Here is a 72089-nt window from a genome sequence, read left to right on the forward strand (position 1 = left end):
GTGTGTGTGTGTGTGTGTGTGTGTGTGTGTGTGTGTGTGTGTGTGTGTGTGTGGAGAAGAAAAAGAGAGAGAGAGAGAGAGAGAGAGGGAGAGCGTTACCTGCTCCTTGCTTGAGGGCGCCGAAAAACTCAGATCTGAGATCTGAGTTTTTGGGCGCGCTCTGTTATTTTTTTAGCCCGGTCGGCATCGCTATGAGCGTCGCTATGAGCGTCGCAAATTTACAAAGAAATTTGCGACGCTCATAGCAACGCCGGGAATTTTTTTTTCAGCGTCGCTGTGTGAACGTCGCTAATATGAATAGCCTCTTGTAGTGTTGGAGCCTAGTTCCCCAGCTAGGAAAAGACTGTTTCGGGCTTTTCTGGAGCAAAATAGAACCAAACGGTGGGCTGTAAAGCACAGTGCATCGCTCCTAGCGATACGCTCATTTCGAGCTATCACACGGCCCATTCCACGACACGCTCTAAAAAATCTAGCAAAAAAACAAACAAAAAACATGCAAAAAACTAGTCACAAGGCCTCCTAGAGCAGCTTTTTGACACCTTAGGGTATCAAAAGCACATGCACTTACGCTCTGGGCGGGTGCTAGAACACGAGCATATTGAGGGTGCCTCTATTCATACGGACACCCATTACCCATCCACGATAGGCTCTAGACCCTCAGCGGGGACACAAGGTAGCACCACCCAAGACCCTAAAATAGCCGCTAGTGATTCCTCTTCCGACTCAGAAATCATGGAAGCATACCCTACCCAAAACATTGAGAGAGAAGGCCATGCACCTCCCGAAGCTCCACAGCCTAGTACTAGTATGTTTAGCCGTTTCATGGAAACATTAGGTAGAGCTACTCGCTCGGAACCTGATGCAAATGAAGCACACGAAGGGGGTGGGGAAGTGGACTCTCCTTTCACATCGCACGTGGACCCCACACCCCCAAAGAGTGTCCATGTGGATATCCTGCCAACTTCTTACCAAGAAGGCCCTGTTGAGCTACCTCCTTCAGAAGTTCCCTCTAGAGTACCGTTGCTGACAAGTAAAACCACGGGGAGCAACATTGCTTCTACCTCACAAGAAACCGTTAACATGTCGACTCTAGAAGGATTGTTCATTAACGATCATTGGACATACGACCTCCACACTGAGGTGTTGACGGATCTACACTCTGGCCACGCCTACCATGTAGGATGGATAGAGATTGTACGATCCACCTCTAGTGCCACGAGCCTCGAAGATCAACAGAAAATGATATGTAATGTTATCCATGGCATTATTCAATCAGAAAGGCAAAACCGAGGGGTAAATATACTCTCAACTGGCCCCATGAGATTTCTGGATACGAGAAAGGCTCAACAGCCTACTCTATCACAAATGGAGACTCCTCTAATGAGTCCCATGGACCCATCTTACGTCATTTCACCTGGGGTCTCTATGCAATCTGAGCCTCCGAGCGACAACTTTAGCTTCCCTAACTTGGCTCAACCCTCTATTAAGGAAAACACAGTGCTCACTCCAGGGATAAGCCTGACAGAGAATGTACCGATGACAGCTACGGTTAGCGCAGTGCCACTACCTAGTGTCGTAGTACCTAATATGGGGCCTCGACCATATGTGCCTCTAGCCCCTTATGCACACATGGCCCCCACACCTCCAATTGTACCACTTGTTTATGCTCCTCGAGTGCCGCTCCCTAGCCCTTATCCGAGTGGACCTATGCCCGGTTATGTTCCATATCCTGCATCATCCACACATATGCCAAGACCGGTACACGTCCCTCTCCCACATATGATTCCAAGAGTACCTCCACCGGCCCTGCCTCCTCACATAGGTGACTTGGCAGCGTTTGCTCAAACCATAGGTCGATCTATCGCGGAAAATATGCGTCATGCATCTGATAGAGAGCCTAGAAGTAAGGCAGTACAAATTGCCAAACTCACGCAAAAATTCAATGGGGACGAAGATGCTAGAAAACACATTGAAGTGTTTGAACAAGTATGTGATTCCTTAGGGGAACGCAACGAACTACATAAGTGCAATGCCTTAAGCTTGACATTAAGTGGGAAGGCTGGAGATTGGTATAGAACCCTAAGGGTGGATGAGAAAACAATCTACCCTACCCTTCGAAGGTTGTTTCTAAAGGAGTACATATGAGAAGGTGTGCTTTGGGGTGTAGCATCTCAGCTACAGAAGGCCGAACATAAGGAAGGAGAGTCAGTAAGGGACTTCATTAGTCGTCTAAAGCACTTAAACTCTCGCTGCCCTATAAATGAGCGCTTCAATAATAACCAACTGCTTGATCGATTCATCCGAGGGTTGAGGAATGAAGGAATCTATAATGGACTAGTGATTAGAGGTATCACAACCTGGGAAGATGTTACTGCCAATGCAATCCAATTAGAGGACAACTTGATGATAGCAAGCATGAGGGTGTCTACTGACACGAGATCCACTAGCTCACAAGCCATTGAGTATGAACCCATGACTGCAAAGCCCATTGCCAATGAGCCAAAGGTATTTGAGACATTCTTGACAGACCTCACCAAGGCAATCCAAGAGTCTTTTAAGGATAATCGACCCCCTCAAAATAGTCACATGTATCCAAGAAGGGAGCAACAATGGTGTTCCATTTGCTTAGGTCCACATAGCACTAGTGAGTGCCCTACGTTTAGAGTAAAATTTAATGGAACTTGCAACGCATGTGGTAGGTATGGTCACCAAGCTAAGGATTGTTTAATGATCAAATGTATGATGGCAAATAGACCACCTGTAGCCTGGATGGATGCGCCTCGAGCTCCTGTATTGATGCCTGCTCCACCTGTTGAGCAACTACCGCAACACATGGTCCCTAGATCTCAAAATGTTGTACAAGCTACACCGCTACCACCTCATGTGCTAGGACCGCAGCCCCCGCATCCAAGAGTCGTCCCTATGAACCAAGTGGGTTGCGAGCCATCAAATGCTTATGCAGATGGCTGTGATGAGGAATTAGACACTAGTATTGCCTACGGACTTGATACATTGGAAGAGTGTCCTATATACTACATGGAAGATTGTTGGGGGCAAGTCAAGCCGGTTTATCAAGCTGCTGCTCTCGCATCCAGAGGTCAAAATATCAACACCCAGGCTAGGAGGCCACCTCTTCAATGCTACAAGTGTGGTGGACCACATCGGGCAGCGGAGTGCCCTATTAGGCTGCAAAAGAATGCTGCACAGATGCAAATGAATCAAGGGAGCACGTCTGCAATGCCAATACTCACATGTAATCGTTGTGGCATAGATCACTTGATTGCCCAATGCCCCTATAACCCAAATGCGCCTAAAATCACACCCCTAAATTTGGTAGAAATTGCTAGTGTGACATTGCCAATACCACCCGTCACACCCGCTTATGCGATTACATGGTCCATGCTTCAAGGGCCAGGCCATATCCCTGAAGAGAGAGATACCGCGTCAGTTATCCAAGCAAAGAAAAAGAAGACACGAAAGAAGAGGTCGCAGAATATGGGAAATTCAAAGCCAAGTTCCAAAACAAACATAGGAACAGGAGATGACCCCGTGTATATGAATGACCTCGAGGATGATTCAAATTCAATCGAGACAATGGAGACTAGAACCAATACCACAAACGGAAAGACCGACAAAGAAAACCGTAACATGGAACCAAATGAAAACCGAATAAGAGAAAACCATAAAGAGCCTCTGAAAACACCACAAGTGTTTCCAAATCCAATCCAAGACCCCCAAGATAAACCGCAGGGGCAAAAAGGGAAGAATCGTAACAAGAAGATTGGGACGTACCCAAACCTAGTAGACGAGATTGAGCAGGTGAAACATCTAAGAGGTTTAGTGGAGGAGACTCAAGGGAAACTAGAACCAGAACCCATGCATGTCAAAATTCATGACACAGTGTTCCCCACGCAAGTTCATCCACCCCACATGAACCATAGACCGTTAGCCATATCTAGTATCATCCAAGAAGGGAGTGAGGACGGGACATCAGAAAGTGAGCATACACCCTTCTTGTTGGAAAGGATGTTTAACGAAGGAATACCTGATCCCATTGAGGAATATGAGATTCCATCCTCACCAGTTCCTAGTCAAGGACCTACACCTTGCAAAATGCCAATGAATGTTGCCAAACTAGTGGACTTCATGTCTTCTGAGGTCCGAACCACGATCATAGCAAACCTGTATGGAGATCCTGAGTTATTCCTTGTACTTCGAGCATTCCTTAACGGAGAGCTATGAACGGGATTACCGTAGTTTGCGCAACCATATAGGCCTGACTCGATTATGATTGATGAGGAAAATCATGTGCAATCACTTGACTTAGATGGACACGAGTCTGTGATCGAGGTACCCATTAACGAATTAGGGCAGTATTTTGAAGGCGACGAGTCTAATGCGACCCTACCCATCACCCATGGGAAAACCCTGCCTCAGTGTTACTAACATTGTGGTAAAGATGGCAAATGGTACCATAGCCAAACCTATGGGGATGCTCAAGGATCTTAAGATCAAAGTTCTAGGACACAAGGTACGACATACGTTCATTGTAATGGATTTCTCTAAACACCTTATGTCATATGAAATGATTTTAGGACGACCATTCATGAGGGAAGCACAAATGGTTCATGATTGGTCTAAAAATCATGTCTATTTGCAATTCCAAGAATCTGTCCTTAGAGTGGATTTGGTGACTGGTAAGGTACACCCCTTAGGGAGTAAAACCATTATTGATCATCACTCTGACACCACAGTTCACTCGGCCCCACTACAATATTGTTACACTTGTAAGAAGGATACAGACATTGGCCAAGATTCTCCTTATATGGATATCCTACCTGGGATGACTGAGTCGGACAATGTGGATTGGGTCCACCTAGCAGCAACCATAGACACTTGGGGAAATAGGGGGACGACCTGGGTAACACCTGAGGGGGATGAAATGCCTATACCCTTAAATATGCTACAAGCAATGCATATCGCTTCCGACAAGACTCATCCTAATGTAACGAAGAAAACATACAAGTGGGTCCTTAAAGCTTCTTTAGTGACCATAACTAGTGCTAAAAAACAGAAGCCTTGTAAGAAACGTACCACTCGCTCCAAGAAAAGTAAGAAAATGTTGCGATGGATCCCTAAACGACTATTGGAAGCCCAAGGCTACTATCAAGGAAATGATCAAATCTGGGTGCCAAAACGTAGATTGTGCTCTTACCTATCACCTGACCCAAGTGAGCCCAATCCCGTAGCTCCAAAACGAATCAATGATCGTGGAAAGAAAAAAATCACAGAATGCTACACACCCGCTCCCGAGCTAGTTTGGGTACCAAAGAAAGAAAAATTTGTTCCACCTAGCTCAGGAAGGGGGGAGTCCCATGAAGCTTCTAGCTCCTCATGTCATACATCCATAGAGGTAAAAGCTTCTACACAGCCTCCATCTATAGTAGTGGACCTCCATGAAGCTACAAAAGAATCCACACCTCCCAGTGTTCAAGAATCACCTGATGAACCACTTCAAGTTCGATCCTAGGAGAGTACCTTACCACCCTTTCAGCTTGACGAGGCACCTAGGGTAATAGAAAACTACTGGCAAAAATCCTCACCTATTACCAACTGGAACAATTGGTTTCAAAGGGTGACAAGATCATTTCAAATGGTATGATCTACCCAAGGAAGGGGGGAGTGTTTGTGGACATCCATCATTCACTTGCTTCCCTCTCAACCTTTCTCCCTGACCTCTATATCTCCCAATCTTAGGGAATGTACATATAAAGCTTTATACTCACAAAAAACAAAAATAAATAAAAATAAAGAGCAAGAGCAATTAGCAAACGAGTATGCACATTAAAAGTCAAAACATTGACTCAGACCTACACATGTCACATCTGGTATAGTGAAACAGAAACCTATGCCATAAAACACCTTTGATCCTCATCACTTGAGTGATGGAGGGTAGGTAAGATTAGTACGATAGGAGTGTTTCTGTTTTAGAGTTGAGAGATTAGCGAAGTTCTCTTTTCCCACTAATGTACCTCCTGGAGGTATTCCTTTTGTTTCCTAGTGTGTACAAGAGCGTGTTGCTATTGATAGGATTTGGACCTTCATGGAACCTTTCTCTCGTTCACACTTCAAATCAAGCGCGACCATCAACACAAACAGGTGTTTTATGTCCATTAGCATTGCCCTTATCTTTTTGCATCCATGTTTGTCTGCTTTGATTGTGATTGGTAGCATAATATTCAGCGCATTGGCTTAGTATCAAACATTTAATTCAATGTAATGTTTTGTCATAATCACTTGTCTAGGTTTAAAAATCAAGCAGTCCGACTAAGCTAGTTTGACCAAGCTAGGTATTAGAAATCTTCTCTTAATACCATGGGGAATGCCTTCCTAATAAGCAATGGTTACTTAGGTTCTTAATCCGATTTAGGCAGCATTGTATGAAATGTACTAGGGCTTTCTAGTGGGCTTAACCCTATTGACCTTTAGCTTAAGTATTATAAAGGGAGTTTACTAATGTGATGAGCTTGGGGAGGGTAACAGTGTTATATGACCCCCCAAAGTTACAAAATTAAAATGCTGAAAATGAACAAACAAAAAATAAAAGTGCCACAATGTAAAATTTTAAGCTGGAAGAGAAATCCCTGCTTAAATTGGTACTTCACTCACATGTATCGCCTATGGTACTAGAGCCCTAGAGGTTCCCAGTGTAGGCTCTTTTCCTTGAAAAGCAAAAAACCCAAGGCATACAAAATAAGCACACACATCAAATTGAATCACTATGAAAAGACTTTGGGGGGTCAAAGAAAAAGTAATCAATCAGTCGATGATTTCATGAGAAATTCCTTTTATGGTAGCTTAACTACAAGGTCTTCTAGATATAGCCTCTAGTCAGCCCTCGAACATGAATACTTGGCTCTCACGATTAAACAACTTAATTGACCACAGAAAATTAAAAAGCTAACCCATGGTATTAATATTCGATCTCTAGTGCCTTTCGACCGTCAAATTAGCAACCCCAGACTTGTTTAACTTTTTACCTTTACATCTGTTTATGCATTTGATTATATTGCAATTCAATGTTTATTGCGGACAAATTGTCTAAAATTTTGTTACCAATCAATTTGTCTGTCTAAAATTGCCTGTGATTTTTAATTGTATATGAGAATGCAATTACTGTGGCAATGTTGTTTGATTTTGCAGTGATTGAAGAAGGCTACACACATCCATGTCGACTGCTCTTCCACCTCAACGAACCAGCTTCAACTGAATAGCTTCCGAGGACGGAATCTACATCAAGAAGGGGGGCATGTTAACCCTCACGGCACATGGACACCCTATGATCTATAAACGTTGTATTATTTAGAGTCAGGTACCAGGCTTGTCGGACCAATAGGAACAGGGTAAGGGTGATCGCCGATGACAGGCGCACTCTAACTGGAACATTCAAGGGATTAGTTGGCTAAGCATGGGCGCCCAAGTGTGAATGGGGTGAACTCATATAAAAGCCAACTAAACCTAAAATTCACTCATTCTCTCATTGTGCAATAGAAGAGTGCTCTTGCTCCATCTCCATCTCCATCTTCTTCTTCTTCACCTCCTTGTGTGTGTGTGTGTGTGAGAGATAGAGAGAGAGAGAGAGGGAGAGTGTGTGTGCGATCGAGCATTACGAAGGCACGACGGCAGCGAGGCGGTTGATCGCGGCATGACTGCAGCTTCTTCTTCATCGCAGCGAGGAATCCACAACGAAGGCGAGCGTAGAGCGGTGAGTGACACACCCTTTGCTCTCTTGAGCTTGCTAGTTTAGGCTTGTTGTGTGCTAGGAGCCATTTGTAGCTCGCACACGATGTATCGGCAAGTCCTTTGCTTCGACAGTGCGGCAAGGAGCGCACAACATATCACGTGTGTTGACTTTAGAGCACTAAATACGATCACACTGAAAATTGCTCCAGCTGCATTCAAACTTACAATGGACAAAAATCTTCAGGCCACTCAAATTCTCTTGAGGAATACAAGTGACACCTCCAGGTAATCTTTCAAGTTGTGAGAGAGAATAAGCTTTTCATTAATCAAAATAAATGTGAATTTTTCCTACAAGAGATTCAATATTTAGGTCACGTTATCTCTCAAGATGGTATATGTATGAATCCATCAAAGTTGGAGGTAATAAAAGCATGGCCTAATCCAAGGAATCTACATGAGCTAAGAAGCTTTATTAGTATGTGTGCATACTATAGACGCTTCATAGCAAAATTTTCTCAAATAGCATGACCATTGCATGACTTAACAAAGAAGAACGTTAAGTACTCATGGACTGCTAAAGAACAAAATGCTTTTGCCAAGCTCAAAGAGAAGCTTACCTCCCAACCAGTCCTTATGCTTCCAGATCTCTCAAAGCCATTTGAGGTCCAATGTGATGCTTGTGGTGATTTTCTTGGAGCAGTTTTGCTTCAAGAAGGGCATTCCATAGCATATGAGAGCCGAAGGCTCAATGTCGATGAACGGATCTTGGGCATATAGGAAAAAAAGCTTTTAGTTGTTCTACATGTCCTAGACACATGGAAGCACTGTCTCTTGGGGACTCCATTCATCCTGCGAATGGATCACAAAGCCTCGCAAAATTCATGACGCAAACCAAGCTCTCCGACAAACAAATGAGGTGGGAAAATTTTCTTTTGCAATTTAAATTTCATATTGCTCACATTACTGGCAAGCACAATCAAGTAGTGAATGCACTTTCACGATGGCCAAGGGTAAATATAGTGTCTATAGCAACTCACAATGATCTATCTTTTATGATAGATCAGTATGCTACTGACTGAGACTTTAAGTAGGTAATTACAGCCTTGCATTAGGGAAGAAAAAGAAAGAACCATTCACCTTGAAGGATGGTTATCTTCCAAACGGCAATAGGCCATGTGTTACTCACACATACAATAAGAAAGTCATGTATGAATCTCATGCTTCTCCTTATGCAAGGCAAAGAGGGATTCCATAATCTACTCTTCGAGGAGTAGAAATGTATCTTTGTTGGTCTACCATGAAAAGTAAACATACAAGAATATGTTTCAAAATGCGTGTATACCAAAAATTGAAATTTGATTGAGGGAAGTAAGTTGGATTGTTTCAGTCTCGACAGGCTTAGCAAGAAAACACACTCTATGCCTATCAAAAAGACTATTAAGGCACATGAAACGGCAACCCTCTTTAGATCTCAAATTTCAAGTATCATGGCTTGCCAACATCCATAGTGTCAGACAAAGATCCTAGAATGACCGGTAATTTCTAGAAAGATCTCATTGAGAATCTAAGAAGTAGATTAAATTTCTCTTTCAGCCTATCATCCACAAACGGATGACCAAAGTGAAATAACTAATCTAACGATTCTTGAATCTACTAAAGCCTATGTCATGGAAGTAGTTCAAAGTTCTCAATGAGAGAAGTACCTACCTCTTATAGAGTATGTGTACAATGACATTGTACATACTTCTATGGGGAAAGCACCTTTCGAGGTTAAAGAGGGAAGATCCAAAAGTCCCTTACTACTTAAAGTATATGGGAAGATCTTTGTTGTTGATGAATATAGCCGAGACTTACAAGAATCTTTTCCAAATATTAAAAAGGTTATATCCATCTCATAGAAAAAGCAAAAAGGGTTGCTGCTAATAAGCACATAAGAGCTTTAGCCTTTAAGAAAAATGATTGGGTCTTGCTAAAGTTTCTCAAGGATCGTCTAAGGCATACTGCGGGGAAGAATCCTACGTGTCACCAAGAGTATTATGCTAAATTAGCAAAAAGATACTATGGTCCTTTTTAAATTCTTAAGCAATCAATGAGATGGCTTATCAAGTTTCCCAACCATTGGCTCATTCATAATGCTAACCATGTGAGCCTCCTCAAGCCTTACAAATGAGAGCCACAAAAAGAACCAATAATTAAGGACCCACCAGAGATCAAAGATCAAGAAGAGGTGTTGCAGCCCAAATTGATTCTTTGACACGAAGACAAGGTACTAACAAATGATAAGATTATCCAGTGATATCTTGTTAAATTTAAGAATTATCCTTTTAAAGATGCTAGATGGATGCAAGGAACTTAGCTTAAGGATATTATGAACCTTTTTAATACTTACAATGACTTTTTAAATGAACAATGTTTTTGTCGTATAAGACTCATTCTCTTTCTTTTATTGTGCACAAAATTTAAGAAGTATACATGCTTAGGATTATGTTTGTGGTGACGACGTCTCCAAACACCAAATAGAACTTGTCACTCTTCTTTAAAAGTATGATATGGACTAAAGAGCAGACATGCTTGCGGCATCTAAGTCTCTCAAGCACAAAATGGATTAGTCATCCATTCTAGAATGATGTCATAGGGTAAAAAGGGATCCTCTATCAGTTAAGAAACATGGACTAATGACTAGGCTTTATCTTCTCTACCTCATAGTCAAGGACTATTATGATTTCAAGAGAGAGGTAATGTCATAAAATATAATATCTAACTTTACCAAATGATTTTCTCATATTAAATTGATCACTAAATATGGGAAGATAAAAGGAGAACAAGAGTTAGTATATATATATATGTATATATATATATGTGTGTGTGTGTGTGTGTGTGTGTGTGTGTGTGTGTGTGTGTGTGTGTGTGTGTGTGTGCTTCTAAACCTATCTCAAAAAGGGATCGAAAGGAGAAATGGTTGCATCTCAGTAGGGGTCCAAAAGGAGACGGTCTACCAAAGAGCAATGTGCAATAAGTGCTTCTAGATTTACCTCAGCAAGGGACCAAGAGATAGATGGTTACATCTCAAAAAGGGGTCCAAACGGAGGTAGTCTATCAAAGAGCAATGTGCATCTAATGGAGCTTAAAAGACCTTAGGGTTAGCTTCATTAAAGACCTCCAAAAGTTAGTGTTAAAGAGTCATTTGACCTTATGCAAGCTAGGGCTAACTTCGAAGAAGTGGGAATCATACACAAGCATGAGGTCCTAAGACGCTTAAAGTGGTTGTGGGAACCTTGCCCAAATCTTGAGGTGATTTTTATGCTTAAATGACTACGGTTTTTAAAATGTTAAATTCAAAGATAAATTCTCAAGAGTCATGAACGTCCATGCTTGATTGACTAAGGTTTGAAGCATTCAATACAAAACAAATGACTTAAGAAGCATAAAAGAAACATGCTTGCTTGATTGACTAAGTCCTTGAAGTATTCAATTCAACCAAATGACTTAAGAAGCATAAAAGACATGTGTTCAAATGATCCTCCACATGTGACCCTCATGATATGCTTGAATGCTAGTGATTAGGTTTTAAAGGGATCCAATGAGAATTTAGATACATAAAAATAAATATTTAAGTTCTTTCTCTCAAAGAGGAAAAAGAGGACACATATCCAAATGAAATAATAAAATAGAGAGAGAGAGAGAGAGAGAGAGGTGGACCAAGCATGAGAGGGGGGGTACACTCTCCCACACACACACACACACACACACATTCTCTCATTGTGTGGAGTGCAAAATGCAAGAGCTTGGTCTCCTTGTCCAAGCTTGTGGAGAAGTGGAGAGCATACACCAACACTCTTGGCTATGGAATGCAAATCCAACCAAGAGCCATGCTTCGATGCTTAAGCTTCCATCTTTTTTATCTTCATTACTATGCTATTATGCTATGCTAAGCAAGAAGAGTGATGATAAGTGAGGAACTATTTCTTTCTGCTATGGAATGTTTCTTCTTCCTCTTCCCTACCCTCATTCCCCGCTAGCTCTCTCCACCTTCAGAGGTGTTTGAGGCCTTGGGACTGAGTCTTGGGATAGTTAATTCTTTTTGCAAAGTTTATGTTAAGCTCGTGATGCATGAAGCTTTCCATCTTCATAGCCTCACCAAGCTCACAAGGAACACAAAGATTGTATTCTAACAAAGTCTCTCTTGAAGGGAGAATCTATAATAGAAACGCCTTTTGGAGGGGGGACCGAATCCAAGTAAATCCAGTCCTTAACTATTGTCTTGTTCTCTAATACTCTCTCTCTTGCAAAGTTATTGTTCATGCCAAGTTAATTAAGTACTATGTTTATGTTGCTACCATCAATTAAGTTCACTCTCTATGTTATCAAAGCAATCTCACAAAAATGCTCACCTTAATTCTCTTAATTCCACTATTCTCAAAGTTCACAGGCGATTCCCATTATAGTGAGAGCCTTCAGTCAGGCGAGCATAGTCAAGTTCACAAGCCTTCAATCAGGCGAGCACAGTCAAGTTGCTCCTGCGAGGCTGAATGAGAGAGAGAGAGAGAGAGAGAGAGAGAACACCTATGAACTGTGTTTGTTTGTGTTGGCCTTTCATGTGCATGGACCACCTCCAATGTGTATAGACCTTCACCACCTCCTCTCATGTGTGTGTGTGTGTGTGTGTGTGTGTGTGTGTGGGGGGGGGGGGGGGGGGGGGGAGAGAGAGAGAGAGAGAGAGAGAGAGAGAGAGAAAAGAAGAAGAAGAAGAAGAAGAGAATTTTAACATCGTAGGAAACTATCCCAAGAGACCTCAAAGATCTAGCCGACGAGGAGATTTGAATGCAAGACCTGTTATTCAAGAGGGAAATGGCATAACCAATCTATCACACTTGGGTGATAGAAATATTATACCATTTTATCTTTTTATTAGCCGCGCGCGCACACACACACACACCCGAGAAGAAGAGAATTTTAACGTCGTAGGAAGCTACTTCAACAAGCCCTACATCATCTATGCTAACTATGAAAAAAACTAATTAGGGTAATATGAACACAATTTAATTAAGAAAGTTTCATTCACACCGTATAAATACCATGTGTGTCATGGTAAGAGCGAGCGAGACCGGTTGAATATGATGTCAAATATGACATATGGGATTAAAGATACATGTGATATATGCTATGTATGGGATTCTTGATGCTCCAAGATTTTGGTGATGGGAATCGCAATTGAAAGCCCACACCGTGCCTACGAGAGGAAGGTGTGTAGGTCTAAGTCATGGCTAAAAATGTGAGCAAATCTAAGCACTCTACTAGCATGTTGTACGATTTAGTGAGCATAATGTGAAGAGTCAATACGATTCAACATTTTTTCTCCTCCACATCCCATCGTCCCTTTGCTTCAAACCTCTTTTGCTCATACCACCCTCCTCTTGCAAGTACAAGCATAACCTTTACACAACAAAGAGGTAAATAATATGTTGTGATGTAAAATGAGCTTGATTGTGCAACTTTGAAAATTTTAAGGGTTGTGTACTTCAAATCCTTTCGTGGATCTCTACTAGTACCTGTAACCTATTAGACTCCTCCATGAATGTCATTGCTTCTTGAGGATCCTCCAATCTAAAGGGTGGTTGAACCACTATTTGTACATGGCAAGCACTCGCATACTAGGTGCAACCAATTGAAAGGCGGTCTCAACAAATAAGTAGTATTGTGCTCCTAGCCCTCGATTGTAATGAATGCACAATTTTGAGGAGAGAGTCCTCTCTAATCACATATCTATACTATATATAATGTAGCTTAAAATTTTCAAGGAAGGAGAGACCTTTGAAATGTCACTCACTGCTTCACTTCAAAGAAAACCTCTAAAGCTTGGAATCTTTTAGTCTGTGAACTTTTTCAGCCTTTAGTTTTTAACCTTTCAAAGTATATAAAGAAAAGTTTTAACTTTACTTTTCCTTAATTAAAGGGTGGCTCAACTTTGCTGTCGGAAAGCCAATGGCAATAAAATTTCAGAATTAAAGAAATCATTCGTATGTACACTATCAAAATTTTGTAAGTTTACTTCAAGGCGAACTTGGAATCTAGCTATAATTTTTCAATTAATACACTAAACCCCAATTTTAATCGAACACTAGTTTCGAATAGCCCCAAAATGGAAGGGCATGTATGTGTGTGTATGTGTGTGTGTGTGTGTTTGAGAGAGAGAGAGAGAGAGAGAGAGAGAGAGAGAGAAAGAGGAAGAGGTCTCAAAGAGAGTTTCAATTTTTTTTCTTGATCAATTTTTTTTTTACATTAAATCTAAACATATATAGTGGCGCTTAAATTTTCCAAGAAAGGAGAGGCCTTCCACGTGTCATCCATTGCAGCTTGCACAAACATCCACATTTTAAACTCCATGAAATAACTGCAGCTCGACGACCTCAATGCTTGAAGGTATCAGTCAATCTCAACCTGCAACAACTACTCGTGTGTGCAATCGTGTCCATGTTTTTTGTATGTGGTGTGTTCATGTGTGTGTGTGTGTGTGTGTGTGTGTGTGTGTGTGTGTGTGTGTGTGTGTGATTGAGAGAGAGAGAGAGAGAAGAAGAAGAAGAAGAAGAAGAAACACGATTGGCCGCTGGCTATGTCTGTGCATGAGACACAAATCTTAACCTACAATGTAACAGGGCATTGGAGGTGTGTCTGAAAGAGAGTCCAATCTCGACCTCCAACAGCTACTTGTGCATGCATTCGCGTCCATGCTGTGTGTCTCAGTCCAATCTCGACCTGCAATAGCTGAGGGTCTTAGTCCAATCTCAACCTACAACAGCTACTCATGCGTGTGTTCACGTCCATGTTGTGTGTATGTGGTGTGTGTGTGTGTGTGTGTGTGTGTGTGTGTGTGTGTGTGTGAGAGAGAGAGAGAGAGAGAAGAAGAATAATAATAAGAAGAAACACGATTGGCCATTGGCTATGTGTGTGCATGAGACTCAAATCTCAACCTACACTGCGATTGGGAATTGGTGGTGTGTCTGAAAGAGAGTCCAATCTTGACCCACAACAGGTGCTTGTGCATGCCTTCGTGTCCATGCTGTGTGTCTCGTCCAATCTCGACCTGCAGCAGTTGAAGGTCTGAGTCCAATATCGACTTACAACAGCTACTCATGTGTGCGTTCACATCCATGTTGTGTGTATATGGTGTGTTCATGTGTTTGTGTGTGTGTGTGTGTGTGTGTGTGTGTGTGTGTGTGAGAGAGAGAGAGAGAGAGAGAGAGAGAGAGAGAGAGAGAGAGATGATTGGCCGTTGGCTATGTGTGTGCATGGGGCTCGAATCTCAACCTACACTACGACTGGGCATTGGTGATGTGTGTGTGAGAGAGTCCAATCTAGTTGAGCAAGCCCGTGTGTGCACACAAGGTTGTGTGTGTGTGTGATATATATATATATATATATATATATATATATATATATATATATATATATATTCATATTTATATATATACATTTATATATATATATAGAGAGAGAGAGAGCAACTAGCTACAATGTTTGCTCTCTGTGTGTGGACTTTGTGTGTGTGTGTGTGTGTGTGTGTGTGTGTGTGTGTGTGTGTGTGTGTGTGTGTGTGTGTGTGTGTGAGAGAGAGAGAGAGAGAATGACATGGCATGTGTGATTTAGTGGCAAGACAGTGAGTACTTTGGCTGAGAGAGAGAGAGAGAGAGAAATTGGTCCCATAGCCAATGATGAACAAAGACGAGTAAGCCCAAGATGAGGGAGAAAATTTAGGGCGGGTGGCGAGAAATTGCAAGTTGACAACGACAGAAGGCCGAGTAAATTGTTGACTATGTTTAAAGGATTTTGTGCTAAATGTTTCAAATTCAAAGTAGAAAAATTTGTGGGTAGGCTTACACTAAACCTACGTTTTTTCCCTATGAGCTTTGTAGGCATTCTCACCTTCAAATTAGAATTTAGAGAATCTCAAAATTTGTAGGTCGGATAACACCAAACCTGGTTTTTTTGAGCACTTGGATACATAGTGTTTTTTCCCAAAAACTTAGAAAACCTACATATGAGAACTTTAATCTCGAGATTTGAGTGTTTTTACACTAAGTTTCTATAAACTTCATCGATTTTCTTACCTTCAAATCTAGAATTTAAAAGTTGTAGGTGGGATTACACTAAACCTAGCCTTTTTTCGAGCACTCAGATATAAAGTGCTCTTTTTCAAGAACTTGGAAAACCTACATGTGATAAAAGTATATTTGAATGTCTTTACATGATTTTCCTAAAATTTGAAGGTTTTTACAAAATTTGAAGGTTGCCATCAAGGGCTCTTGGAGAATCCCACAAAAAATTGAAATTTACTATATTTGAAAGTTTTTATATTTGAATTTCTCACTTTGCATGTATGATGTATGCCTCCCCTTTGATCTATAATTTATCCCTGTAATTTCTCTGAACTTTGTAGATTTTCACCTTCAAAGAAAAAAATTAGGTGTAAACCTCAAATTTTGTAGGTGGGATTTCACTTAACATAGGTTTTCTTTCGAGCACTTCGACATACAATGCTTTTTTCCATGTATTAATGTTTGTAGTTTAGAATGCTGCATATGGTTGAAATCAAAAGATGGTGGTACAAAAAAAGGGCCAATTTTTTTTCCACCTGTTTGGTCCTTTGGAGGGAAAGTTTTGAGGCCCAAAAGTTTTGGAATTTGTATTTTTTAGCTATAATTGTATCTCAAAAATACAAGTCGTGCAGTTTCACAATGGGCCAGCCCGTGTGAGAGTAGTGGTGTAATTAGTGGATTTAGTGGTCCGAACTGCGTCCGTTTGAATTGAGCACTTTTTGCCAGCACTTGGGCTCTCTCTCTCCCCCCTCAGACTCATAGTAGAGCTGCTCTCTCTCTCTCTCTCTCTCTCTCTCTCTCTCTCTCTCTCTCTCTCTCTCTCTCTCTCTCTCTCTCTCTCTCTCTCTCTCTCTCTCTCAGCATTGTAGCTGAGCTGCTATCGTGTGAGTTCTCCCACCATGAGGACCTCAAAGGCCAAGGGAGCTGCTACCAGCAGAGCGTCACCTTCAACATGGAAACAGAAAGGGAAGGCCAAGGAGGGAATGCCCACCCATGGGAGAAGCAACAACAAAGGTTCTTCCACCCCCGCCTCTCAACAAATAGAGCTGGAGAACAAAAGCAGTCGCAACACAAGGGCTAGTACAAAACAGTTCAAGGCTTCTGAAATCGACTCGGAACGGACTTCACACCGTGTCGATGAGGATGAATCAAAATCTGCCAACAAGTCAAGATGTGGTAAGCTATTCATTGGAATCGGGCTTGTGTTAATTAGATGGTGTAAAATTTTGAATTTAAATGTTCAGTGTAAAATTTAACCCCCTGGGCAATCGCATTTGTAATCCATATGCATATAAGAGAAAAATTAGAAAATTGACTTGGACCATGCTAATTATCCAGCTTGCTCTATAGTATTAAGTGTATTTTTCTAGGATATTCTAGAAAAGTGGTTGTGGAGCTTCAATGTTTGTGGATAGAAAGGTTTAGCAGGGACAATGTACATGATTCTATAGTTTCCCTGCTTTACGTTAGAGCTTTGGATATCATATGCTAAGGATTAAAACTGAAGTTATTGTAGACTTGTTGAAGTTTTGTGGAAATAGAGTGTGGATAAATCATATTGTAAACACATTAGTTATTAGTTATTAGTTATTAGTTATTAAATGTACAGTAACAAATGTGGTACTTTGGATTTGTTTCACAATAATTTCTGATTTGTTTGACATTTCAGGTAAGAATAAAATGGAGGAGTACCCTCAACAAACCAGGTTCTGTTATACAACAGAGGACTTGCATGAGGAGTATGGCCTTAGTCTAAGGAAAAATCCCTAAAGACCTGAGACTGAGGAGGACTTGACATCCGAGCAGTGGTTATCTGTTTTCAAGTACAAGTTCCAAAAGAAGAGCAAAATTTATTTAAATCATTTGTAGCCACATCTGGTGGATGACTGCAGATTTCTATTCTCCAAAGTTTATCAGGGACCCCCTTCATGCGGTGAACTGACCACCAAATTTTCTAAGGGTTATGCATTCGAGAAATGTGATGCAGCGAGAAAAGACCCAACAGGGCATAGAATAGCATGGGGCTAGTTTGGGGAAGGAGTGTTGCAGATGATATCATTTAGGACTGGCGGTCTTGACCGTAAAGTTGAGACATGGAGGAAGCAAAATGCTTCCTCCCCTGGAACTGTCCCGCAGTCAGTTAAGAGGGCCCGCATGACTCAAAGTGGCAGCAACATCTGCACAGAACCAGAGCAAGGTGTCGGAGGGGCAGTGGCTGACTACCTACTTGACTTAGAGGCATTTCTCCAAAGACTCCAAAAGCAGGTGTCACATCCAGGGTCATCAAAACTAGCAGACCTGAAGGCCTCTATTTCCGGGGCGGTCACTTTTTAGAATGTGTATGATATCACGTGAGTTAACCGGAGAGGATTATTAAAATACCAAAATGTATAAAAATGTATACATACAGAGGGGGGTGGGGGTTTTTTAAATAGTCTCATAGTGTAAAAATAGTATGTATATTGGGGTATTATTAATTACCTCTTGAACGCTCGTGATATAGGGGTCTTTTGATAAGTGACTGCCCCGGGCCTCTATTCAAGCAAATAAGGACCAGCTACTGGTATATGAGGGTAAAGAGGGCATGGCGAAAAGTTTGATGGAGGATATTGATACCCTGGAGGCGCGCATCGGTGTACTGCGGCAGCAAATACCTATCCCTGATGAAGAGATCAGAGAGGTGGAGGTTGAGCTGGGAGCAAGTCGACGCTTGTTACGACGGCACGGCGTTTCCGAAAATATCAAGAAGCTCCAAGCTGAGGTTGAACAGCAGGAGGTATTGTATTTCTGGCTTATTGCATTGTGTACGACTGTTGAAAGTTTTTATTATGCACAAGGTTTGGTGATTTAGCATGTTTCACTTCTTGACTGGTTAATTTGTTGACATTTTTATGGGTTTTAGTACTATCTTGGACTGGTTTGGTACTCTCTCTAACTGTTTTGGTACTTTTATTTAACACTAAGGGTAGTGCTGGAACTTTCCTTAGTACTTTATGCTGTTGCTTCATTTATTTGGTACTCATTCGAACTACTTGGTACTATATTGGTACTTTCTTGTTTCTAATTTTTGAGTCTTACACTGTACTATTTGTTTTGTTTTGGATTCTATAATGGCACAATCCATGGTACTTTTGGTGCTTTTCTAATCATTTGATCTTTTCCAATTCTATTTTGAGACTGCTATGGTACATGCTACTTAGTGCTTTGGTATCTTCTTTAAATGTCTTGGTACTTTTCAGTTTTTTTTGAAAGTGGTTTGCTTATTTTTGGATTGTTTTGGTACTTTTTAAACTGATTTGGGTATTTAATCGAACACTAACTGCTATGTTCGTACTTCCCTTGTAACCTTTTGGTGCTTAGTTATTTTAATTGGTTCTCTCTTCGATCATTCTGGTATTGGCTTGAGAATTTTTGGTACTCATATAGTTTACATATATTGTCTTGGGTGTTATGTGGCACAATCTTTGGTACTCTGGGTGCTTTTCTGTTCATTGGGTACTCTTATTACTTATTTTGGAACTTTCTAGTTATAGTCTTATACTGTAATGTTGAGTTTGACTTGGGTACTTTTGGTGCTTGATACTGCTTTGATACTCTTGAAACATTTGGTGCTTCAACCTATTTTGGTACTTCCCTTGTAACCTTTTGTGCTTCTTTATTTTATTTGGTTCTCTCTTTGACCATTTTGGTACTTCCTTGAGAATTTTTGGTACTCATATAGTCTACAGATTTTCCTTGGGTGCTATGTGGCACAATCTTTGGTACTCTGGGTGCTTATCTGTTCATTGGGTAGTCTGATTACTTATTTTGGTACTTTCTAGTTACAGTCTTATACTGTAATGGTGAGTATGACTTGGGTACTTTTGGTGCTTGATACTGATTTGGTACTGTTGAAACATTTGGTACTTCAACCTATTTTGGTACTTTTGGTACTTTCCTTGTAACCTTTTGTGCTTATTTATTTTATTTAGTTCTCTCTTTGACCATTTTGGCACTGCCTTGAGAATTTTGGTACTCATATAGTTTACAGATTTGCCTTGGGTGCTATGTGTCACAATCCTTGGTACTCTGGGTATTTATCTGCTCTTTGGGTAGTCTGATTACTTATTTTGGTACTTTCTAGTAACTGTCTTATACTGTAATGTTGAGTATGACTTGGGTAGTTTTGGTGCTTGAAACTGCTCTGGTATTGTTGAAACTTTTGGTACTTTAGGTACTTTTGGTACTTGTGGTATTTCTAGTACCTTGATACTACATTGGTATTTTCTTCTAATAATGTTTTCTTTGCTAATTGTTTGATTTGGTACTGTCTTGGTTCTATTTTGTAACTGTTGCAATAATATTTTGGTATTGCATGTGTTATTCCTTGCTAGCACTCAATTTTGGTATTGTTTTGGTGCCTGTTGGATACTGTTTTGTTCTATTTTGGTACTCTTTCAATCACTTTTTGTTATTGCATGTGCTCTTCCATGCATCTTGATTGTTTTGGTAAGTAAATTATGAGAGCATTCTGTTTTGCAGAGAGAGTATGGCAGGCTCTACAACGAGTCCCTGGAAACCCAAGACCAGTACGAATTTGTAAGCAAACTCTCTGCTGATGTGAAGAGAGGGATGACTCACACGTTGACTCCAAGGCCTCATGTTGTGGACCCTGAAAACACAATACATGTGTTTGGTTCTTGTGTTGCCTGTGGGGAGGCTTTGGAGGCTTCTTACGTGGTTGGTACCTTCATGATTCCCTGTAGGCATCAGTACCATCCACTGTGTTTTGCAGGTGTATTGATAATGGAAGATACGTGCGTGAAGGCACTTTGCAGTACTGCAATCCCTTCGGAGGCAAAGGCCTGGATTTCAAGGAGGTCATTATTGAAGAGTAAGTGGGGTGTTTGTGTTGGACACTACATGCTTATAATATCAGTTGAATTTATGATCTAATCTTCTCTTTCATCTTTGTATATATGTAGGGAGAGGATCTTTCGGTGCGGACACCCATGACAACACCAACACCCCTGTGGATCGAAAGGATCTTCGTGGATACGGCAAGTCAGATGCCAGTCACATGTTCTAGGAAGATCCTTATAAGTCAGTGCATGAAGTACTGCATGACATTGGTGCCAACACGATGGAAGGCAAAAAGGGTGATCCTGCTCTAGACTCCAGTTTGGAGGAAGATAACACTAAAGCCAAAGCGTAGGAAAGCCAGCAAGGCCCTAATGCTAGCACAGTGGAAGAAAAAGGGTCTGAGGCTGGTGTGGGCTCTGGTATGGCAGAAGCTAAACTGAAAACTGAAGTGCAGGAGAAGGATAAACAGGAAAGCAAACCGATTGAGGAAGTTGATGACATAGAGATAGAGCTAGGCAAGAAGAACAACGCAGAAATTCAGGTTGATGACGAGGTGGCAGTGGAAGTTCCCTCAGCGGCCGAGTGTTTGGATGCAACTCCAAAGTATGTAGAGGAGAAGGCAGGCAGAAAGACGAGGTAGCAGGCAAAGCGTGAGGTGGAACTTGTTGACAGTGTGAAGGAGGTGGAACCTGCCAAGGGTGCGAAGGAGGCTGCGAAGGAGGCTGCGAAAGAGTATGGCACAAAGGAGGCAGCTTATTTTGCGGGGGAGACGAAAGCCATGGAGGAGGCCCAAGGTGCGGGGCAGGCGACAACCTTAGAAACAGGTTATAGCATTGACTGTGCCACACTCTCCAAACTCTTCCTTATGAAATGTAAAAAGCGCCCCAAAGGTCGTGGTCTCAAGCCGTGAACCTCCAAGAATTAGCTATTTAACAGCATTTTGTACTTGCTTCAAGCTTATCATGAAATACGATCCCATTTTGCGTTTGTCAATGTTTGGTGTCATGTCAGTCGGATGTTAATGTGTCCGTTCCTTGTTATGTCATGCTGTCAAAAATTGGTAACCTTTAATGGTGCTAAATGTCCACACTTTCTATTGCCAAAAGGCTGGGTGTTCCTTTACTCATTTTGCTTCATGGTACTTCAGTGAGGGACAGGTGGTGGTTGAATGAAAAGCGACCGGATACATCAATGCCGCTGGACGTAAAGGCGAGCACTAAGCACCTTGTCATTCACTACAACAAAAATAGGTGTTATCGACACATATATCGACGCTTCCTGTCGCTATGCGCGTCGCTGTGAAACCAGTCGCTATTAGCGACGCGGATAGCGACGCTCATAGCGACGCATATAGAGACGACCATAGCAGGAAAAAAATTTCTTGGGCAGAGGGCAGGTAGCCTGGCCTGTGCCCAGTTAAAAGATGGACACAGCCATAGCCAGACTTCCTGCCCTCTACCCAAGAAAGTGAGCAGCACCAAAATATCAACCATGCTCCCACGCGCAGAAATTTCGGCAGAGTTCCCTTTGTTTTTACATAAACTTTTCAAAAAAAACCATATCATGTATACGCCTCCTACATGCTATCCATGTAGGATCTCACATGAGATTTAAGGCCAATGAAAGACAACCGTACCAACTGAAAAGCATAGCCATAACTTAAAAGCATAACCATAACTTAAAAGCATAACCATAATGAACCATAACCATAACTTAAAAGTATAACCATGACCAGCTATAACCACTTTGATCAAAACCATAATGCAGATAACCATAACCATAAACAAAATTAACAATAACTGTCTATACAATGACAATGACAATAATCATAACCATAAGGGAAACAATAACTATCTGAACACTAACTGTTTGTACAAAAAAGAGACAGAGAAGCGTGTCTGTGTCTCACAAAGCATATAGATGAAATCTGGTCCACTAATGACTAGGCGTCGCAACCTGCACATAGGACAACTCACAAAATTAGTATTGATATTACTTCACATATACTGACTTAATTAAATCAACTCACACATAGTAACGTCTCACCTCAAGCGATCAGCGAGACTGTAAGGCCTCCCAGTCTACAGGCTCTCCTGAAGCTTCAAGATCATTCAGTACTTCATAGATACCTCTGCGATATCCATCTAACTCCTCCTCGCGTGATGGAGCTCGATGCATCGCAAGATTCTGCATTTATACAAAAATCAAAGTAATAAGAATACATGATTCATCGCATTTTAAAAAATGCAATAGTTAAGATTGGATTAGAAACTCACAAACTCATAGCGAAAGGTGTCGAAGCCTCCGTTTCCAAGATTAGATGTCCCCCTAGTCATTTGTCGTACCTGCACAGCCTCACGCTGCTGTCTGAACCGCGTGGCCGTTGTCCGCTCATCCTCCCTGATCTGCAGCCACGTCTCGTGTGGGACGCCCGAAGGCTTCGGCGAGCCGGTCTTGAAAGCCTTCCGAGCTGCATCTCGTCGATGTTTGATGGTGTCCCGTGCAACACCCTTGATCCACCGCGCCGAAACAACGGAAGAACCTGGAGCAGGCTGGTACTCTCTCAGGATGGTCTCCACTATGTAAGTGACTTTTTCCTTGTCTTGCTGATCCTAAGACGTAAGAATGCTGGTCAAAAACTGCAGCTCCACGAGCTGGCGAATCCGTTGTCGCATCTCAGTCCCGACTCTATCCATGTGAACAGAACCATCTCCCCGTACAGTATAGAGCTTGGAGGCACTAGGATCGTGTGCCCCCCAAGGTGTCCGAGGTGTGCCAAGAGGTGTGTCGAGAGGTGTGCCTGGGTAAGACGGGGGTCGTGAGCGAGGAGGGGTCGAAGCATCTATGGACCCTCCTCCACAGCAACCACCAAAGACTGCCACATCCAAAGACTGCCCGCAAATTGGACATGCATTGTATCCCTAAGTTGTTAGTCCTGCATATATCAAAGCATGAATCAGGCCAAGGCAAAGGGCTTGCGAATAGCGAGAATTTTGTAAATCAATAACCATTACCAGAAGCTTCTCCATATCCTGGCCAATCATGCATAGTCCACATAAGAATTCCATGGATCCTTGCATGCTGTTGTCCTACTAGTTCAGCCGCATCTGCTATGTCGATCCCATGCCATAACTCCTGGAGCTCGTCAACAAGTGGAGCTAGATAAACATCCATGTTTTTTGCCTTGAACTTACCAGGTACAATCAAGCTTAAAATCAAATGACCCTTCTTGATAGCAAGCCACGGCGGGAGGTTGTAATTGATAAGGCACACAGGCCAAGTGCTCCATGACGAGCTTCTCAAGCCAAATGGATTGACTCCATCCATTGCCATGCCCAAACGCAAATTGCATGGTTCACTCTTAAAATGTGGCGAGGTATCTTCAATGTGCCTCCAAGCCTTCGAATCAGCGGGCACCCTAAATGTTGCGTCAGTGGATCTATTCGTAGAATGCCACCGCATCAACTTTGCAATGGAACCACAACGAAACATGCTTTTTATCCTAGGAATAATAGGGAAATGCCGCAACACTTTAGTTGGCACTGTCTCGCCAACTACATCTTGTTTGTAGCGCATTGCTCCACACTTAGGACACGACAGACAATCTGCGAATTCATTGCAAAAAAGAATGCAATCATTTGGACATGCATGAATCTTATTGCAGTCCAAGCCAACTGAGGTCAGAAGTTGCTTTGCGTCTGGCCTAGAGGGGGGCATTTCATTGTCAGCCGGGAGAAGTTGCTCCCGCAATAACCTGTTTAAGCCACATTAAATTAAAAATCTCTCTGAGCACAGCACCGTTGCAATCGGAAAATCTCTTTTGTAAATTACGTACCTAAACAAAGCAGTGACGCTTGCATCTGACCACCCATACACTGACTGAAGATTCAAAAACGCCAGACAAATATGAAGCACAGATATTTTGGCGCCTTCATATATTGGTTGACGTGCCAACTTCCTCAACATGTCTTCAGGAGATAGGCGCACGACTTTTGGTGCTGCTTCGTTCGCGTTCTCCTCTCTTGTCTGGAAGAAGGCATCCAGCATCTCCTCCATGCCGTTGTCTTCTATCTGTAAGCCCTTTTCTGCTTCCATCCGTGGCTCTATATTGGTCGGACCTTCACGCATAATCTTTTTTCTCTCTCTCTCAAATGTAGGTGCTATGTCGCGGAAATCAATGCCCGTTCCGTAGGAGTCGTATCGCAGATTCTGTACGGTTTCTCTAGCAAACTCTCTGTACTTGTGCACATGCTCATTACATATCCTACGCTTGCGTAGGATTTGATACTTGCAGAGCGTGCACGAGCATGCAATCTTTTGCTCCATGTTAGTTGATGAAGTTGCCATCTACAATGATTATGAATGTTGTTTTAATATATATATATATATACTCCTCACAATGTAAACTACCTCGCATTCTCTAGTCTTGCCCAATCTCCGTACACCTCGGTCCAGAGGTGTACGGAGATCAGGACCACCGGGTCAAAATCTCGTCTTTATTGGTCAAATCCTATATGGGTAGACACATACGTGCACTCCCAGGTGTACATGGCAATGCATGTAGCAGACAAAACCCCTTTGCCTCTTTTAGTTCCATAGTTTCTTCTCTGTCTACGAACCCACGTGCCTCCATTCTGAGGTGGCCTGTCAGAGAAAGCTTTCCAATGCCGCACTTGATGAAAGCACAAGCCATGGAAGTTCTCAGCCCAATGAAATTTTTCTACCTAGTTGTAAACCGGACGGGGCCTCCATGTCCAAGCCAGAAGATAATTTGGAGATGGATGAGTAACTTGAGAAAGATTCAGAAGCCTTGCATGGTTCTTGCTCAAAAAAGCGATCTCGATATCTCTTTCTCTCTCGATCTCACTCTCTCTTTCTCTCTCTCTCTCTCTCTCTCTCTCTCTCTCTCTCTCTCTCTCTCTCTCTCTCTCTCTCTCTCTCTCTCTCTCTCTCTCTCTCTCTCTCTCTCTCTCTCTCTCTCTCTCTCGCTCTCGCTCTCGCTATCTCTCTTTCTCTGTCTATTTCCTTATTTTCCTATCTCTCTCTCTCTGTCTCGCTCTTCACTTCCCTACCTCTCTCTCTCTCTCTCTCTCTCTCTCTCTCTCTCTCTCTCTATATATATATATATATATATATATATATATATATATATATATATATATATATATATATATATATATATATATATATATATATATATTTCCTTATTTTCCTATCTCTCTCTCTGTCTCGCTCTTCACTTCCCTACCTCTCTCTCTCTCTCTCTCTCTCTCTCTCTCTCTCTCTCTCTCTCTCTCTCTCTCTCTCTCTCTCTCTCTCTCTCTCTCTCTCTCTCTCTCGCTCTCTCTCTCTCTCGCTCTTCAAAGGCTGCATTAGAGGATCTAGCTAGGTCACTTTGGCTCGACATGCATAACGCCCGGTCAGACTACTGACCATGGAGGAGATTGATGAGATCCACCAGCGACAGCTGCTGGATCTCCTATGATCTACCTATCCCAGCTAGCTGGTTTAACCGTTTAGTCCATACCCAGCAGTTTAGGATTCCATAATATTTTATTTTGTCATCTTCTTACTCTGACTTTGTATCAGATCCATCACATTGTAACTTTCTTGTCTCATGTCTCATAGGTCACTTTGGCCTTTCAAAGACGTTAATATAACATTTCATTTCATTTCTCTCTTTAATTATTTTTGTTTAATTTTAATTTCCTAAGCATACATTAATTCTCTCTCTCTCTCTCTTTGATTACCTACACACACACATTTCTCTCTCTCTCTCTCTCTTTCCTACACACACACACACTTCTCTCTCTCTCTCTCTCTCTCTCTCTCTCTCTCTCTCTCTCTCTCTCTCTCTCTCTCTCTCTCTCTCTCCTACACACACACACACGATGTAGAGAGAGAGAGAGGGGTTGGGGGGGGCCATAATACCTGCGCAGCAGGTGGAGGCCAAGATTTGAGCAGAGCGCAGGCGAAAATGGCCCCTGCTGCTCGCGGGTTTCGCTTTTTTTCCCCAATTTTTTTTTGCGTCGCTATACGTATCGCTATAGGCATCGATATATGCGTGGGAAGTAAAGCCTTTCCATGCGTATATCGACGTACATTGAGACGCGTATATCGACGCGTATAGCGACGCCTGCTAATTTCGTCAATATACGCGCATCGATATCTCCATGTTGTGTTGTAGTGATTCTGGATGTGAATAGAGTTCTGTTGAAGGATTGTCATGAAGAACCCAAAGATCTGTGGTGTATCCCATTTCCAGAGGGATGTAGGCCCCGATGCGTGCAGGTCTCCCGGCACAAATACTATGTGGTCAGACCTGATGCGGAGGATTTCATCCTTAGCCTTAGGAGGTGATGCTACGTGATGCTTTGGTCTTGCAGCCAAAGACACAATCTGATGACCATACTGCATTCTTGCTTCCCTAAGTTGATGAAGATGAAAAGTCTCTTTTAAGGTATGAATCCCTTAACTTCCAAACTGGTTTGGCTGATTTTGGTACTGTATCTACCTTTGCTACTGATTTGTACATATTCTAGTCCTATTGGTTCCTTTTGTACTATTTGGTACTATCGTGTATAGGATTTGGTATTGTTTGTACAAATTGATACCGTCCACACAATTTTGGTAATGTTAGCACAATTTGGTATTGTTTGCACAATTGGGTACTATTTGTTTCTTTTGGTTCTTTTTGGTTATGTTTATTCATTTTGGTCCTTTGGTACATTTGGTACTTTTGGTACTGTTTGCACAACTTGCTATTGTCCATACAACCTAGTACTATTTGCACAGCTTACTTTGGTACTTTGGTACTGTTATGTACAGAACTTGTTGTTTTTCTTTTTTTGGTGATTTGAGTCCTTTGGTACTTTGGTACTGTTATGTACAGAACTTGCTGTTTTTCAGACTATAGTGATTTAAGTCCTTTGGTACTTTGGTACTTTGGTACTGATATATACAAAACTTTCTTTTTTTCTTTTTTTGGTGATTTAAGTCCTTTGGTACTTTGGTACTGTTATGTGCAGAACTTGCTGTTTTTCAGACTTTGGTGATTAAGTCCTTTGGTACTTTTGGTACTTTGGTACTTTGGTGCTTTGGTACTGTTATGTACAGAACTTGTTGTTTTGCTGTTTTTCAGACTTTGGTACTCTGAACTGTATACCTGCTCAAACAACTTAGTTTACTTGACACAGATATTTTTGACCAGTCCCATAAATTGGGCTTCCTCTAGGAAGGATCTGGCAAGCCTTTCGGGGCAGTTCGGCCACAAGCCCATTTTCCTGAAGCTCCTGCGAACAGTTTGGTTCAAGAATCCTCAATTTAATGAAGCCAGCACGCTCCTTGTGGAAGACACAAGATACAAATCATTGAAGAACGATTATGATTCGTGTTGCTGCATTCGAACATATGAGCCAAACTATTACGGTCTGAACAAGCCGAAGTATCTCATGGATGTCATTCTGCCATGGATCGGAGCATGGCTAGATGAGAAGTTCCCCACCGCTTATAGCCGGCGCACACCCCTGTTTGATGTAGAGGACGACATCTCCCTGTATGTTGCTGACTACTTTGTATCTTTGGAAGGGTACTCGTACCGGTTTGACCCCCCTGATGTGTAAAAGATTCTGTAAAAGACTGGCATTTTCGTGTAATAAGAAATTATTGTTGGGCATGAACCTTCGTCTGCAAAAGTTTTACACATGCACTTAATTTTTCTGCACATGATCTTTTTCTTGCCACTTCTTTGGTAATTTTTCTGTTGCTATTTGCATGTGAAGTCTGAATCAGCAGTAATGTCAAATAACCCACGAGCATTGATTACTCCATCCCACTTTAATTTATGTCCCATTGATAACTAAACTTGGATTCTTGCACCTGCCTAAGATATTTCAACCATATTAAAGTATCCTGCTATCAAACAAGGATTAGGCAGTCTAGCTATCAAATTTGGTACTACAAGAGTCAGCTGAAAACAAATTAGCAACTGATCACAAGTAAGATTCTATTCAAGAGAATTACAACTGTTGTTGCCAGTGGCTAGACTTGTAGTGGTTTACGCTGTATGGCTCCCCTCGTGGTCACTCCCTTCGTCATATGGCATATTGTTGTAGATATTTTCATATATCTCTGAGGATAGTTTAAAATGGTTATGCAGGCCCGGTTTGACCTCCATGGGGAACCGTATGGCTCTAACAAGATGGGAGTAGATCATGACCAATGGTTTCTCATTCAATAGGGTATAAGTATCAACTTTTCCCTCAACCAGGGCATAGTACAAACCCTCAACCAGAATTCCACCCTTTACGATCTTGTTATGCCAAAGGTCCTTCAGTACTCTTGGTGCCTGGTACATGGTTTTGGTGCACTTTAGAAGGTAGAAGTCCTCTTTTTCCTCGGCTGCTTTCACTGCTGCAAAGTTATCCCCAATGGATAGTAATTGGCTCAGCACCTTAGGGTCTCCTTCATACATAGGCATGGTTAAATCCACACTCACTTGGGAGGAGAGCAGATCATTGTAGTTCTCCTCATCATCCTCCTCCCCATCACTACCTACTTGTACATACTCTGTCAATGGATCAATGGAGAGATATTTCCATTCTTCAGTACGCTATTTATTAATGCATCTCCTCCATTGCCCATGCACACAAGGATCACAAAAGCAAGACAGCATCCGAAAACGCACATCACATGGATTGTGTGTTGAGTATCCGCCAACACAATGGAATGAGCAAGACCCTGCAATTGGTTTGCAGTCCCATAGTGGAGAACGCAACACATCATTCGATGAAACCAACTAGAAGACCCTTCTTGTGCTGGCACCCCCACCTTCCCTCGCTGTGTTAAACCTCGCGTTTAGAAAATTGACCACATTAGCCGCAGACTTCATGGGCCAGCCATCGGGCTTTAGCTCCTCATGCGTCAAGGTTCTCTTGATAACAACACCTGCACCATCATGATCTCCTTTTCCATGTCCTGAAGCGGAGAAGTTGTGCATCATATGCAATCCTGTCAAACTAATAATACCTGGCTACAAAATAGTATGGTCGTCGTGCCTTGAACTGTGAAGCGGCACCATTGGACCAAACCCAATGATAACGGAAACACTGTCCTTGTTGTTTCATCCAACTGTCATGCAAGAGAAAACAATGCTAAACAAAGAGCGTGTCATGAAGCTTATCGTCTGATATGTAAAAATGCAGAGTCTTCTCAATGGCTCCTACTGAATTTCTGATATAAGAGATGTGCACCAGTATTGTGACTTGTGTTGACCACCAATGCATGGGTTGAATCTCATTCTGCACTTTAAAGCTATAATTCTCTGCAAAATCAACAACAGAAACCACAACGTCACTTGGAAACTTTAGCAAGCAGTCTTTAAATTTCTGGGCCTGCCACCTAAAAACAAAGTTGCGCTTGACAAAGCTTTTCAGATGATCTGAAAAAAGATGAATGAAAGCTGCACTTTTCATCCTTTGCATGACTAACTCCTTTCTCTTCTTCTCGTTTCCTTCAGCATTAACATGTCCAATACCCACATCCTTAAATATCACACTAGGTTGGTAACCTAGCAGGACATAAAAGTTTCCTTTCAGGGTTTTGAAAAAAACCTCCAAATGTTACCATATACATGTGGTAGTGATGTGTGTGAACACACTAGGACCGCCGGGGCATTTTTTCCCTCTTTAGGAGGTTTTTTCCCCCGTGCATTGTATATACGCCCATCACTCTAGGGCTATCTATCTTTCCATTGCACACTAAGTAACACACTCTCTATTGTGTGCCTTGAGCTTCCTTCATCTTCTCCAAGCTGTGTGTGTTTCTCTGCAACCCTAATTCCAACAATTGGTATCAGAGCAGGTCACGTCCTCCCGGGCTTAGTCGCCAGCTGCTCCAGCACATGCCTGCTCACTTTCTCCGATTTCAGTGAGCTTTGGCAAGCGTTCGCAGGTCGACAAATATTTTGGGAGCGCTCAAAGAGCTTGGTCTGCTCAGAATTTTGATTTGGGCTCATTTCGGCCTCCGTTTCCACTACAGGCAGTACTGCACAGGCTATTTCGTCATTTTGTGCAGATTTTCTGTCAGTGCCGTTTTTTGCATAACAGGTGCCTTATAGTCTTCTACGGTTTGTGCTATATAGCACAAGTTGATCCCACTCCATTTCTCCTATTTTCGGGCAGTTTTCACATCAGGTGCAGCATTTACCATGGCTGACAACAACAACACAGATGTGTTCAAGATGTTTGCTGCTGAGGACAGGTTGGATGGGGACAACTACCCTATGTGGGCTTATATGATGCAACATGTTCTTGTGTCAAAAGGTGTCTGGAACATTGTGCAGGGCATTGATGTACGTCCTGGTTCTGAAGATGTAGGCGATGTTGAGGATGTTGCAGGTCTTGCTGCAAGGATTGCAGCTGTTAGAGTTGTTTTGCCTACGGCAGAACAAGCTCGTTGGGATGTTAAGGATGCGCAGGCTCAGGCATTGATTGCGTTGTCTGTGAAGCGCACCATTATTCCTCACATTCGTTCAGCAAAATCTGCAAAACAGGCTTGGGATATTCTAGCAGGTCTTTATGCAAGCCGCAATGAGGCTAAAATTGCTTTGCTGCGTAAAGAGCTAGAGTCGAAGATTATGCATGAGGAAGATGATATGGACACTTTCCTTGCTAGTGTCAAGGATATCAATGAGCAACTCATTTCTGCAGGTGAAGTCATTTCGGACAGTTCCCTTGTGCAGACTGTTCTTGATGCCTTACCAGATTCCTACCAGACTTTTGCTAGTACTTGGAGACTGATGACCCAAGGAAATCCTGAAGTTGTCAAGTTTGATGCATTATGCACATTGCTGTTGCAAGAGTCACTTTCTAGAAAAAACAGGACTAGGCAGCGTGCAGTTGAACAGGCTTTTATTGCTTCTCAAAGAAAGGGTGGTAACAGTAATGCAGCCACTTCTTATGGTTCTGCTGCGAGTGGCAAAAATTCTGTTCCTAATGCTTCTGCTGGCAGCACTTCGTCTGGCAATTCTGGTGATAAGGGCAAAAAGAAGATGCGTTGCCATTATTGTAAAGCCAATGATCACTTGATCAAGTCGTGTCCTAAGTTGAAGGCCAAAGAGGCTAAGAAGAAAGAGGGTGGTTCCACTGCAAATGCTGGTTCCACTACAAATGCAGCCATTGTTGAGTCTTCTGTGAAAGGAGATTGTGATGCTGATGTTGATGCAGAATGGGCTTTTAGCGCAGAGTGCACCTACAATCCTGCTGTCCATGATGCATGCTTGTCAGTTGCTGCAGATTCACATGTGTGGTATTTCGACAGTGGTGCTACAAAGCACATTACCTCACATCGTGAATTGTTTACCTCTCTCGAGTCTGTCCCTCATGGGAATTCAGTCACTTGTGCCAACAACGCCTCTTATCCAGTTCAGGGAGTTGGAAAGATTGTGCTCACTGCTGCTAATGGCAGTTCCTTCACACTTGTTGATGCACTTTATGTACCTGGGATCAAGAAGAATCTCTTGTCTGTATCCGCACTTGCTAGACTTGGACTTGTAGTCAAATTTGTGGATGACAGATGTACAGTTCATGATCTCAGTTTTGGTGATGAAATTGTTGCATCTGGGCTTTTGTGCCGTGGGCTGTATAAGCTCACTTTGTATGACAAGTGTGGACAAAATTTTGCAAATGCTATTGCAGATTCAAGGGCTATTTCAGATGCAAAACTTTGGCATGCACGTTTTGGTCATCTGAATTTTGCCAGTTTGCTGCATTTGCAGAAATCTGATATGGTTGCTTCTTTGCCGCCTCTTGAAGCACCTATCAAACATGTTTGTGAAGGCTATATTCTGGGTAAAATGCAGCGTTCTAAGTTTCCAAAGGATGGTTCAGTTAGGGCCACATGCAGGTTGCAGCTTGTGCATAGTGATGTTTGTGGGCCCATGCAAACTCCGTCCTTGGGCAATTACCTATACTTCGTGACTTTCATTGATGATTACTCCAGGCATGCATGGGTATTTCCGCTTAAAGCGAAGTCCGAAGTTTTTATGTGCTTCAAACAATTTTTGGCTATGGCTGAAAATGTCTCAAAATGTACTATGGGCACCCTCCGTTCCGATCGAGGGGGGGAGTATATGTCTCATGAATTTAATGCATTTCTGGCTAGTCGTGGGATAAAACACCAATGTACAGTGCCTTATACACCTCAGCAAAATGGTGTTGCTGAGAGGAAAAACAGGTCACTAACGGAAATGGCACGATGTATGGTCAAAAGTCAAGCTTTGCCGCATTCTTTTTGGCTTGAGGCCATCATGTGTGCCACTTATGTACTTAACAGGTGTCCTACGAAAGCTTTGCAGTCTATTACTCCATATGAAGCATGGCATGATAGAAAACCTTCTATTGAGCACATGCGTGTTTTTGGTTGTTTGGCATATGCTTTGGTGCCACAAGTGCAGCGCAGAAAATTGGATGATAAGGCTGTCAAATGTATTTTTGTTGGTTATAGTGCTGAAAGCAAAGGTTACAGGTTGTATCATCCGCAAACAAAACGTATTCTGGTTTCACGAGATGTAGTGTTTGTGGAAGACTCTGTTCAGCCCTTGCTGTCATGTACTAGAGACAGTAATGTAAGCTCACAGGACATTTATGACACTTTGTTGCCTCTTTTCAGTGGTGGAAATACGAATGTAAGTTCCAATGAGGCAAATGTACAGCCTATGGGGGTTTCTGAAAATGTTTTAGAACAGCCTATCACTGATGCAGATGTACATGATGTACTTGATGAGGAAAGGGCTGAAAATGAGCAGGCTAGAGGTATGCCAAAATGGCTGGTGCACACTTTGCGTGACAGTAAATTGGATGCACCTTTATCTAGTCGTACTCGTTCAGGATCTCGCCATGCATCTTATGCATCAGATTGTTATGCTTTGGCTGTGTCTAGTTTACATGATGTTGAGGAGCCTCTGTCTTTTGATGAAGCACAAAATTCAGAAAATTGGATTGCTGCCATGAAATCAGAATATGATGCACTTATAGAGAATGACACATGGACTTTATGTGATTTGCCTCCTGGCAAAAAGGCCATTGGTACGAAGTGGGTTTACAAGTTGAAACGCAAGCCAGATGGTGAGATCGATCGCCATAAGGCTCGACTTGTTGCAAAGGGTTATGCACAACAAAAAGGCATAGATTATGAAGAGACTTTTGCTCCCACTTGTCGTATGACTACTGTGCGTTTTCTATGTGCATTGGCAGCTCATTTTGGTTGGGATGTACATCAATCAGACATTGTTACTGCTTTCTTGAATGGTGACATATTTGAGGAAGTTTATGTAACGCAGCCTCGCGGTTTTGTCATAAAAGGACAAGAGGACAAAGTGTGCAAATGTAAGAAGGCTTTGTATGGGTTGAAGCAATCTCCTCGTGCTTGGTATGAGAAAGCTGACACTCATTTGGTTAAGCGAGGCTTTCGTAACAGTCCAACAGAAAGCACATTGTATGTAAAGCGTGAGGATGATGTATTTCTCATTGTGGTTCTTTATGTTGATGATTTGCTGATCACTGGACCAAATGAGAGACATATTGCTGAATTTAAGGCTGATTTGAATGCTACTTTCAAGATGAAAGATTTGGGGTTGTTGCATCATTACTTGGGTATACAGTTTAAGCAGTGTGATGGTGGTATTGCCTTGTGTCAGAAAAGTTACATAGAGACATTGCTATGTAAGTTTGGACTTGAGGATTGCAAACCTATTGCCACTCCCATGGAAACAGGTTTGAAGTTGAGTCTACATGATGCTGGCGATCCTGCTGATGTCACTCTTTACCAAACTGTTGTTGGCTGCCTCATTTATGTATGCAACACGAGGCCAGATATTCAGTTTGCAGTCTCGCAGGTCAGCAGATTTATGCATAGCCCAGGGTCTAAGCATTGGCAGGCTGTCAAGAGGATTTTCCGCTACCTTAGTGGCACTTTACATCTTGGCTTGTTTTATCCCAAGGGGGGATCATTGCCGCCAGACTTACATGCTTTTTCGGACTCAGATTGGGCTGGTTGTTTTGACACGTGAGTGTCCACAAGTGGTTTTTGTTTCATGCTTGGCAGTTCATGTATATCATGGTTGAGCAAGAAGCAACCTATTGTGGCCACTTCGAGTTGTGAGGCTGAGTACAGGGCAGTCTTCACAGCTACGGTTGAGTGTGTATGGCTCAGACGCCTTATGGCTGACTTGGGTGTTGGACAGGACACTGCCAACACTATCTACACTGACAGTCAGAGCGCATTGGCAGTTGCGAGGAACCCAGTTTTTCATGCTCGCACAAAGCACATTGAGGTGCATTACCACTATGTGAGGGAGAGGCTCTCAGCAGGAGAGATCAGCTTGGCTTATGTGCCAACACAGGACAACCTTGCAGATCTTTTCACAAAGGCATTGTCTTGTGAGAAGCTTGAAGCTTTTCGCAAAGCTTTGGGCTTACTCCCCTTTGTGGACTGATCCTGTCCTCAGGGCATGGCACTTCCCTTTACTCATGTGCCAGCTCTCGTTCACCGCATCACTCCAGGGGGGATTTGTTACCATATACATGTGGTAGTGATGTGTGTGAACACACTAGGACCGTCGGGGCATTTTTTCCCTCTTTAGGAGGTTTTTTCCCCCGTGCATTGTATATACGCCCATCACTCTAGGGCTATCTATCTTTCCATTGCACACTAAGTAACACACTCTCTATTGTGTGCCTTGAGCTTCCTTCGTCTTCTCCAAGCTGTGTGTGTTTCTCTGCAACCCTAATTCCAACACCAAAACCATAGTAGATCCACTCATTTTGTAAAATCCTTTCATGAGGTTATAGTTCAAGGCCTACTACACATGGAAAAAATAAGAAACTTGTAAAATTTTTGATCTTTTGGTCATACCAAGCCTCCAAAGTTGATGGACCAGTACATTTTCATCAAAACAGTCATTTCTTATGTTTTGTTGCATAAAAATAAGATTAGGGATTTTTGTAGGACTTGAGATAAATTCCCTAGTTAACTACAATGGGTTGGTGATCAGAACATATGATTGCTTCTCACTCGCTTTTTTTTTTCCAAAAAAATAGGTACAAAAAAGTTGAATTTTTACCATTCTGCAAACCTATCATCAAAGTTTCTATAGCCACGCTCAATACAAATAATATATGCATGTTTTCTTAGTTCCCTATTGTCCTTTAGGTTCATAAGGAGCCATGGAGCATGTCAAAAGAATAATACATCTCTTACCAAGGGGAATCTTGGGGACAAAGATGAAGTGCTAAATACAGCAAACATGAAAAAACTGGGTTCAACATTATGAGTTGTAGAATCCCATAGAAACTATTCAATATCTAGCCAAATTTGATCCTTATGACTAGATATGGTTACTACCTACAAAATGCATGTAGTTGTCACAAGAAACTAACAATATTGAAAAAGCTATACTTGATATACTAGAATGTTTCGTTTTCTTCTATAATTGAAAAAATCAACCATCGTTGTCTACTATGTAAAATAGGGTATTAGGTGCCCCAAAACTCAAGGAATATTAGCTTTATGTTACAATATGCGACATAGAAAATCAAAACTGCATTTGGATATCATGAAAGCCATTAAAAAAATCATAGAAGAGCTAAAATTGGCTAAAAAACAGGATTTGACAATTTTTGTAATTTGGTCATAACTTACAACTTTAACATTTATTTCTCCCTAGAAGCATCAGGACATGTTGAGGACTACTAAAGACAGTTCTCTAGCATTATAGACCTCACAAACATGAATTTTAGAGTGGTATAGTTGCAAAAAGTTGAAAAAAGCCAAAAACAAAATCCGTTTTTTCACGTAGTTTAGGTTGTGAAATGTTGTGCAAGGACAAGGTTAAAGATGGAATTGATATTCCAAAAAAATGTCGAGCTTTTTTCAGCTTATGAGACAACTTTCTAGACAGATAGCACCTCAAAATCCATTTTGAAACTCTTGACATAATTCAAGGAAAATGGTCACTTAGAAGGACATAAAAGTGTCCCATTACCAACCTAGTGTTAATAATCACCTCCCTTTTATTTGTTGCAATCTCGTGTGGGCAGAATGGCAACTTCCTTACACCACATCTAGCGCACTCTCCCAGCAAGCATCTCTATGCATGATATTCATGATCCTTAGGGCGAGGGCACAATATGAAATTTAGCAAGATACTTATGTGCTGAAAAACTGCCTGGTTTGTAGAACACTCACCTACTTCACACTGTGTACCACAAATGGAGCATGTACATGGATGTTCCTTTGCGTGATGTCCAAACTTGTTCTGGGGCATTTGATTGAAAGCATCCCTGAAGTATACCATCTAGATATGGTAAATACAGCAGCAAGTATAGCGCTCCTTTAATTTTCGGACAAAGAATGGCTTGAGTGTCTCAAAGGACCTACGTGACAACTCCACCGCAGGATACGTGCTTTTGAATCTTCTGTAGAGCTCCACCTATATACAAAATCTGATCCACATTAGAGCTCATAATATTACTATAAAACAGAAAAGCACCAAAGTAGTACAGTACCAAAATTAGCAATGTAAACCACCAACTCATTCTAAAATACCAAATTTGGCACTGTATTGCCAGATTTCAGGCTATAGTACCAAATTAAGTGCAAAAAAGCATCAAACTGGATTGATAGTACCAAACTGGATTCATAGTACCAAAGTGGGTACATTTCTATACATTGCATAGAACCAGCCTGTATTCATAGGACCAAGCAGGGTCCATAGTACCAAATTATGTACATTGCATAGTACCAACCGAATCCATAGTACAAAACAGGGTCCCTACTACCAAATTATGTACATTGCATGGTACCAGCCTCAATTCAGAGTACCAAACAGGATCCCTAGTACCAAGTTTCGTACATTTCATTTTACTAGCCTGAGTTCATAGTACCAAGCAGGATCTCTAGTACCGAATTCTGTACGTTGCATGGTACCAGCCTTAATTCATAGTACCAAACAAGATCCCTAATACCAAATTTTGTACATTGCATGGTACCATCCTGAATTCAAAATACCAAACATGATCCCCAGCACCAAATTCTCTACATTGCATGGTACCAGCATAAATTCATAGTACCCAAAAGGATCATTAGTACCAAATACTGTACATTGCATAGTACTAGCTTGAATTCATAGTACCAAAAAGGATCCCTATTACCAAATCATGTACATTGCATAGTACTAGCTTGAATTTGTAGTACCAAAAAGGATCCCTAGTACCAAATCCGGTACATTGCATAGTACTAGCTTGAATTCATAGTACCAAAAAGGATCCCTAGTACCAAATCCTGTACATTGCATAGTACCAGCCTGAATTCATAGTATCAAACAGTATCCCTAGTACCAAATTATGTACATTGCATAGTACCAGCCTAAATTCACAGTATCAAACAGGATCCCTAGTGCCAAAGTGGTTACATGTCTGTACCCTGCATAGTACCAATTTGGAAACCTAGTACCAATTTGGGTACTTTTTTGTATACTGTAAAGCTAGAAAATGGATCCATAGTTCCAAAATAACAACTTTCCAGATACAAAAAAGTACCTAATTGGGAGTGTGCATCTTTACTTTGGAGCATTTCTACCAAACAATGGTACTATGCATCTGTTTGGTACTATTCAAAATTTAGAGAAGCTTCAAATTGGGTACTACTGAGGTAGGAATTGGTACCAGAATGATACCAGGTTTGGCAGGCTGGGAATTGGTCAAATTTTGGCATGCTGGAAATGGTACTATGGAGCTGAGTATTCCTACAATGATTGTTGGCTAACAAGTTGTGGTATTCTGTGTTAATCCAAGAGTAAAAAGACGAGCAAGGATTACAGTGTGGGCAACACATATTACCTGAGAATCATCTAGAAGATGTATGGGATGTTTGATGACACATTTTGACTCGATCCTGTGCTTACAGATATCCTTTTTGTTAGGAGAAACTCTTGTCTTGGATTTCCAGAAACCGGCCACCAAATCTCTAGTTTTGATTGTGATACTAGCACTAAGTGGCAACACTTCATCCTCATCTTTCATTCCCAGTCCACTGCTTGCTGCCGCTCTATTACGTCGATGAACACCCAAGGCAGCAACAATTTTGGACTGGTTCACAGTGGTTATGCTCTGATCACCATTGTTCAGTATCATCGTCAAAGAGGTTCTCTTCACAAAAATCTCAGTTGAAGAGTGGGGCACTTTCAGCTGAGTCAATGTGTTGCGAATGCCGGAAAGAAGATTCGATTGCACATCCGAACTCCTCAACTTGGAAAATGGTTGATGATGCATGAGCTGCTCTAGAATTTCTTGTTGTTCGAGTGTTGTTAGTCCTTGGGTCTGCCAGCCATGGCTTTGCATATATTGTTCCTTGATCTGGTTGTAGCAAGTTCAGCTCTCTTAGCAGGGTTGCGCTCCTTGTGTCGTTGCTCACGCTTCTTTTGTGCCCAATAGTCCCGCAAAAATACTTGGTTGCTGACAGGTTCATGAATGCTCATGGTTTCCATCATAGCACCCTCTGTTGATGCAAGTACCCCTGACTCGAGATAGGTGAAGGAATCACGCTCAGTATCCATCGTCATCTCTGAAGATATTGAGTTGCCATGGCTGTATTGTTGGAGAGAGAGAGAGAGGGTGGGCGGGAAGGGTGGGTGCTCCACAGAGAACAAAGCAGAGAATGTGTGTGTGTGTGTGTGAGATAGAGAGAGAGAGAGAGAGAGAGAGAGAGAGAGAGAGAGCCAGCCGAATCTCCTTTCCCACTTCTTGCACCCACGTTGTTTATCTGTTATAACCCGTTTCAGGAAAAAAGAATAAAGTAGAGAAAATTATAAAGCCTCTGTAAGGTTTCCAGTTTTTGAAACCTTAAAAATTGTATAAAGCTTAATCAAATTGATATGATTATTGAAAAAGCAATGTAGAATTGTCCAACTGTGGCAAATATTGGTATTTTTGGAGTCTTAAGCACGGCAAACTCCAAGCTAGAAATTTTCAGAACAGAATTCCGATAAAATCTGAAAAAGTTACGGGCTCTGAAAGGTTACACTAGGAATTCAATTAGTTAAGTAAAAATGGATGGTTTCAGTAATTATTATTAACAAAGACTTTCTTATCCTAAGGTTCTAGAAATTACTCATATTTCCAATTTTCATCATTAAAGATCAGTGAAAATAGTAAAAATCGATTTTCAAAGCTGAGGGGGGCTGTGTGGGGTAATGATGAACTTTCCCGGACTAGAGTTAGCAGCAAGGGACGTTTTTTGACCTGCAGGGCTGCTTGGGATGCAAGTTACTGTCATTTTCCAGCCTGTGAGTGCCTAGAAACCTATAAATAAGACCGTTGCTTCACAATTTCAGAGAGACTCGGAGCCTTGACACACTCTCTCTCATCTAGAGAGACCACTACGTAGAAATCACTAGAGATTAAGCTCTAGTTGATTAACTTAAACAGTAATTAACATAATCCTTCTTAATTAGCAAGGCTAGATTAATCTATTTTCTTAATAAATTAAAGATTAGACCTATGTATACTTATAAATCCTTTCTTCATTAAATATTCTCTGCTGATTGTTGTAATTAAGCTTGGGAATATTAAGCTAATTAATTATCTTATTTTATTAGGACTGAAATTATCCAAGTTAACCATAAATTAATAGGAAATATATTTATTAAGTTTATATTAGGTTGAGGTAATTATTAGAGTTGTATTAGAGAGTCATTAAGCTAGGAAAATTATCTTATAACTTTTTGAGTAATTTTCATAATTAATTAGACAAAATTACACTGTTTTAGAGAAAATTAAAGGGGAAAATAATCAAATTGATTCAAAATGCTTTGCGTTATTTATCAAAGGTTAATTATATATTAGGGAACCTGTGATAATTATTTCAAGCTCAGATAATTAATTTATCTAATTACTTTAGCAAAAATGCTCTCTCTTTTTAGGATAAAGTAAAAGGGGGAAATTAGTATATTGATTCCAATTACTTTGAGTTATTTTATCAGAGGTTAATTACATGTTAGGGAACCTGTGATAATTATGACAAGCTCATATAATTAATTTGCTTAGTTATTTTATAAAAAAATACTCTGTTTTAATGATAAATTAAAAGGGGGAAATTAGTAAATTGATTCTAATTGCTTTGAGTTATTTATCATAGGTTAATTACATGTTAGAAAACCTGTGATAATTATGAAAATCTTAGATAATTAATTTACCTAATTACTTTAGAAGAAATACTCTATTTTTAGGACAAATTAAAGGGGAGAAATTAGTAAATTAACTCCAATTGTTTTGAGTTATTTATCAGCGACGGTTAATTACATGTTATAGAACCCGCGATAATTATATCAAGATAAGATAATTAATCTACCTAATTACTTTAGCAGAAATACTCTGTTTTTAGGATAAATTAGAAGGAAGAAATTAGTAAATTGATTCCAATTGCTTTGAGTTATTTATCAAAGGTTAATTCCATGTTAAGCAACCCGTGATAATTATGTCAAGCTGAGATAATTAATTATCAAATTCTCTACATTGTATGCTACCAGCCTAAATTCATAGTACCTGAAAGGATCATTAGTACCAAATATTGTACATTGCATAGTACTAGTTTGAATTCATAGTACCAAAAAGGATCCCTAGTACCAAATCCTGTACATTGCATAGTACTAGCTTGAATTCGTAGTACCAAAAAGGATCCCTAGTACCAAATCCTGTACTTTGCATAGCACTAGCTTGAATTCATAGTACCAAAAAGGATCCCTAGTAGCAAATCCTGTACATTGCATAGTACCAACCTAAATTCATAGTATCAAACAGTATCCCTAGTACCAAATTCTATACATTGCATAGTACCAGCCTAAATTCACAGTATCAAACAGGATCCCAAGTGCCAAAGTGGTTACATGTCTGTACCCTGCATAGTACCAATTTGGAAACCTAGTACCAATTTGGGTACTTTTTTGTATACTGCAAAGCTACAAAATGGATCCATAGTTCCAAAATAACAACTTTCCAGATACAAAAAAGTACCTAATTGGGAGTGTGCATCTTTACTTTGGAGCATTTCTACCAAACAATGGTACTATGCATCTGTTTGGTACTATTCAAAATTTAGAGAGGCTTCAAATTGGGTACTACTGAGGTAGGAATTGGTACCAGAATGATACCAGGTTTGGCATGCTGGGAATTGGTCAAATTTTGGTATGCTGGAAATGGTACTATGGAGCTGAGTATTCCTACAATGATTGTTGCCTAGCAAGTTGTGGTATTCTGTGTTAATCCAAGAGTAAAAAGGCGAGCAAGGATTACAGTGTGGGCAACACATATTACCTGAGAATCATCTAGAAGATGTATGGGATGTTTGATGACACATTTTGCCTCGATCCTATGCTTACAGATATCCTTTTTGTTAGGAGAAACTCTTGTCTCGGATTTCCAGAAAGCGGCCACCAAATCTCTAGTTTCGATTGTGATACTAGCACTAAGTGGCAACGCTTCATCCTCATCTTTCATTCACAGTCCACTGCTTGCTGCCGCTCTATTACGTCGATGAACACCCAAGGCAGCAACAATTTTGGACTGGTTCACAGTGGTTATGCTTTGATCACCATTGTTCAGTATCATCGTCAAAGAGGTTCTCTTCACAAAAATCTCAGTTGAAGAGTGGGGCACTTTCAGATGAGTCAATGTGTTGCGAATGCCGGAAAGAAGATTCGATTTCACATCCGAACTCCTCAACTTGGAAAATGGTTGATGATGCATGAGCTGCTCTAGAATTTCTTGTTGTTCGAGTGTTGTTAGTCCTTGGGTCTGCCAGCCATGGCTTTGCATATATTGTTCCTTGATCTGGTTGTAGCAAGTTCAGCTCTCTTAGCAGGGTTGCGCTCCTTGTGTCGTTGCTCACGCTTCTTTTGTGCCCAATAGTCCCGCAAAAATACTTGGTTGCTGACAGGTTCATGAATGCTCGTGGTTTCCATCATAGCACCCTCTGTTGATGCAGGTACCCCTGACTCGAGATAGGTGAAGGAATCACGCTCAGTATCCATCGTCATCTCTGAAGATATTGAGCTGCCATGGCTGTATTGTTGGAGAGGGAGAGAGGGATAGAGAGAGAGAGAGAGAGAGAGAGAGAGAGAGAGAGAGAGAGAGAGAGAGGGTGGGCGGGAAGGGTGGGTGCTCCACAGAGAACAAAGCAGAGAATGTGTGTGTGTGTGTGTGTGTGTGAGAGAGAGAGAGAGAGAGAGAGAGAGCCAGCCGAATCTCCTTTCCCACTTCTTGCACCCACGTTGTTTATCTGTTATAACCCGTTTCAGGAAAAAAGAATAAAGTAGAGAAAATCATAAAGCCTTTGTAAGGTTTCCAGTTTCTGAAACCTTAAAAATTGTATAAAGCTTAATCAAACTGATATGATTATTCAAAAAGCAATGTAGAATTATCCAAATGTGGCAAATATTGGTATTTTTGGAATCTTAAGCACAGCAAACTCCGGGCTAGAAATTTTCAGAACAGAATTCCGATAAAATCTAGAAAAGTTACGGGCTCTGAAAGGTTACACTAGGAATTCAATTAGTTAAGTAAAAATGGATGGTTTCAGTAATTATTATTAACAAAGACTTTCTTATCCTAAGGTTCTAGAAATTACTCATATTTCCAATTTTCATCATTAAAGATCAGTGAAAATAGTAAAAATCGATTCTGGAAGCTGAGGGGGACTGTGTGGGGTAATGATGAACTTTCCCGGACTAGATTTAGTAGCAGGGGACGTTTTTTGACCTACAGGGCTGCTTGGGATGCAAGTTACTGCCATTTTCCAGCCTGTGAGTGCCTAGAAACCTATAAATAAGACCCTTGCTTCACAATTTCAGAGAGACTCGGAGCCTTGACACACTCTCTCTCATCTAGAGAGACCGCTATGCAGAAATCACTAGAGATTAAGCTCTAGTTGATTAACTTAAACAGTAATTAACATAATCCTTCTTAATTAACAAGGCTAGATTAATCTATTTTCTTAATAAATTAAAGATTAGGCCTATGTATACTTATAAATCCTTTCTTCATTAAATATTCTCTGCTGATTGTTGTAATTAAGCTTGGGAATATTAAGCTAATTAATTATCCTATCTTATTAGGGTTGAAATTATCCAAGTTAACCATAAATTAATAGGAAATATATTTATTAAGTTTAGATTAGTTTGAGGTAATTATTAGAGCTGCATTAGAGAGTCATTAAGCTAGGAAAAATATCTATTAACTTTTTGAGTAATTTTCATAATTAATTAGACAAAATTACACTGTTTTAGAGAAAATTAAAGGGGAAAATAATCAAATTGATTCAAAATGCTTTGCGTTATTTATCCAAGGTTAAATATATATTAGGGAACTCGTGATAATTATGTCAAGCTCAGATAATTAATTTACCTAATTACTTTAGTAAAAATACTCTGTTTTTAGGATAAAGTAAAAGGAGGAAATTAGCAAATTGATTCGAATTGCTTGGAGTTACTTATCAGAGGTTAATTACATGTTGAAAAACTTTTGATAATTATGACAAGCTCATATAATTAATTTACTTAATTATTTTATCAATAATACTTTGTTTTTAGGATAAATTAAAAGAGAGAAATTAGAAAATTGATTACAATTGCTTTGAGTTATTTATGAGAGGTTAATTACATGTTAGTAAACGTGTGATAATTATGATTAGCTCAGATAATTAATTTACTCAATTACTTTAGAAGAAATACTCTGCTTTTAGGACAAATTAAAGGAGGGAAATTAGTAAATTGACTCCAATTATTTTGAGTTATTTATCAACAGTTAATAACATGTTATAAAACCAGTGATAATTATTTCAAGATTAGATAATCAATTTACCTAATTACTTTCACAAAAACACTCTGTTTTTAGGACAAATTAAAAGGAAGAAATTAGTAAATTGATTCCAATTGCTTTGAGTTATTTATCAAAGATTAATTACATGTTAAGCAACCTGTGATAATTATTTCAAGCTCAGATAATTAATTTATCTAATTAATTTAAAAGAAATACTCTATTTTTAGGATAAATTAAATAGGGAAAATTAGTAAATTGATTCACAATGCTTTGAGTTATTTATCAGAGGTTATTTATATGTTAGGAAAAAGGTGATACTTATTTCAAGCTTAGATAATTAATTTACCTAATTACTTTAGTAGAAATACTCTGTTTTTAGGACAAATTAAAAGGGGGAAATTAGTAACTTGATCAAAAATGCTTTGAGTTGATTATCAGAGATTAATTACCAGTTAGAAAACCTGTGATAATTATGCCAAAATCAGATAATTAATTTACCTAATTACTTTAGAGGCAATAGTCTGTTTTTAGGACAAATTAAAAGGGGAAATTAGTAAGCTGATTCCAATTGCTTTGAATTCTTTAGTAGAGGTTAATTACATGTTACAGAACCTGTGATAATTATGAAAAGCTCAGATAATTAATATACATAATTACTTAATAAGAAATACTCTGCTTTTAGGACAAATTAAAAGGGAGAAATTAGTAAATTGATTTCAATTGCTTTGAGGTATTTATCAGAGATTAATAACATGTTAAAAAAATTGTGATAATTATGACAGCATAGATAACTAATTTACCTAATTAATTTTGTAGAAATACTTTATTTTTAGAATAAATTAAAAGAGAGAAATTAGTAAAATGATTCCAATTGTTCTGAGTTATTTATCACAAGTTAATTACATGTTAGGAAACCCGTGATAATTATGTCAAGATCAGATAATTAATTTACATAATTACTTTAGCAGAAATACTTTGATTCTAGGACAAATTAAAAGGAAAAAATTAGTAAATTTATTCCAATTGCTTTAAGTTATTTATCAAATGCTAAATACATGTTAGGAACCCGTGATAATTATGTCAAGCTAAGATAAGTAATTTACCTAATTACTTTACCAAAAATACTCTGTTTTTATGACAAATTAAAAAGGAGAAAAATAATAAATTGATTCAAATTGCTTTGAGTTATTTATTAGAGGTTAGTTACACCTTAGAGAAAGTGTGATAATGATGTTAGCCTCCAAAAATTAGTTTACCTAATTATCCTAGTAAAATTACATTAATTTTTAGGTAAAAATAAAAGGAGGAATATAGTAAATTAATCCACACACATTTGATATAAATACGAGAGGTAGAACACACCTTAAAGAACCCGTGGTAAATACCTCAATCTCAGATAAATAGTCTAGGTATTTATCTTCAATGAAAGTAACCGATTTTATGAATAGAATAATGAAAAGAAATTAGTAAATGAATTTATTTAATTACCAAATAAATATCTAAGGTCCAAAATCAATATTAAAAGGTGAGAAAATTATCTCAGTATAAATGGTTGGTATAACAAATTACTATCAGTAAAAGTCTGCCTAAATTAGACCATAAGTGTAGGAGGGAAAGGTTATAAATCAAATTTATGAAAATTCCTAAAGATAGAACATATTCAATTACAACTTAGGGTGATTAATCCATTACCCGATAGAATTTATAATTTACTAAGGCTAAAATGGAATATAGACTAAAGATAAACCTAGTTAAAGGGCTTTCCAAACTAAATGGTAATTATGGGAAATTATTTATAGCATAAAGAAGTTACAGGAGGAATATCTCATCAAATTAACTATTAAAGATACCTACTTACTCCAAAAATCCTTATTTTTGGATAAACAAAGAAAAAGAAGATTATTCAAATAAACTTCCAATGGATTAAGTCTTTTTATAAGGCTGCCGACATGGCTCCAAAGAGAACCAGGGAAAATCCTCTTACTGAGGAAGAGGATGTTAGCAACAAGCGAAACAAAGCCACTAATGACCATGAGGCTGGGCCTAGCCATAAGCCGACTGAGGAAAGTTTACAGGCTCTAGCCCAGCAAGCAGATGGCCGAGCAATCCCGGGTGGATTTCTATTTTGTTCACTTAAAATCTTTTAAAGTTCATTTTTAAGTTAGTATTGCATACATAAAGTTAGGAAGGATAAACTGGCCGCAACGGAAGGTAACTTCCAACGTGCATTTGTTTATAATGTAGGAAAGAATTGTTTGGATTAAAACTGGTTGAAATAGGAAAGATATGATTGATCATCTTTAAGACAGCTTGTCTTAAGGATTGTTTGGGTTAAAACTGGTTGAAATAGGAAAGATATGATTGATCATCCTTAAGACAGCTTGTCTCAAAACACCTCCGACTCCTTAGTAAAATTGATGATAATGATTGGCTTTCTAGCCACGGATAAGTCGGTTACCCCCATGAATGATGAGTTTCTACTACGTGTCATGTCTTGATGTTTCTACATAAGTTAGGATACCGTTTTTTATCCTAGGGAAGCCGCCCGGTTGTATGTGCAAGTGGTTTGGCGCATGGGCACCCGGAACCTTGGATGGGGGTTTATCTACTCCGGATTTGAATAAGAAATGGGTGTTGTTTTTCACCCTTAGGTGGTCTTGAGACAAGAAGAGTACTAGTCATGGTTATTATGGACAATGTTTTGATTGACAGTACCCTGTCTTAAGTTTAAAGATGTCTGTTTTCTAAAAGAATGCTTTCAATGTTGTCTTCAAGGAGTTACTGTGATGGAACATTAAAAGAAACGATTATTTTAAATGTTAAAACAATGTGATAATAAGATAAATGAATCTTGTGTGAGTGCGGAGTGGCAAGTGGGGATTGACTAAGGTTGTCAATCATGGACAGGTGGACCTGATTAGTCAGATAACTATCCATTCCCGCGCACTAAAACGTTTTAGAAACTTCTTCATTTGGAAGAGGAATCCACCAACGGTTGTGCCCTCACCTATGTTAGGGGGGAAAAAGCGTTGGCTAAGAAAACCATAATCTGAATGATGAAGTTATAGGACCGGAATAAGAACTTTTTTTTTTTTGTAGGCCATTTGAATACGTTGTCCCGTTTCCGCTGCGAAACAGGACTAGGTCTGCTTCTAAGGCAATAGACCCAAGTCATTGTCAATGGTAAAGGTCTATTCCTTGGATTTTTCTTGTTTAGAGACTCTGATTTTATCAGACCTAGAGACCTTTCAAGGATCCCATCCCGATCTCTGTATAGGCGGATTGGGGACTTTACAAGTGGTATCACAGTGTGTGTTAATTAAATTCTTGGACCTAGGGAAAAGTTTAAGACGTTAGGTTGAAATAAGTGATCTTTGACTAATTCAATTAAAAACGTATTTAATTGAAAAGAGGGAGTGGAAGGAAGAGAGAGAATTATCCCTATCCTTGCAGGAAAATTTCCATCAGGCCTTCTTCAAATTCCTGGATTTCAACATTAGGTTTATGAGAGCTTGCCTATCCCGAGACTTTTCAATACAAAAAAGCATGATGAAATGGCTGGATAATAGATTTTCTCCTTCCACTTGGAGAATCAAGTGGTTAGGATCTGGTGGAATTTTCTTCATTGATGCGGGAGAATTAGAAGGTGTCGAACTAAATATGAAGAAGCTCAAATGGGCCGAAGATCTTCAAGTGATTGAAGTATACTTTTTCATTGGGACGGAGAATCCAGAGGAAACCCTTGTAATAGGTGATGTCCAAGTATCACAAAATCAGTGGGTGTTTGATCAGGTGTCTAAAGTAATCTACCCAAGTAGAATTAGGCCCATAGGTGTAGGCCCTAGTTTTAATGGACCAAAAGATGCTGTATATTTTGATCCTATATCTGATCCACGCAAAGTCCACAAGATTCTAGTATAAAATTGTCGTCACCCTTGTACATAGTAGGAACTTCATGGATGGTATTAACTCTTGTACATATTATGGTTCTCACGGGTATGCTATAATCAACTTTGTTTATGGCTTGGTGATTGTCTTCATCCTGTGTGCAAAATTTTTGAGTATGAGATAGGTTAAACGCATAAGTAAAAGAGACTTCATCTGGTACTAAATTCCACTAATTCAATCTCAGAGAAATACTTGTGTAAATAGCCTTTACACTGTTGCTCAAGAGAAAAATTTACTACTAAAGCAAGTTCAACTCCCTACTTTCAAAGGAGAGGGACCCAATTTAGAGCGAGATGTCGAAGCATGGTTAGATGCTATGGATGACTATTTTTAAAACTGCAGGAACTGCTTAAGGAAAACCAAACAATGTTAGGTATGTTCCGTCTCACGGCGGAGATGCCAAACTTGGTGGAAGCAACACTGCAGAGATAATCCCACAAGTAGTCCATCTTGGGAGAATCAACCTTAATGAACGAGGAAGATGAAAGATCCTCTTGCTTGGTTACAATTAGTAATCCTAGAGCTCAACAACAATAGGCAGTTTTGTAAACCACTATAAGTCGATAATGTAAAACTTTGAGTTACTTATATAAGGGTATACATTAATTTCTTTCCCAAATTACTTAAGGAATCTAAAGTTAAGTTAGTATTCAATCAAGAAATCAAGGGTTGATCTAGCAAATGAGACAGAGGTTCCCGATGGTATGAAAAGAATTTGAATTTTGAGAATGAGATAGTTATCAAGAAACCAACTCACATTCTTTGTGCACACGATAGCCTTCCTTGGAAAATGACCTAGATATGAAAGTATTAAGATACGAAACTAATAGGAAGCCGAAAAGAACTCCTTGTATGATACTTCTTAAAATCCTTTACATATTGTTGGTCAACCAGGTTAGAGCACAGAGGGGGTACCTCTGGTGCAATGGTGGAAGCTTGTGCCGAACACAGACTGCTCAGAATGGCAAGAACACCCCGAGCACGTTCAGATTGGCAAAGCTGAAATACATGATACTTGTCGAACGCTAATTTCTTTGAATGGTCAGTTAGACCGAGCGCGTTCATGTTGACAAGGTGGATATATGGATCTTTTATGGAATTGATTTAACCTGGTTTTTGAGATGATACAAATGGGTTGTAAAGGTTTTTAAGATAGGCTCAACACTAAGAGTTTCTTGAGGAAAAATTGGCTAGCAAGTAACTCCAACCAGAAACTAGAAAGAACTCTTAGAGTAATCAGTAACATTTGGTAAAGTAAAAAGGTTATCCCTTCGAAGATGCCACTTGGGAGTACAAATTTCTCTTCTCAAAGATTTTTTCAATTTCGGTTGAGATGAGGGCATCTCAATTCTTAAGTTGGGGTGATTGTAAGGTTTCCAGTTTCTGAAACCTTAAAATTTGTATAAAGCTTAATCAAACTGATATGTATATTGAAAAAGCAATGTAGAATTGTCCAACTGTGGCAAATATTGGTATTTTTGGAATCTTAAGCACAACAAACCCCGGGCTAGAAATTTTCAGAACAGAATTCCGATAAAATCTGGAAAAGTTATGGGCTCTAAAAGGTTACACTAAGAATTCAATTAGTTAAGTAAAATTGGATGGTTTCAGTAATTATTATTAACAAAGACTTTCTTATCCTAAGGTTCTAGAAATTACTGATATTCCCAATTTTCATCATTATAGATCAGTGAAAATAGTAAAAATCGATTCTGGAAGCTGAGAGGGGCTGTGTGGGGTAATGATGAACTTTCTCGAACTAGATTTAGCAGCAAGGGACGTTTTTTGACCTGCAGGACTGCTTGGGATGCAAGTTACTGCCATTTTCCAGCTTGTGAATGCTTAGAAACCTATAAATATGACCCTTGCTTCACAATTTTAGAGAGACTCGGAGCCTTGACACACTCTCTCTCATCTAGAGAGACCGCTACGCAGAAATCACTAGAGATTAATCTCTAGTTGATTAACTTAAACGATAATTAGCCTAATCCTTCTTAATTAGCAAGGCTAGATTAATCTATTTTCTTAATAACTTAAAGATTAGGCCTATGTATATCTATAAATCCTCTCTTAATTAAATATTCTCTGCTGATTGTTGTAATTAAGCTTGGGAATATTAAGCTAATTAATTATCCTATCATATTAGGGCTGAAATTATTCAAATTAACCATAAACTAATAAGAAATATATAAATTAAGTTTAGATTAGGTTGAGGTAATTATCAGAGCTGCATTAGATAGTCATTAAGTCAGAAAAATTATCTTATAATTTTTTGAGTAATTTTCATAATTAATAGGCAGAATTACACTGTTTTTTAGAGAAAATTAAAGGGGAAACAATCAAATTGATTCAAAATTCTTTGAGTTATTTATCAGAGGTTAATTAGATTAAGAAACCCATGATAATTATTTCAAGATTAAGAAACCCATGATAATTATTTCAAGATCAGATAAGTAATTTACCTAATTAATTTAGTAGAAATACTCTATTTTTAAGATAAATTAAAAGGGAAAATTTAGTAAATTGATTCAAATTGCTTTGAGTTATTTATCAGAGGCTAGTTACACCTTAGAAAAACCATGATAATGATGCTAGCCTCAGATAATTAGCTTACCTAATTATCCCAGTAAAATTACATTATTTTTAAGAAAAAATAAAAGGAGGAATATAGTAAATTAATCCAAAAATATTTGATATAAATACCAGAAGTAGAACACACCTTGAGGAACCCGTGGTAAATACCCCAATCTCAGATAAATAGTTTAGGTATTTATCTTCAATGAAAGTAATCAATTTTACAGATAGAATAATGAAAAGAAATTAGTAAATGAATTTATTTAATTACCAAATAAATATCTGAGATCTGAAATCACTATTAAAAGGTGGGAAAATTATCTCAGTATAAATGGTTGGTATAACAAATTACTATCAGTAAAATTCTGTCTAAATTAGACCATAAGTGTAAGAGGGAAAGGTTATAAATCAAATTTAGGAAAATTCCTAAAGATAGCACATATTCAATTACAATTTAGGGTGATTAATCCATTAGCCGATAGAAATTTATAATTTACTAAGGTTAAAATGGAACATAGACTAAGGATAAACCTAGTTAAAGGGCTTCCCAAACTAAATGGTAATTATGGGAAATTACTTATAGCATAAAGAAGTTACAGGAGGAATAACTCATCAAATTAACTATTAAAGATACCTACTTACTCCAAAAATCCTTATTTTTGGGTAAACAAGGAAAAAAAAGATTATTCAATTAAACTTCTAATGGATTAAGTCTTTTTATAAGACTGTTGACATGGCTCCAAAGAGAACTAGGGAAAATCCTCTTACTGAGGAAGAGGATGTTAGCAACAAGCGAAACAAAGCCACTAATGACCATGAGGCTGGGCCTAGCCATAAGCCGACTGAGGAAAGTTTGCAGGCTCTAGCCCACAGGCTCCAGCCCAGCAGTAGATGGCCGAGCAGTCCCAGGTGGATTTCTATTTTGTTCACTTAAAATCTTTTAAAGTTCATTTTTAAGTTAGTATTGCATACGTAAAGTTAGGAAGGATAAATTGGCTGCAACAATGGAAGGTAACTTCCAACGTGCATTTGTTTATAATGTAGGAAAGAATTGTTTGGGTTAAAACTGGTGTAAATAGGAAAGATATGATTGATCATTCTTAAGACAGCTTGTCTCAAAACACCTCCGAGTCCTTAGTAAAATTGATGATAATGATTGGATTTCTAGCCACGGATAAGTCAGTTACCCCCATGAATGATGAGTTTCTACTCCGTGTCATGTCTTGATGTTTCTACATAAGTTAGGATACCATTTTTTATCCTAGGGGAGCCGCCCGGTTGTATGGGCAATTCGTTTGGCGTATGGGCACCCCGAACCTTGGGTGGGGGTTTATCCACTCCCGATTTGAATAAGGAATGCGTACCGTTTTTCACCCTTAGGTGGTCTTGAGACAAGAAGAGTACTAGTCATGGTTATTATGGACAATGTTTTGATTGACAGTACCCTGTCTTAAGTTTAAAGATGTCTGTTTTCTAAAAGAATACTTTCAATGTTGTCTTCAAGGAGTTACTGTGATGGAACGTTAAAAGAAACCATTATTTTAAATGTTAAAACAATGTGATAATAAGATAAATGAATCTTGTGTGAGTGCGGAGTGGCAAGTGGGGATTGACTAAGGTTTTCAATCATGGACGGGTGGACCTGATTAGTCAGGTAACTATCCATTCCCGCCTACTAAAACATTTTAGAAACTTCTTCATTTGGAAGAGGAATCCACCAACGGCTGTGCCCTCACCTATGTTAGGGGGGAAAAAGAATTGGCTAAGGAAACCATAATCTGAATGATGAAGTTATAGGGCCGAAATAAGAATTTATTTTTTTTTGTAGGCCATTTGAATACGTTGTCGGCCCGTTTCCACTGCGAGACAGGACTAGGTCTGCTTCTAAGGCTATAGACCCAAGCCATTGTCAATGGTAAAGGTATATTCCTTGGATTTTTCTTGTTTAGAGACTCTGATTTTATGAGACCTAGAGACCTGTCAAGGATCCCATCTCACTCTCTGTATAGGCGGGCTAGGGACTTTACAGCCTCCAAGAAATTGATTTTATTTTTTCTCCTTTTTGTTCAATTTTGCATCTTTTACTTGGGTCTGATTTTCCTTACCACACCCACCAAGCCTAGGTGGTGTCAAGGACAACCAATTTTGTACCACCATCCCTTGCTTTCATCCATATGTGTGGAAGGAGAAGGCTGAGGGTAAGGAAACTCTAAGTAGTTTTCACATCAGGCAAGGTGAGGGCTCGTGTTCGGATACAATTGTGTATCCTTATATCTCAAAGGCATGGGACATCATGCAAGTATTTGACATGAGCAAACTAAAATGGCTTTGAGGGGCTCTTTAAAAAAACCTTCATGTTTGAAAATGTTTTGGTCAACATATACACCATATTTAAATGTAGCATCTTAGAATGCACTTATGTGGCCCTTGCACCCCCATTCTTAGGGGTTCTTACTCTTTGGGGTCACTTTTTTCAAGGAGGCAAATTTATTGTATTTACATTACACTTATATTTTCTTAGAGAACTCAAGTACACAATGATTTTTTCAAGAATTTGGAAAACCTACCTTTGAGAAATTTGAGAGGCAAATTTATTGTACTTGATGGTTTTTACACTAAATTTGTCTGAACTTTTTAGGAGTTCTTATCTTCAAATCTAGAATTTAGAGGTAAACCTTAAATTTTGTAGGTTATATTATGAGCACTGAGATACACAATACTTTCTCCCAAAAACTTGGAAAACCTACGTATGAGAAATTTTAAAGGCAAAGTTACTATATTTGAAGGTTTCATTTTGCAGGTGGGATCCCACTAAACCTAGGTTTTTGTGTGTGTGTGTGTGGCCCTCCCCCGTCCCAGAGGAGAGATCCACCTGGTGGAGGATGGTCCACCAAGTGGACCAATCCCCCAGCAATTGTAGTGATTGCTTCCTAAAAGTTTCCATGTTTTATAGCTCAGTCACCTGTACAATGTTACAAAGGTTTAGATACGAAATTACTCATTTGTAATGTGTTTGAAGAGAACTTAGATGTAAGTACACCCAATTGTAGTATGATAAAGGGGTCCTCCAGGGAGGAGAGTAAGGTATTATGAAATCTACATCCTTGATATCTCAAGATTTGGATGATGTCACTCCAAATTTGTGGATTATGTCGTGATGATAGTTACTATACCGTACTCCAATCCTGCAAGATAACATGAAATTCCATACCTACTCGAGGGTGGTCAATGATTACAATATATGGATTATATGTAAACATGTATATGCTTGACCAAATTAGGAGCTGAGAGCCCCGACCCATCCCTTTGGATTGGGTGGATCAAGCTAATAATAATGTAACTTGTATTAAAGAATAGGCAATCCAATTCTCAGGGTATAAATACCCATACCCTAACAAAAACCGTTTGATTGAAGTCAGGATAAATTCGAGTAGCTATATTATTATCTGATATATTATCTAATTCCAATTGCTAAGTATGGCACTAGTCCGACCAAAGACTAGTAGGAAAAATTAGTGTGTGTGTTTAAGTATGAAAAATCCCCTCATAATTGAACCATACTTAGACAATTGTATTAAATAATAATATTTTAAAACAATGTGTCATAAATCATTTCATATACACCAATACAACTTTCTGTATCTAATGGATAATACAATCATTTAGATCAGAAATTTGATCTTTGATTATTACAATATAATATCTTAGTGTTGTATCTTATGCGCCCATCCTTTGGGATGAGATTCCACTACATCAACATGTAGAAGGATCCAGCTAGTACATTAGCTGGTAAATTGGACGATCTTCCGTTACTGCTGCAGTTTTCGTTGTAATCCCAAGGAAAGAATCTCTTACCTGCCACCATCCAAGAAACACAAGCCTTTCAGAACTTGCATTACTTGGGAAGACAGGTGTCAACGACTCCCTCCCCTTGTTATTGGTGTCAAAAATTACAACACAAACTATCACCATAACAAAGATCTAATATCAATTTTGAGCCATTTATATATGCTAATGTTTACATCTTTTAATTCTAGAAAAAATTGGACAGCATCTCCTTTGTAAATTGGATCAATTTTCAAAAGTCCAATCTACTACCATCTCTTATGAGACCCCCACTTGAGGATTAAGGCTCTTTTAATTTGAACAAACTTCAAAGTAAAACATTTGTGTTAAAAATTATGTACTTATCCAAGAGCATCAAAAAGTACTTTGTAATTGTGAAGTCACCACTATATACTTACCTTCATCAGAAGTGATTTCCTGCATACAAAGATAGAAGTACATGTCGTTAAGGCAATTTGTCTAGGTGGATGTTTTAAGTTGGACAGCATATTATTTACATACAAATAGTATTTCAAAATTTCCGGTCATTACCACTTCCTCGAAGATCTTTACCGGAGGCACAAGTATATTTATGCTAATGATAGTCATTCCCCATCCATACATTTATTATTACTTTTGCTAAGTTCCGAGAGCAAGCAAATATCTCTGTGATAAAAAGACCAATGCCTAAAATTGATTAACTCCAAGTCTAAAGGGTAATTTAGACCAATCAGGTCACCCCATTTCCGTATTGCAACTCTGAGTGCCAAACCCCAGACATAATCCGATACATACACTTTAGTGTCGACTTCCAGTAACCAAATGACTAATGTAGTTAGCAATCCAGGTGGATATCAGGGCCAATGGATCCCCAACTCTGGTCCATCAACTCATGCAAACTCACATCAGTGAATAGAAAATCTAGAAACTTCAAATTATGTTAAGTACAAAACCCGGAAATGGACACTATAACTTGCAGGTTTCAAGTGTTTTTCTTTCCGACATACCTTCTAATAACTTGTTACTTATAAAAAACCAAAAATATATGAGTAGGTGCAATTGCGATCATGTCAAAATCGCTCAGTCATCACAAGTATGCCACAATATATCAGCACCAGTAGTAAAGTGTCCATTATCAACTCAAGACACTGACTATGCAAAAGGATACTACCGCCAGCCCAATATCTAGTATAAGATTAGGACTTCTGTGTTTAGTGGACGTTTTTCGATAAACATTCCCAAAGAAACCATCTAATATTATATGCAAGCAAAGCACCAGAGTATGGCGAATCGGAACTATGTATGCAAAAATTTCGGCAGCATTTATGCTCAGTCATTTCAAAAAAGACCAGTCAATGCCATCTCCCACAAGACCCTCACATGAGGTTGCATGCAACAGATAGTGACAATCATTTCCTCAGACAAAGAGTGTCTTTTATTTTAGTTTAATCCAACCTTGTTGCATTCACGTCAAATGATAGGTCTGATAAACCATCCGAACTTTATATGAATTGCATAACATGAGAAATAAAAACCATAGTTGTCATTAAGTTCAACTGATTAGTTGTGAAAACCAAAAAACCTTGTACATTTTCTCAAAATCGTGAGCAAAAAAAACTGTTTTAAGATAATCTAACTACGGACTGAGTTCGGGGCTATTATACATCTAAGGAGCCTGCAAACATTAAAAATTTGTACCGTTTCCAAAGCATGTTACCCATCCTGAGTAGGTGCATAGGCACCTACCTGTTATGCTGACGTCGACGTGTGGCTATTGGTTGCGGCCATAATTGCCTCCGTTGTAGCATAGCGAATATGGACTGCATGTACCAATAGGAAGGTCATCTTGGCAGAACGCACCATGGAAGATCCTCAGTAGCTAAACCATCCTCTAGTTTGTGTGTGTGTGTGTGTGTGTGTGTGTGTGTGTGTGTGTGTGTGTGTGTGTGTGTGTGTGTGTGTGTGTGTGTGTGTGTGTGTGTGAAAAGTATGCTCCAACGTTTCAGCAAGACTGAGTTCATGAACAGAGTCGTAGCCTGCGTATCTTGAGCAGCAAACCCCATCCTATCAGTAAGAGAAGAGGGAGATTCAGTTATGGGCGGGTATGTGTGAGCGCGTGTAAGTACCTAGTGTCTATGTGTGTGTGCTCTCTCCTGCCTTCGCTCGCGGGACAGAACCAAACCAGAAGGGGAAAGAAAGATAGGCCGCTTATCTGTGAGAACCAACTAGTGAAGGTGCTATAATTATACACGCTCGACTTCCAGTGCGTGTGTGTGTATTGCCTACCATATAAATTATTTAGCATTGAATGCCAAATGGACCTTTAGTTAAAACTAGCCCCTGCCAGCTATACCACTAGCTTAGGATGTAATCACTATATTATGAGTGAGGTAGTGATGTAATCTTTTTAAGATGTATAATGCATGCACCAAACCACACAGAGTGAGTGGGTGGGTGGTTATCAGTAATTGCTTGCATCAAAGTACGTGTGATCTGGGTTTAGCAGATTTGGGCGACTATCATTGAGAAGGGTGGGCAACACCAGGATGTATCACCAAACCAAGGGATCCCACAAGGACTTCCAGAATGACGTCATAGCGTAGATATAGGAATCGATACTTGTCAACTCGTAGAGTGAGACAAAGGTAGTGACTGGAGAAGGGCCAAAACAGAGAATAGTACCTACATTTAATAAGCAAGGGTGTGTGTGGGTGTGGTATACATCTGGTAGACATTTGGTACCATGAGCAATTCCGTGTGGTCTTCTCTAGAGACTCAGTGAAATTTTTTTAGAGCATAATAGCTCTAGGTTAGCACACTAAAAAGGGAAGTTGTCAGCAAAGGGTTAGCCAACGACTTTTCAGCTAGATAAGTGTGTGTGTGTGTGTGTGTGTGTGTGTGTGTGTGTGTGTGTGTGTGTGTGTGTGTGTGTGTGTGTGTGTGTGTGTGTGTGTGTGTGTGTGTGTGTGTGTGTGTGTAGCATGTTGCTTAACAAGAAGCAACTTCTATGGTATGGTGAACACTATAAACGTTGGAGAATTCATGACTTAGGAGCAAAGCTGGAGAAAAAAGTGTAATGTCACCTACAAATTTTGAAACGTTACCTCTAAATTTTAAATTAGAAGGTAAGAAAACCTACAAAATATGAAGAAATTTAGTATTAAAAGTTTTTTTTTGGGCATAGAGAGAGAGAGAGAGAGAGAGATTAATATTTATATTCTCCTCCTTTATCTCTCTTTCTCTCTCTCCCTCCTCTCTCTCTCTCTCTCTCTCTCTCTCTCTCTCTCTTTAATAGCTTACTTGTAATGGAAATGGCCTATGATATTTGAGAATAGTGGAATTAGGCAATTAGATAAACCACTTTGTGAGATTACTTTGTGGGCATAGTGGGTGAACTTAATTGATGGTACCAACATAAACATTGTACTTAGTTAACTTGGCATGAACAATACTTTTGCAAGAGAGAGAGTTTAGAGAACATGACAACAGTTGAGGACCAGATTCATGCCGGTCCCCCCTCCAATAGGCATTTGTATTATAGTTTCTCCCATCAAGAGAGACTTGGTACAATACAATCTTTGTGTTCCTTGTGACCTTGGTGATGCAATGAAGATGGAACGCTTCATGCATCACAAGCATATCATAAACTTTGTAGAAAGCATTAACTATCCCAAGGCCTCAAACACCTTCGAAGATGGAGAGAGCTAGTAGGGAATGAGGGTAGGGAAGAGGAAGAAGAAACATTCCATAGGAGAAACAAATAGTTCATCACTCTTCTTGCTAGCATACATAATATCATAGTAATGAAGATAGAGAAGACGGCAAGCTTAAGCATTGAAGCATGGCTCTTAGTTGAATTTGCATTCCATAACCAAGAGTGTTGGTGTAAGCTCTCACTTCTCACAAACTTGGAGAAGGAGGTGGAGTTACTCTACCTTCACCAAGTGAGAATGAATCCAAAAAATGAGTGTGTGTGTGTGTGGTCTATACCCCCCCAACACACCCCTTGCTTGCTTGGGTCAAGTTCTACTTTATGCTCATGCCTCAAGCTCATTGGACCCCTCTCCCCCTAGCCAATCATATGCACCATGCATTTCAAGTACATGGGTAGTCTTTGGACTTTGGACAAGTGTCCTCCTTACCCCTTAGAGTGTGAGAGCTTGAAAATACTAGGTATTTGTTGAATGTAACTAGAAGCTCATTGGACCCCTCTTTAGCCCAACCAATAGCATTCAAGCACACCATGTGGCTAAGAATAGGGAGAGTCTGACATGTGTCCCGTGTGCCCCTTGAGAAAAGGGTGCCCTAGGGGTGAGTGGGAGGTTAAGTCAAACATTCCCCTAACTTTGGGGCTTTCCCCCTCCTTTGTAGAGTCTCTTTTTGACTCAGTACCTTATCCCCCATGCATAGGAAGCTTCTCAAGCACCTTCCTCATCAAGCATGACAAGAACCTCAAGCACCTTAGTAATCAAGCACCTCAAGCACCTTAGTCATCAAGCATGACAAGCACCTCAAGCACCTTAGTCAACAATCACAACAAGCACCTGAAGCAGCTTAGTCAGCAAACATAACAAGCACCTCAAGCTTAGGTCGGGTTCCCACCTCAAGCTCAGCCCTAGCTTACCTAAGGTCAAAGGACTTTTAATACTAACTATTGGAGGTCTTTAATGAAGCTAACCCTAAGGTCTTTTAAGCTCCATTAGATGGATGTTGCTCTTTGATAGACCACCTCCTTTTGGACCCTTATTGAGATGTAACCATCTCTTCTCTTGGTCCCATGTTGAGATAAGTCTAGAAGCACTTATTGTACATTGCTCTTTGGTAGACCGTCTCCTTTTGGACCCCTATTGAGATGCAACCATCTATGCTTTTGGTCCCTTGCTAAGATAGGTCTAGAAGCACATGTCTCTATTCTAACTCTTGTTCCCGTTTACTCTCCCACATTAAATGATAATTTTAATATGAGAAAATCATTTGGGTTAGTTAGATATTAGAATTTATGCCATTACCTCTCTCTTGAAATCATAGTCGTCCTCGAGTATGAGGTAGAGAAGATAAATCCTAGTCATTAGTCCATGTTTCTTAGCGGGTAAATGATCCCTTTTTACCTACGACATCATTCCAAGATGGATGACTAAGGTGCTTGTGCTTGTCATTCTTGATGACTAAGGTGCATGAGGTGCTTGTCATGCTTGATGACTAAGGTGCTTGAGGTGCTTGTCATGCTTAATAAGGAAGGTGCTTGAGAAGCTTCCCATGCATGGGTGGCAAGGTGCTTGAGTCAAAAAGAGACCCTACAAAGGAGGGGGGAAGCCCCAAAGTTAGGGGAATCTTTGACTTAACTGGGACACATGTCAGACTCTCCCTATGCTTAGCCACATGGTGTGCTTGAATGCTATTGGTTGGGCAAAGAGGGGTCCAATGAGCTTCTAGTTTCATTCAACAAATATCTAGATGAATATTTTCAAACTCTCCCTCTCTAAGGGGTAAGGAGGACACTTGTCCAAAGACTACCCATGTACTTGAAATGCATGTTGCATGTGATTGGCTAGGGAGAGAGGGGTCCAATGAGCTTGAGGCATGAGAAAAAGTTAGAACTCGCCCCAAGCAAGCAAGGGGTGTGTTGTGGGGGTATACACCACACACACACACACTCATTTTGTGGATTCATTCTCACTTGGTGAAAGTAGAGGAACTCCACCTCCTTCTCCAAGCTTGTGAGAAGTGAGAGCCTACACCAACACTCTTGGCTGTGGAATGCAAATCCAACCAAGAGCCATGCTTCAATGGTTAAGCTTGCCATATTCTCCATCTTCATTACTATGCTATTATGTATTCTAGCAAGAAGAGTGATGATAAGTGAGGAACTATTTCTTTCTCCTATGGAATTTTTCTTCTTCCTCTTCCCCACCCTCATTCACCGCTAGCTCTCTCCACCTTCGAAGGTGTTTGAGGCCAGTGTTTCCACGTGTCTAGGGCATATAGAACGGATAGTAGCTATTTTCTATATTTGCCCAATACTCGCTTATCAGGGTTGATTCTTTGACTCTCATATGCTATGGCATGCCCTTCTTGAAGAAAAATAGCTCGAAGGAAATAACCACAAGCATCACAATGGACCTCAAATGGCTTTGAGACATCTAGTAGTGTGTGTGCACACTTGAGAGATAAGCTTCTCGCACTTTTGCATTCCATGAATACTTAATGTTATTTTTTGTTAAGTCATGTAATGAGCTTGCTATTAGCGAAAATTTTTCAATGAAGCATCTATAGCACTCACACATACCTATAAAGCTTCGTAGCTTCTGTAGATTCCTTGGATTAGGCTATCCTTTTATTACCTCTAACTTTGTTGGATCCATACGGGTGCCATCTTTAGAGATAATGTGACCTAAATATTGAATCTCTTGTAGGAAAAATTCACTTTTCTTTTGAATAATGAAAAGCTTATTCTCTCTCACAACTTGAAAGATTACCTAGAGGTGTCTCTTGTACTCCTCAAGAGAATTTGAGTGGCTTGAAGATTTTTGTCCATCATGAGTTTGAATGCATTTGGAGCATTTGTCAGGCCAAAACTTGTAACTTATCAAATAGATCTTCTACCCGCAGCACGGGAAATCTATTTTTGATAGTGATCTTATTTAGTGCTCTATAGTCGACACACATGTGACATATGTCGTCTTTCTTTTGCATTAAAAGTAATGGTGGTGAACAAAATGGAGAGGAGCTAGACCTCATCATCCCTTTTTCCACAAATTCATGCACTTTCCTCTCATGATCTCCTCTTGTTGAGCTTGTGAAACTCAATAAGGAGGTTTGTTAGGCGGTGAGCTTCCTAGTAGGAGCTCAATTGCATGGTCATCATCCCTCATTTTAGAGGTAGCTCACTAGGGATGTCATCAATGAAAACATCTTGGAATCCATTTAGGAAATTAGACAACTCTAATTCCTCTTAATTCCCTTTATTGTTGCAGGAATATGGTGCTCCCCAACTCATTAACATCTATGCGCATGCTCTTTTCCCTGTAGGTGAAGTAGATTCTCCTTTTAGGGAACATCATGTTGGCAACCATGCGGTTGAGCCATGGTGGCCCAAGAATAATATCCTCATGTTTGAGAGGTGAGATGAAGAAATATTCTTTTTCAAGATAGCCTTGGACGTGAAGCCTCAATTTTCCAATTAAGGAGGTACATTAGAAAATTTCGTAGGTCATTTGGAGGGCCTTGTAAGAAATTGTATTTCTCTCTCTAGAAACTTTTTATAAAATGCACTTGCACCTTGTGAGTACGTCCAAAAGGACAACCAGACACTCTAAAAAGTAGATTTATATTCCCAATCGTCCTTGAAAACGATCACTTTTTTATTTAATGCGAGCGTCTTTTTCAGGAGGCAGGTGCGGCGCATTCAATGCAGCTTACGTCATCACTAAAAGTTGAAAAGTCACAAACTGTCAAATAGTGATAGATTTTGAGGCTTTTGACACCACCAATGCATCCGAAACGCCAAAATACCCTAAAAACGAATGTCTACTTGCCTCATTCCGACAACCGGAGAGGCAAAAAATGTCAAAAAACCTCAAAAAATGGGCTTTTTACTTAAGGCGCGCGAGGAGGCATTTCTAAATTCTAGAATGCCCCTCTGCGCGCCGTTAGTACAAAGCTCCTTTTGGTGATTTTTGGACACTTATCTTTCCAGAAAGCCCCTTTTTAGAGGTTTTTGGACATTTTCCTCTCAAAAAGCTCCCTAAAAAGAGGAAAAAGGGGCTTTTTACTAACGGCGCGCGAGGAGGCATTTCAAAATTCTAAAATGCCCCTCTACGCGTCGTTAGTACAAAGCTCCTTTTAGTGATTTTTGGACACTTATCTTTCCAGAAAGCCCCTTTTTAGAGGTTTTTGGACATTTTCCTCTCAAAAAGCTCCCTAAAAAGAGGAAAAAGGGGCTTTTTACTAACGGAGGCATTACAAAATTTTGGAATGGCCCCTCGCGCGCCATTAGTAAAATGTTCCTTTAGGGCTTTTTGACATTTTTTTGCCTCTTTGGATGTCTGAGCGAGGCAATTGGACTTTCATTTCTAGGAGATATGTGCATTCCGGAAGCATTGACAATATCAAAAGTTTCAAAATCTTCCACCACTTGATAGTTTTGTGACTTTTTGAGTTCTAGTGATGACGTAGCCCATATCAAATGCACCGCATCTACCTTCTGAAAAAGGTACTCGCATTAAATGAAAGAGAGTGCTCGTCTTCAAGGACCACTAGATTATTAAATGAGGAGAGGGACACCTTTTATATTTTTGTTAATATCAATCTATTTTTCTACGTAACGTAGGCTCTTCTCTCATTGGAGGAGCTTATTTTCCTCTCTCTTCCAAAAGGCCCTCCAAAAGACCTCCGAAATCTCCTAATGATTGAGACGTCTTGTCCCTTGATAGCTCCATCGGCTTTCAATGCATCTCCCATCTTGTGGGCTTGTATGCCTAGCTTAGTGATCAACTCTATGGATATGAAGTTGTGAGTTGAGCCAAGGTCAAACAAAATAAAGGCATCATGCTCTTGCATATTTCCCCAAGCATAGGAAAGGAGAAATCCTTGGCAATGAGCAGCCTTTTTTGGAGCTTCAAACATAGAGTCTCTAGAAGTCTCATTGCGGGCAAATCTCTTGGGGCAAGGACGATAACCATGGCCTTGCTCCCCACACTTAAAACATATTTGGTCCTTACGTAAATCTTCTAGCTCTTTAGGAGAGAGTTTATATTTACCTTTGTAAACTCCCTTCTCCTTGGACTGATTGTTGTTGTTGTTGTTCAAATGGCCTTGGTAAGAATTTTGGGCATTGGTTTTCCTCTTGGCATCACTTTTGTCTTTATTTTCAATTGGCTTGACATTCCGTCTAGCCCCTTGTTGGAAATTGATGCATGAAGCAACCATGGTATAATGGATTACTTCGATGATAGAACCAAGTTGTTGAGAGTTGACATACTCGGCCATCTCTTTGGGTAATCCCACACAGAATTGTTTCTTTTTCTCGGGCGAAGTCTATCTTTTGAAATACAATAGCCTTGAGATATAAATCCCAAAACTTCCTTATATTTGTAGATAGAATCATGAGAGAGAAGCTTCAAACTTGGCCATTCGATAAGCACTTTGTCCTTTGCATCACTTGCAAGTAATTGCTTCATGATGGAAACTTGTAGAGTTTTCCATGTCTTTGGGTCTTCACCATTGCCACAAAGGCTAGCCCGCCATTGAAGAGCCGATTTTTTAAAGTACATAGCTACATGGCGTAGCTTGGAGGACTCCGTGAAGCCCTCGTCTCCAAAGGCCGCATCAAATTGTTGGATGAATGCATAGCTACATGGCGTAGCTTGGAGGACTTCGTGAAGCCCTCGTCTCCAAAGGCCGCATCAAATACTTTGTCGGTAGCACCAAAGGTACCATCATAGGTAAGAAATGAGATACTCTCTCCTCCCTCTTTGAGCTTCTTGAGCTTTTGGGACCTTCGCCATGTAGGGTAAGATTTGTGATGTCCACCCTTCTTGTATTCTCTAGGAGAATAGCTATTGCTTTCGTTGGAAGAGGAGAAAGGTGAAGAAGAGGGAGAAGAGGGTAACCTCTTTCTTGCCCTTTTCTTCCTTTGTTTCCTCTCTTCCATTTTGGACTGATGAGGAGAAGGACTGTGGGTTGACCGTTTCCTCTTGGGAGGAGTTGGCGATCGTCTAGACCGCTGTCTTTGTGGAGCCACATCTTTCGAGTAACTTAGGGATTCGTTACTTTCTTGTTCGTTGGATTCCTCCTCTTGTATGGGAGAGAGTCTTGTTTTGGGGGTCTCATCAAGAGGCATCCTAAGCTCTTTCTCCTCTTGGAGAGGAAAGGAAATCCCATAAGCACGAAGTTGTTGAGTAACTTTGGCTTGTAAAGAGGGGTTGCCCATAGCTTGTTGCAACCTAGTAACAAGATAATTAACAAATATGGGGGCATCATCATTAGCACCTTCATGTGCAAAATCAAAGTTATCAATGTTTATTCTACTCTCTTGGTTATTGTCATCCATGTTAATTAAACTTATGTGTTTACTTAGTGTATGCTTTGGCCATTCAAAACCTTAGTTGCTACTCCTCTTAGCCTTTGAAAACAGGCACTTAAGTATCTACACCCACGGCTCAAATTGGTTAATTATAGAGAGTAGTGGAGTGGGTCTAACAGAGAAAAGTTGCCAAGGGATAGCTCCTTTTGGACTTCTTATGGCTCAATAATGGTAAAGCCGTAGGAAAGTCTAAAAAGACTCCATTATCAAGACCAAATCTCCCGAGGTATGCATGGTAAGCATAGTGGGTGAACTTAATTGATGGTAGCACAATAAACATGGTACCTAGCTAACTTGGCATGAACAATAATTTTGCAAGAGAGAGAGTTTAGAGAACATGACAACAGTTGAGGACCGGATTCATACAGATCCGGTCCCCCCTCCACTAGGCATTTGTATTATAGTTTCTCCCATCAAGAGAAACTTGGTACAATACAATCTTTGTGTTCCTTGTGACCTTGTTGATGCAATGAAGATGGAAAGCTTCCTGCATCACAAGCATATCATAAAATTTGTAGAAAGCATTAACTATCCCAAGTCCTCAAAAACCTTCGAAGGTGGAGAGAGCTAGCAGGGAATGAGGGTAGGGAAGAGGAAGAAGAAACATTCCATAGGAGAAATAAATAGTTCCTCACTTATCATCACTCTTCTTGCTAGCATACATAATAGAGTAGTATGAAGATGGAGAAGATGGCCAGCTTAAGCATTGAAGCATGGCTCTTGGTTGGATTTGCATTCCATAACCAAGAGTGTTGGTGTAAGCTCTCACTTCCTACAAGCTTGGAGAAGGAGGTGGAGTTCCTCTACTTTCACCAAGTGAGAATAAATCCACAAAATGAGTATATGTGTGGTGTATACCCCCCCAGCACACTCTTTGCTTGCTTGGGCGAGTTCTACTTTTTGCTCATGCCTCAAGATCATTGGACCCCTTCTCCCTAGCCAATCATATGGACCATGCATTTCAAATACATGGGTAGTCTTTGCACAAGTGTCCTCCTTACCCCTTAGAGAGAGAGATCTTGAAAATATCTAGATATTTGTTGAATGGAACTAAAATCTCATTGGACCCTTCTTTAGACAAACCAATAGCATTCAAGCACACCATGTGGCTAAGCATAGAGAGAACCTGACATGTGTCCCATGTGCCCCTTGAGAAAAGGGTGCCCTTTGGGTGAGTGGGAGATTAAGTCAAAGATTCCCCTAACTTTGGGGATTTCCCTCTCCTTTGTAGGGTCTCTTTTTGACTCAAGCACCTTACCCCCCATGCATAGGAATCTTCTTAAGCACCTTCCTCATCAAGCATGACAAGCACCTCAAGCACCTTAGTCATGAAGCACGACAAGGACCTCAAGCACCTTAGTCATCAAGCACCTCAAGCACCTTAGTCAGCAAGCACGACAAGCACCTCAAGCACCTTAGTCAGCAAAAGCACGAAGCACTTCAAGCTTAGGTTGGGTTTTCACCTCAAGCTCATCCCTAGCTTGCCTAAGGTCAAAAGACTTTTAACACTAACTATTGGAGGTCTTTAATGAAGCTAACCCTAAGGTCTTTTAAGCTCCAATAGATGCACGTTACTATTTAATAGACCATCTCCTTTTGGACCCGTATTGAGATGTAACCATCTCTCCTCTTGGTCCCATGTTGAAATAAGTCTAGAAGCACTTATTGCACATTGCTCTTTGGTAGACCATCTCCTTTTGGACCCCTATTGAGATGCAACCATCTCTCTTTTGGTCCCCTGCTAAGATAGGTCTAGAAGCACATGTCTCTATTCTAACTCTTGTTCACGTTAATTCTCCCACATTAAATGATCAGTTTAATATGAGAAAATCATTTGGGTTAGTTAGATATTAGATTTTATGACAGCAATCCTAGATCCATTAAATAAGGGCTAGAAAATTCTATGTAATGTGTAAGAACCTATCAAGCTTGGTATCAAAGGAATATCTTGCCTCTTGTATGTTTTTTTATTTAAGAATCCATAGAGAGATGTTGCGAATCATTTTTTTGAAATGCAAGAGTGTATACATGTAGAAGAATAGAATCTATATAATTTTTCACCTTTGTAGTTGTAAGAATAGGAGACATGCATTTTCTAGCCACAGCAACGCGCGAGTCACATACTAGTTCCATCAAAGAGCCTTGCAATATTAGAAGGGCGTACAAAAGCCTTAACCTATGGGCTGGCGCTCTAGGACCTTGACACCAAGAACCATATAGGAGCAAATGTACGATGACCAAGAGATCAATGGTATTAAGCAGTGTTAAAGAAAATTGTGTCTCAGCTTACAACATGCCCCTTGAAAATTCAATAATTCCAGTTCGGAGCAAGAGAGAAAGAAATTATACATGTAAAATAGGAAAAATTTCAAAATAAAATCTTTAATAAAAATAAAGGAGTTGTGTATAGTAAAATGCACCTAAGACCACAAAATTGTGACAGCTTTGTGTTAGAGATATGACCCTTGTTTTACTTTGGTTTCTAACAACATTCACGCCCTCGCATGTTGGATGTTAGAAGAGGTTTTGGGATCTGTGCCATACTTACACACCAAAGGTTTCGTTTTTTTCTGTAGGCCAATTCCATTACATTGGTATCAAAGCATTTGGTTTCTCCTTTCTTGCTTAAGAAGAGAGGTCCTTAAGTAGCCTATAAATGGCTGATGTTGTTACTTATATTAGGGTAAGTGGAACCGGGATCTATTATCGATTTTGTTGAGCCCACTATATATGTGGGGGATGGTGCACACCTCAAGAGCTTTGGACATAATAATGGAGTCTTTTTAGACTTGCCTGCGGCTTTACCATTATTGAGCCATAAGAAGTCCGATAGGAGCTAGCCCTCGGCAACTCTTCTATATTAGACCTACTCCTCTACTCTCTATAATTAACCACTTTGAGCCGTGGGTGTAGATACTTAAGAGCCGATTTTCAAAGGCTAAGAGGAGTGGCAACTAACGTTTTTAATTTCCAAAGCATACACTAAGTACATACATAAATTTTGTTAACACGGCTGACAATAATCAAGAGAGTAGAATGAACATTTATAGCTTTGATTTTGCACATGAAGGTGCTAATGATGATGCTCCCATGTTTGTGAATTATCTCGTCACTAGGTTGCAGCAAGCTATGGGCAACCCTGCTTTGCAAGCCGAAGTTACGCAACAACTTCGTGCTTATGCAATTTCCCTTCCTCTCCAAGAGGAGACAGAGCTTAGGAGGCCTCTTGAAGAGACCCCCAAAAGAAGACTCTCTCCCATTCAAGAGGAGGAATCCAAAGAGCAAGAAAGCAATGAAAGTTTAAGTTCCTCTCAAGATGTGGCTCCACGAAGACGGCGGTCCAGACGATCACCCACTCCTCCCAAGAGGAAAAGATCAACACATAGTCCTTCTCCTCATCACTCTGAAAGGCAAGAGAGGAAACAAAGGAAGAAAAGGGCTAGGAAGAGATCACCCTCTTCTCCTTCTTCTTCACCTTCCTCCTCTTCCAATGAAAGTTATGATTATTCTCCTAGAGAATACAAGAGGGGAGGACATTGCAAATAATTTCCTTCATGGCGAAGGTCACAAAAGCTAAAGAAGTTCAAGGAAGGAGGGAAGAGTATCTCCTTTCTCACCTATGATGGCACCTTTGGTGCTACCGACAAAGTGTTGGCCTTCATCCAGCAATTTGATGCGGCCTTTGGAGACGAGGGCTTCAAAGAGTCCTCCAAGCTACGCCATGTAGCTATGCATTTCCAAAAATCAGCTCGTCAATGGTGGGCTAGCCTTCGTGGCAATGGTGAAGCCCCAAACATATGGAACACTCTACGAGTTTCCATCATGAAGCAATTCCTTGCAAGCGATGCAAAGGACAAAGTTCTTACCGAATGGCGCAGCTTGAAGCTTCTCTCTCACGAGTCTATCCACAAGTACGTAGACAGGTTTTGGGATTTACATCTCAAAGCTACTGTCTTTCAAAAGATAGCCTTTGTTGAGCAAAGGCAACAATTCTGTGCGGGATTACCTGAAGAAATGGCCGAATACATCAACTCTCAACGGCCTGGTACTATTAATGAAGTAATCCATCACACCATGGTTGCTTCACGCATCAATTTCCATCAAGGGGATAGACGTAATGTCAAGCCCATGGAAAACAAAGACAAAAATGATGCAAAGGGGAAAACCAATGTTCAAAATACTTCCCAAGTCACTTCCAACAACAATAACAACAACAACAATCGGTCCAAGGAGAAGGGAGTTTACAAAGGTAAAAATAAACTCTCTCTCCTAAAGAGCTTGAAGCTTTTCGCAAGGACCATAAGTGTTTCAAGTGTGGGGAGAAAGGACATGGCTATCGTTCTTGCCCCAATAAGAATACTAACAATGAGACTCCTAGGGCTTCCACCATCGAAGCTCCAAAAGTGGATACTCATTGCAAAGGATCATCACTTTCCTATGCTTGGGGAAAGGTAAGAGAGCATGATGCCTTCATTGTTTGACCCTGGCTCTACTCTGAACTTTATATCAATGGAGTTGGCCACCAAGTTGGGCATTCAAGCTTTTGAGATGGGAGATATGGTAATGGCTCACGCAGCTTTCAAGGGACAGCAAGCCTCCGTTACTCCCTTGATTGGGAAGTTGAGGCTTCATGTCCAAAGCTATGTCGACAAAAAAGACTTCTTCATCTCTCCTCTCCAACATGAGGATGCTATCCTAGGGGTGCCATGGTTTGATCGCATGGCTGCCAACATGAACTTCCCTGCAAGGAGAATCTACTTCACCTAGAGGGGAAAGAACATGTATATAGATGCTAGTTAGCGTGGTCGCACTATTCCACTTGTAAATCCTCTTTCTTTTGATAAGTCAATGAAGAGCTCAGTTTTTGCGTACATGATTTTTGTCAAAGAGTCTCTAAACGATACTAATGTTTCATCAAATGTAAATGGTAGGAATCAAGAAAAGTTAGACTTGTCTAATTTTCTAAAAGGATTCCAAGATGTGTTCATCGATGATATCCCTATGGACTTACCTCCAACACGAGGGGATGATGACCATGGCATTGAGCTCCTTCCAGGAAGCTCACCGCCTAACAAACCTCCTTATCAAGTCTCACAAGCTCAACAAGAGGAGATCATGAGGCAAGTACAGGAATTGGTAGACAAAGGGATGGTGAGGCCTAGTTCCTCTCCCTTTTGTTCTCCAGTCCTTTTAGTGCAAAAGAAAGATGGTACATACCGTATGTGTGTGGACTATCGAGCACTAAACCATATCACTATCAAAATTAGATTTCTCGTACCTCGGGTAGAAGATCTATTTGATAACCTACAACGCTCTATCTACTTCAGTAGGATTGACCATAAGAGTGGCTATCATCAAATAAGGATAGTGGATGAAGATATCCTAAAGACCGCGTTTCGCACAACATTTGGTCTTTATGAATATCTAGTCATGCCTTTTGGCTTGACTAATGCACTAGCTACATTCAATCGTATGATGGAGAAAATTTCTAGACCTTATCGCAAATTCACTAGAGTGTTCTTTGATGATATCATCATCTACTCCAAGTCTTTGGAGGAACATAAGCAACACCTCCAAGTGATTTTTCAAGCATTGAGGGAGAACAAGCTTTTTCTCAACCAAAAGAAAAGCGAATTCTTCCTTCAAGAGATTCAATACCTAGGTCATTTTATCTCTCACGATGGTATCCGTATGGATCCATCAAAGTTAGAGGTAATAAAAGCATGGCCTAACCCAAGAAATCTACATGAGCTAAGAAGCTTTGTTGGTATGTCCGCATACTATAGATCCTTCATAGCAAAATTCTCTCAAGTAGCAGGACCACTACACGACTTAACTAAGAAGAAGGTTAAGTTTGTATGGAGTGCTAAGGAGCAAAATGCTTTTGAAAATCTCAAAGAGAAGCTTACTTCCCAACGAGTCCTCGTGCTTCCGGATCTCTCAAATCCATTTGAGGTCCAATGTGATGCTTGTGGTGATTGCCTTGGAGCATTTTTGCTTCAAGAAGGGCATGCCATAGCATATGAGAGCCAAAGGCTCAATATTGATGAACGAGTCTTGGGCATTTATGAGAAAGAGCTTTTAGCTGTTTTACATGCCCTAGACACATGGAAGCACTACCTATTGGGGACTCCATTTATCTTACAAACCGACCACCAAAGTCTCAAGTATTTCATGACGCAAACCAAGCTTTCCGACAAACAAATCAGGTGGGTAAATTTTCTTTCGCAATTTAATTTCCATATTGCTCACATAGCTGGTAAGCACAATCAAGTGGCCGATGCACTTTCACGATGACCAAAAGTTAATGCAGTGTCTATAGCTACTCACAATGATCTATCCTTTATGATAGATGAGTATGCTACTGACCCTGACTTTAGAGACATAATGTCAGCCCTTTCTTTGGGGAAGAAAGAGGAACCATTCACCTTGCGGGATGGTTATCTTCTCCACTGAAATAGGCTATGTGTTACCCATTCCCTTCGTGAGAAAGTTATGTATGAATCCCATGCTCCTCCATATGCGGGGCATAGAGGTATTCAACCTACTCTCCGAGGAGTAGAGAAGTACTTCTATTGGCCTACCATAAAAGTGGACATACCAGAGTATGTTTCAAAATGTGTAGTATGCCAAAAGACCAAGTATAATAGAGGGAAGCAACCTGGATTACTCCAGCCATTGCCTATCCCAAATTCACCATGGGAGAGTATATCCATGGATTTCATCTTTGGATTACCCAAGTCTATCCATGGGAATACATGAATATGGACAATAGTCGATAGGTTTAGCAACCAAGAACATTTTGTTCCTGTCAAAAATACTATTATGGCACATCAAATGCCAACTCTCTTCATATCTCAGATTTTCAGCCACCATGGATTACCCACATCCATCGTGTTAGATAGAGATCCTAGAATGACCAGTAATTTCTGGCAAGGTCTCTTTGAAAATCTAGGAACAAGATTGAATTTCTCTTCGGCCTATCACCCACAAACGGATGGCCAAAGTGAGATAGCCAATCTTACGATACTCGATCTACTCAAGACTTATGTTACCGAAGTAGATCAATGCTCACAATGGGAAAAGTACCTACCTCTTGTAGAGTATGCC

At 40.1% G+C, this 72089-nt stretch overlaps 1 pseudogene; it reads left to right on the forward strand.

The window, feature by feature from the left end:
- Positions 1-16735: 16735 nt before the first annotated feature.
- Positions 16736-18687, forward strand: LOC147460202 (uncharacterized; annotated as a pseudogene).
- The last annotated feature ends 53402 nt before the right edge of the window (positions 18688-72089 follow it).

Source organism: Adiantum capillus-veneris, chromosome 4 (genome assembly GCF_014529385.1).
Source record: "Adiantum capillus-veneris isolate H3 chromosome 4, ASM1452938v2, whole genome shotgun sequence".
Classification (NCBI taxonomy): domain Eukaryota; kingdom Viridiplantae; phylum Streptophyta; class Polypodiopsida; order Polypodiales; family Pteridaceae; genus Adiantum; species Adiantum capillus-veneris.